At 39.8% G+C, this 72,089-nt stretch overlaps 4 protein-coding genes across 8 annotated transcripts in view; 2 read left to right on the top strand and 2 right to left on the bottom strand.

Annotated features, from left to right (window-relative positions):
• Window positions 1-12,883: 12,883 nt before the first annotated feature.
• Window positions 12,884-28,090, bottom strand: LOC117481166 (protein IWS1 homolog A-like). Of its 5 annotated transcripts, XM_034128742.1 has the most exons (17): window positions 27,839-28,090; window positions 27,099-27,389; window positions 25,788-26,051; window positions 23,651-23,758; window positions 23,276-23,329; window positions 22,627-22,737; window positions 22,310-22,420; window positions 21,800-21,841; window positions 21,648-21,716; window positions 21,445-21,486; window positions 21,097-21,285; window positions 17,840-18,088; window positions 17,389-17,631; window positions 17,200-17,241; window positions 17,025-17,111; window positions 15,725-15,946; window positions 12,884-14,761 (listed from the first exon to the last, which is right to left on the bottom strand). In XM_034128742.1, exons 1-17 carry the CDS (start codon window positions 27,885-27,887, stop codon window positions 14,082-14,084), a joined length of 2,853 nt encoding a protein of 950 aa, XP_033984633.1. In that variant the 5' UTR covers window positions 27,888-28,090; the 3' UTR covers window positions 12,884-14,081. The 5 variants fall into 5 exon arrangements, with proteins under 5 accessions (XP_033984633.1, XP_033984635.1, XP_033984634.1 ...); XM_034128744.1 differs by lacking the exon at window positions 17,025-17,111; XM_034128743.1 differs by lacking the exon at window positions 21,445-21,486.
• Window positions 28,091-37,290: 9,200 nt separating this feature from the next.
• klhl6 (kelch-like family member 6) lies at window positions 37,291-44,053 on the bottom strand. The gene is made up of 7 exons (XM_034128825.1): window positions 43,626-44,053; window positions 43,382-43,547; window positions 40,921-41,370; window positions 40,187-40,424; window positions 39,451-39,653; window positions 38,704-38,917; window positions 37,291-37,668 (listed from the first exon to the last, which is right to left on the bottom strand). The coding sequence occupies exons 1-7, from the start codon at window positions 43,880-43,882 to the stop codon at window positions 37,382-37,384; spliced, it is 1,815 nt and encodes a 604-aa protein (XP_033984716.1). The 5' UTR covers window positions 43,883-44,053; the 3' UTR covers window positions 37,291-37,381.
• A 1,358-nt stretch (window positions 44,054-45,411) lies between these two features.
• On the top strand, window positions 45,412-53,326 carry LOC117481214 (immunoglobulin superfamily member 3-like). Its single transcript, XM_034128823.1, has 10 exons — window positions 45,412-45,586; window positions 46,664-47,035; window positions 47,143-47,559; window positions 47,701-48,105; window positions 48,569-48,940; window positions 49,708-50,079; window positions 50,199-50,591; window positions 50,866-51,276; window positions 51,747-52,139; window positions 52,261-53,326. Exons 1-10 carry the CDS (start codon window positions 45,514-45,516, stop codon window positions 52,464-52,466), a joined length of 3,414 nt encoding a protein of 1,137 aa, XP_033984714.1. The 5' UTR covers window positions 45,412-45,513; the 3' UTR covers window positions 52,467-53,326.
• Window positions 53,327-68,785: 15,459 nt separating this feature from the next.
• The window catches only part of igsf3 (immunoglobulin superfamily, member 3), a 68,804-nt gene continuing 65,500 nt past the window's right edge, over window positions 68,786-72,089 (top strand). Inside the window, exon 1 of the mRNA XM_034128824.1 lies at window positions 68,786-69,773. Coding sequence (XP_033984715.1) covers window positions 69,734-69,773 — 40 coding nt within the window. The 5' untranslated portion in view covers window positions 68,786-69,733. The remainder of the gene's footprint in view (window positions 69,774-72,089) is intronic.

The raw sequence follows: 72,089 nt of genomic DNA, 5'->3' as shown, positions 1-72,089 counted from the left end.
ATTGTGAAGCGGAACAGGCCGTCATGCAAAAACACTCATAAAGAGGCATGAACTGGCAAGTCCTCGATCTCCACATCTTGAGAAATAATCACTCCCTTCTGGATGTGTTTATGAGGGCAGAGGGGCCTGTGCTATGACGCCTGTACAATACTGAGGAAGAGGCATTCGCTGCAGCTGATCTGAACTTGGACTCTCGAAAGAGGGGCATGCCTGAAGAGACATTGTGCTTTCGTCATTTCTAAACACAGACAGGTTTTCCCTCGTGAATCTACAGTGGAGATTGAGACATGTGAGATTCAACAAAGCCAAATGCAAAAGAGTTAGTCATTGAAAAGATGATATATGTATCTTTGACCACACAAATAAACATCACACTTTGTTTCACTTTAAAGCTATGGCTTTATAATTGTAGGTGTTCTCCACATGTGCATTAGATCAAATCATAAAAGTCAGGCGTAGATTAACTTCTGCAAGAAAATCATGTATCCTAGCGCAAGCTTATATAAGACTTGCAGTAAAAAAAAGAATAAGTCCCTTGGTGATGGGTTTTTGTTAAGTCCAAGGGAAGAGAGAAGGCAGTTGAGTCCAGCTTCTCTGACTACAACATCCTCCAGTGAAAGGCTCTTTCTGATTCAAATGAATGGGGCCAAGGTCGGGGCCAAGGAGTCTGGACACAGCGCAGCCTGTTTCTGTGAGAGAGCAGCGCTTAGAATTGTTCTGAATGGAAGGCAAAGGTTCTTATTTTTAATATGAGTCAAATTAGTTCAGACTCATATCCAAAACCCAGGTTCTTAGCGATAATAAACTGTACCATTTTAATAGTTTAATGGTTGTTTTGCGTCAGTTGTTGTCTTCTGGGTCTCGTTAGTCTTTTTACTTTTGTTGTTGTTGTTCTTTTTCTCTTTAGTCATTTTAAATGTTATTACTCATTTTAATGTCTCAAGATTTTGTACGTCTTTGTAATCATTATAAATGTTTCTCAAGACATAAAAGGACTGGAGAGTCATTTTATGTCTCTCCAGTTTTATAACTTCCTTTAGATGTTTTATGCCTCTCTTCAGTAGTTTAACACTATTTAGTGGTTTAATGTCTTTTTTTAATATTGTTGTGTATTATTTTGCATGTCTCTGCAGATGTGAAATTGACTTACTAACAACAAATATCAGTCAATTAATACAGAGCTTCTGGTCTAGTCGCCCCTGAGCTTGTACCCATAGTCCCATTTAGTAATCCATCCATGACACTATTTAGACAACTATACCTATCACTTTCTGAGTCAGGCTTTAGGGACCTCGGATACTGTGAGACACACAGCACGAAAGCTCTGTAGATGTTTGGATGAAAACCACAATTCTATGTCATCAAATTGAAATGATCTGGTGGCAGATTTAACTGTAAAAACATGAGTATATTGTGAGACGCTGAAAAAGACTTCAGCGTGCATGAGGCACGTCATGTGAGCAGTAGACTGTTTACGAGTTACCGCAGGATTAGGATGGATTTATGTCCCAGCGGAGGTTCAAATAATTCCATGTCAAATCCGGGGATATGTATATTTTGTCCACCCTTTTTTCAAGCAGCGCTTTCAAGCTGATGGATATGGTGTGAGCACATGACATGCAGAGGATTTTCTATTCCCTTTCATGATTACTGGGGCATTGTTTCTGTCTAAGCTGTGCGAGCCTCTGAGGACATCTGGGGGAAACCAGGCATATGTTTGTTTGTCAGGAGCCCATTTATAATAGATCTTTATTTCAAAACAAAAGCAAACCATCAAAGTGTTTATCTTAATCATTACATCCTAGTCTGTACAGCGTTTATGAATGATGTTACACTGAGGAAATGAGCTTCAAAACAGGAAGGAACAACAAAAACTTTAGGGTTTAGTGATACTTGATATGAAACGGAATATGAATAAGCCTGTATTTAGTGGATACTTGTTTCATATAACAACAAGGTTTACCGTCTAAACCCACACAGTTTGTATAAATGTTAAACATCTTTTCATAAGCTGTTGTCCATGCTATGATGGTTAGCTCATGATCTATTTTTTGTTCAATCTGATTTGCATTTGGAAGAAAAAAGAATCCTCTACTCCAAAGAGTTGCATCAACCTTAGTCTCTGGAAAGACGGAGAGGCCTTCACAGTATGTGTCTCTGAGAGCTTGTTAAAAAGCAAAAGAGAATGTCAAGGAAAGGAACCTGTGGATATACCATTCCCAGTGGAACAGCTTCACTTTAAGAGAGAAATCTGTTCCGGTCGTTTTGCACTGAAAGGCTTTTGGTATCAATATATTTCCCTGAATATGAAAAGTTCACGAACAAACGGTGCCATTGACCTGAAATGTCATAACATTTTTCCTGGAAGGCAACTTGGAATTGCATTAAAAGCATCTTGTTATTCCTCATTCAGACTCTGTGTCATTGTTCATGGAGTCATTGACTTTGTTTCCCTTAGTTCCTTCAGATGACCCTAGTAGGCCTATATTATATCAAAAGGCAGCCACAAATAGATCTTTCACTCTGGCCAAAGTGACGCAAGTGAAGCAACAGCAAAGCCCAGATACTGGAGAGTTTCTAATGCACAGTTCTGTACAGTATATACTGTAATTGAATCCAGGTTGTGACCTATTTTTGTTTAGATTCACCTTTGATTGCATGCAGCAGTTTCTGTGCTGACTTTTAAAAAGGCTTGTGATGGATGTGAATAACTTGTTTCCCTTCATCGTCTCACATGAGTAGGGTAGAGCATAATGTCAGTCCGTCCAGCGTCTGCACCAACCACAGAGCGCCTTGACAGGTCCATGTTGCGAACCTGGTAACATGACGTCCGAACCTCAAGCTTCTGCCGGCGTGTAGCACCACAGGTCGACTTCCTGTAATTAGTTTCTTCATTCATCAGCTAGACCCTTCGCCACATGCAGTTGGTGTACAGTGATCCTCAAACTACCAGTTTTCCTTTGATATGGAAACAACACAACTCGTCACCTCTTCACTTCCCATCACACCAGGCAGCTCAACTCAGACAAATGACATTGATTGTAATGGTTTGCCATGTGAAGGTGCTCCCTCGGATTACTTCTGATGTGACTTTAATCTGAGCCTAACGGTGTGATCACAAACAGGCGAGAATCAACGCAGTGTTTCACATGCATATCTCTGGAACTCATTTGTTTAGCGTCTGGACATCGCTGCGAGGTCTGGATGGGAAACGAGAAACAACGTTGTAGTGGCTACAGCTGAGAGAAGATCTATCACTCTGCCAACTGTCCTCTCAACATCATTCCTCGGATGGGAGCTTTAACCTTGAGGGCAAGCCAGCGCAAAACATGTGGAAGTGATTTGTATAAAATAAATAACAGGATGAGCTTATGACAGTCGATGCAGCTGCTAGGGCTTTGTTGTTGGCCTAGAAGAGGCAGCTCTCTGGATGCAACAGTGACAGGCTTCTAGCTGTCACTGTGGAGGGCTGGAGCTCTTTGTACGATGAAATATAACATAGTTACAGGATAAAGGGACAGTTCATCACTTAAGCAAAAATACGTATTCTTCCTCTTACCTGTAGTGCAATGTATTCAGATTGTTTTGGTGTGAGTTGATGACCGTCTTCTCTTGACTATAATGAACCTCTATGGCACTTAGATGGTCGTTCTCAAAGCTAAACAAATATATATTTTTTACTGAACAGAAATGTCTCTTTCTAGAATTCAAAGTCAACTTTATTGTCACTCTTTCAGTTTGTGTGCACAGACAGAGAGATCGAGATAATCATGACCCAGTTATAAGTTATTATATCTCTTTAAAGATGATCCAATGAGCAGTTTCATGCTGTGACCCAATGGTTCCTACAGCACCTTGGCCAATACAAATCAAATAAATTGCTCTTCTGTAAATTAACATGACTTATTGATAGCCAATGTACCTGCAGTATTTTTTGTTTTTTGATTCATGATGAATGCACGTATTGGTTTGGATAAAAGCTTCAGCTAAATGAAATATAATGTAGTGTAGGATGTATTTTCTTTCCAACTACACCTGGCAATCTTAACACACTGCAGAATGAAGCGTGTATCTGCTCATGGAGGAGAGGCTCTCCTGAGTTAGCTAAGGTTAAAGCTCAGTAAAAGAAGAGGCTGTTAATGTTTACATCTCATGCTGTCACAAGCCTCTAGGAGTCTAGGAGTAGACGCACATTTCCTTCAGGTGGTGGGTGTAGTTTGACAGAAAGAAAATAGTTCCTACTGTACATAAAATTCATGATTTTCTGGAAGGAAACTTTGCTGTTGAGTTTTCAAACGTATTTTAACTTGGAGCACCACAAGCAGAATGTTCCATTACAATCAAAATAAGGCAGACACTTCTTAGGCTGATTACTTCAACACTCTCTAACAAAAATGTTCTAGATACATAAATAGCAAATAAATATGTATCTTGGGGTGTATTGTGTCTTTAAGTTGACTATGTAGGGATAATGCATCACCACTCCTGATTCAGAGGTGTATTCCACTTTGATCTTTTCATACTATATAATTAGGGTGTCCTGGATTGGTGGGCACAAATGCAAGGATGTCTAGAAGGAGAAGCGTGTTTGTACTTGAACTGCAGGAACAATACCATCCAAAGGTCCATAATTGTACAAAGGGTAAAATCTGGGCGTGACAATACTAACAGTTAAATACAAATCCACACACCATCAAATGTGAAGGGTGGGGAACTATTTGGGAAATGTCTAACTGCGTGCGAGTAACAGGTCATAAACTTTTGCGTGTGTCGAACACATTTTTTGATGTTTGATGATTCACGATATTGGAGAGCTCAGATAGTGGGAGCAAACAGCTTTATGAATGTTTCATACATATATCTCCCACTGGGATATCTAAGCCAAACAAAAATCTCCTGGAAAGATAAACCTTAACACCAGATCGATCATTCCCGTCAGGTCAACTTGCCAGTGCAGGTATAGATTATGGATCTGCTCATTTCCTGTATACGCGCCAAAGAGCAGATGGATTGCACATTGAGAGACTTCGGACGTGCCAACGGCCATTTAAAAAACCTAAAAAAGTGGGAAAGTGGTGACATCAGAAAGGAGAAACATTTACAATTGTGTTATTTTCCTAAGGTGTCCGCAACAAAAAGGTTTGCGAGTGTGATTCATAACATTTCAGATGAATGAAACGTCTATGTAATTAAAAACTCCACACAGCTCAAGGTTAAGATTCTCATTAGAGAGCATGGCTAGGGAGGATCAACAAATTACACATTGGAGAATTCAAGTAGGTGCAAATGGCTTCATGTGTGTTCATGGATAAATGCCAAGCCCACATGCTGAATACAGGCATCCTAGTAATTCTTAACAGGACTTATTCTGGCTCAGCGATAGGCAAAAAAACATTCCCTGATGCTTTACAGAGATTAATAACAACCTTGGTCACATAGAACATTTACATTAGATGGATGAGAAAGGAACATTTTATCAGACATCTGTTCAACCTGACTAACCGCAGACGGTTGGAACTGAAGCTCGTTTGCAGACACAAATAAAGCCATGAACTGTTGCTAACACTGCACAGTGACTTGTGGTGGACTGTCATCCAAAAATACCACATAAAACCAAATCATTCTTATAAAGCTCTGCTGTCCCCGCGGCTTTGAGCTTGGGATTCGGAGCTTATAAAGGGGATACTAAACCCCTTTAAGAGACTTTGTGGCCTCTGGGTTAAGGTAACAGTTAATTGTTTCGCTTGTGTCCTGAAGATATTCTCAGTGAGCTCATGAATCAAGCATGTGACCTATCCATCAAGCCACATCCCCTCCTTCTCCGCATGCAGCACGCAGGCTGTGATTTATGGCTGGACAGTGGCCTGCAGAGGTGTTGGATTCAATGAAATACAGGGGAGAACATCTGGAAAGCCTATTAGCTCCAAATCACAGCTTGGGCCAGTTTGATAGCGACGACTGATGCAGGCCTGGAATTGACATGCTGGTGCACACCAAGGGAAGTTGTGTCTCTCTCATCGAACAGACATGTGTTAACCGAGGTTGTTCATATTTTAAGTAGATCAATATTAATGGTCCTACTTAAAGCGCCAGGTGAGCTAACAAGAGCCTTAAATGAGCTTCTTCCATGTGTCTCTAATGTCTCCCAGATGTGGAGCACTTCAGTCCCGTTGGCGTCCTTGGTTGGACGCATGAGAAACTCTTAATCTGAAAAATGAAAAGGCCTTGATAGGATAAAACATCCATTCGAAAGCTGCGTGACACAGCCAGTATTACACTCCTTCTAGTCAAGGATAATTGGGTAAGAAAGAGCATCGGCAGGGAGTGTCTGCACAAGGTACCCCTGCCTCCATTCATCTCAGCCCCTAACAAGAGCGTGGGGAGGTGTGTTGAAATACAACCCCGTCACTATTCATCCTCACCCCCTTGATGCAACAATGACTAGCATGCAGTCTGCTTTTCATTTAGGGAATTACCTTTGGGAGGGCAGCAGACGTCTCCTGAGTTGCTCTGTGTGTGTTCTTCTCATCCCCGCAGAGCTGTCTCATTAACACAGAAACTAGTAAGCTTAGTTAAAGCACAGCCCCATCGATGTCCTGCAGTCTGCAGCCGGCTGCATGGAAGCTGAAAAATAATGACTCACAGATTACTGAGTCCACACAGTCCCCAGCTCCAGCACCACTCCCCGGGTCGCAGCAGTGTAGGCCTCCAGCCTCTCTAATGAGTTGACTGTGATGGTAAGGCCACTAAAGATTTAGAGTAAGGGAACATAAGAGCCAACAGGGAGAGCCGTTATGTGTTATGTGAAGTTAAAAAAAAGTAGCACTAGCTTAGTCTAATTTATGGCCTTCATGAGAGGTTTTGTGACAGCTCGTGTGGCTTACCAAATGAGGTTTTTGACACGGTACATGAGTTTAGACTTTCAGTATGAAGCGTGACCTGTTATAATATTTCAGTTTGGAGTGGAGCAGCTATTACTCTTCCTCTGTAAAACATGTTTTACAGCCATTGAAAGGACCTAATTACTCAATCATCAGTAGGGTGGCTACTTCCTCTATAACACTTATGAGCGCAGGCGTCATCTCACCGGGGTGTGGCTCATATCATTTACATTTCATTAAAGCACGCTGTGAGACATCATTGATTCCTCAGTTAACCAGGAGTTTCCATGATGCAAGCTCATGGGTGGGGGGAGTGGTAGACGTGTCACCCATCAGGAGCTGTCAGGAGCTGTCAGAGGACAGGATCCAGATCTTGGCCAGGAGAGGCCAGGCCAGCCAGCTGTCACCTCTCTGACACTGGCTGAGACCATCCATCTGGCTGAGGGAGGCCCACCATGGGTGGAGAGAAACTCGCCAGTTCACAGGCTTCAAGCACATGAGGGCAGGAATGCACACATAAGCGGACATGTTTCAGGTGCAAATAAATGAACAAACATTTTTGTTCACAAATGTGACACTACTCCTTACGCATGTACCCAATTTAAAACTCGTACAATGCTGCATGCAAGGGCTATTTTGGGCAATCACCAGCACAATCTGCGGTGCCGTCCACATGAATCAGTCCCAACAGACAGATCAGGGAAACAGAAGTGACTTGCTGCCACTGAGCTGAACAGACACAAATAAACAATTATAACATTTGGCTGTAACGCTCACTTTCCCGTACAGTAACTCTCTGTCTCGCAGAGTGAGCTTTAACAGCAGGAGTTTTTCCCTATGTACCAATGCATCATTATCGAGTACATCAAAATTCCTTTTGCTGGCAATGACTGATTTCAATCTGTGGCAACCTTTATCTTATCCGTATTTAGACATGCCACAGTGGTAGATCTATATCTCCTTTTTTTTAATGCTGTGATGCTTACTGTATGTAAAGTAGAATATTTACGTACATTAGCCGAACGTGGGACACATTCACCCTGGCAATGTTTAAGTAAGAGGGGTCAGTGGAGTTGCCAGACATATGGAGAGCATTTGGACATATTCAGACTCCGCATGGACCACAAGAGAGGCAGGCAGAGTGTTATACATCTTGTTTTGGTAACAGCTCATTTTCATAAGAATGTTAAATAGCCACAATCCTCCGCACAATTCTGGATCTGTCTTACTAAAAGAAACACATTTAACGCAATTATTCATTTGCTATTTTCAATATTTTTCAAGACTGAAATTACTTTCATTTCGTTATTCGTTTTGACTGAATATGTCTTTGATTATAACCCTTAGCATATTAGCAATTTAAAATTGAACTTTTGGCTTCTGGGTCAGATCGTAATTGTTCAATGAGTATTATTGAGGACTCTTATAAACCAATTAACCTAGGCACAGTTTAAATGTGGGTGACCTCCATGCCAAACCCTTAGTTTCTATCTGCTGCTCTGTAGAAATATTGCCTTTTCTCGAAAGTGAAGTTATAAACTCAAAGCTTCAATGATGTGTTTGAATTGATCTAATAATTTAACTTATTTAGTAATTGCTGTTAACAGTTCTGCTTGCTGTCAATGAATACTCTACAGGAGGGTATATGATTTTGGTAGAAGGCTTTACTTTTTAATGTGAAGACAAAACACAAGACAATAGATAGCCACAACATTCCCTCCTTATATTGACAGATGTTGCTAAGAAAATGGTAAAAAAAAAAGCTTTTCACATTAAAAGCCCAGGACCAAAACTGTTAAAAAAGTAATCTCTGTGCACCCAAATGCAGCATGTTATTCTGGTGATGTCATTGTGATTACCTATCACACGCAAGAGATAAGAAGCAACAGTGAGCCATGAGAAATTTCACTGAAAGACTCAGGAGGGCAAAGACAGACAGGGGAGGAGAGTGGGAGACTGAGATCAATGATAATGTGATATGATCGATGACATAGTGGAGCTAGCAATTCCCCTCTGGTGGTCTCAACCTCCACCGATTCAGAGTTGTAGAGAGTACATTTTGTTTGTATTGGCTTTAATCTTCCCATAGACAGACACTACAAAACAGGCGGTATGCTGCAAGCGTTTTCCATTTTGTGCCACAAGAGAATTGTGTCAGGTTCTGCAAGTGCACAAGTGCAGATGCGTCAGTGTGGCACGTTGACAGGCAGCTTGTTCAAATAAAGAACTGACAAAGCTCTGAAATAAACGGCTCGACTGTTGAGGAAAGTATTTACAGAAACACATGCACATGACAACAGAAAACAAAAACAGAGCGCTTCCCTCTGTTGGTTCTCGGAAACTGTCGGTCCATGGTGCTGAAAGAATATTTTTGCAAATGTTTTAAAATGCAGTGCATTCTTTTTACACTTCAAATGATTTACAAATGGTTACAGAGTACTTTAAATGAGAAACTAAAGTTGTTTTGTGACAGCTTTGTATAGTCAAAGGCTTTCCATTACTTGTGTTGAAGTTATATTTGACAAATGGCTTCATATGGTGCCGGTTGTTTTTAGACAAAAGAGTGTGGAACCAGATGATGAGTGGGGCTCATTGCTAGAGAATACTGTTCGTAAATCTAAATACTGTGTCATCCATCTATTGAATCTGTCTCAAAAGACTACATGCTCTGCAAGGCTCCGATGAATTTGAAATGGCAAATATTCTGATAAATAGCAGACCATCACAGAGAGTCTACACTACAGCTATGCTAGCAGCTTTGTGATAGTTGTAGGCAATTAAGTGCTTTGAGCTAAATGCTAATGTCAGCATGCTAACATGCTAACAATGACACTGCAAACAAGCTGTTGCTTAGAATGTGTAATGTTTCCGTTGTGTTTAAAATGCAGCTGAGACTGATGGTAATATGATTCTTTTTTTTATGGTGAGTAACCACAGCTGAACCAAATGTAATGACAATCTTTAACCCTTTCTGTCATCAAAAACGGTCTAGGTCCAACCATAGACTGTACTGTATAAAGACTACAACATGTTGTTGACACTAGGGGGAAAGTGAGGGGATCACAAAAGTCCTCCTCTAGTTGTTAAGATTTTTCAGTCTATAGCAAAGAGGTTCGCCAATCGACTGGCTAGGACATCCCTAAAAACACATATACTTTATTATACTGCAGCAGTCAAACTGATATTGTCTAATGGGAAAGAGAGATAACTTTGTTGTTCTGTATCTTAAATGAAGGATGCCCCCTGGGAAAAACTGGAAAAACAGAAGGGCAATTTAGGTCCTCTAAAATGGAGAAGTACCAACAACAAGCAAGGACATATTAAATAGCTTTATTACAGTGGGTTGATCATTAAAAAGTCAACATGTTTTACAATGTGTACAAATAATTGCTTTTCAATATTTCCTTCCTCCTGGTTAATTGTTCAATTTGAACCGACTGGGTCACCTTCCTGTTTATAATTGTTTATAATGCTCGACAAAAGAGGCATTTGTTTTACATTCTCTTAAACATTATTTTGGCTCTGGTCCATGCTTACCCGTGTGCCCATAGTGTTCAGATAAAATACAAAAATAAGCCAGGTCTGTGTCCCCACCACAAAGCCCAAAATAAACCACATTCAAATTCTCCAAGATTTTTCCTGGCCATACAGATGAAAAATATTTACTTATTGAAGTAACAATTGATGATGTCTCAGATGGAATTGCCAAGACATCGTGTGACAAAGAAAGCATGCAGGCAGAAATATGTTGCCCCAAAGACATGTCTGAGACTTTGTAATTAGCTTTAAGCTGTCCCGATGTTAAGGAACCCACCAGGAGGCCAACATGTCTGCCGCTGTTCACACCTCCACTCATCCTTGAGGTCTAATAACCAGTGCTTATATTGTGGTTACCAGATATGAACGCAGCAACAGTGATGTGTTTAATAGAGCCTTTGTTGTTCAGACACAGCCATAACAGTATAACATCCTTCAATTAAATGAGTGAAGTAATAATAACATTATCACTTTATACATCTCAACAATGACCTGATCAGATGTTCTCCCGCACAAGGCCTCTGTTTGGAGCTGAGGTCTATTTGTAGATATTTGAATAATTTCTATTGAGATCCTTTTTGGTTCAGAGAGGAGAGTCAAACAACTGTTCTACACTACACCTATTTTATGTGTCCCATTGGTGGCATTCATGGGTATATAAGTGGTATATTAATAAGTGTTTCCACTGTTTTGGTTGCCACCATGGGTATAATAATCACTCTACCTCGGGCAGCATAAAGGTTGGGTTGGGCCCAGATAAAAAGTCATAAACATCATCACCTCAGAGGGAGATTTAGTTTAATATACGCTAATAATAACAATGACAATCATATTTTACTATCACTTCTCAGAAAAACAGGGCCCAAAGACAAATCAGACAATAAAATAGGTATTTTATAGAGATTGAAAAGGGTTGTATTTCATTATAAAGCCTCAACAACACTTATCCACATAATTATGGTTGGTTCCCAGGTTGTACTGTCACAGTAAAGAATGGCCCAGAAAGAGCCAAGAACTTTTATTGAGCTGATATTAATTTATTTGTCCTGACCTACCCAGACCATGGCCTCCCCGGGCTCAGCTTCCTTAGCGGAGTATTGCCAAGGTCTCTCCTAGCTCTGCATAAAAATAAATGAGAAGCTATCGGGCCAACTCTCTAAAGCCAGAGGATATTGTTCGATTTCACGTCAGCCCTCCAGGAGGCAATTTAAACAACCCAGCATGCTAATCAACCTGGTATAAAAGGCACCTCTTTTTCTCTTTCTCTCCTATTGCAACAGGGCCAGAAAAGACCTAAACAACCTAAGGGGAAAAGCAGGGCCTGTGCCTGAAAGAATATTACGGCCCAGTGTATTATAACTATACGATGTGGAAAAGGAAACAAGTACTTTTATTTAAAAAGGCATTCCATGGTAGGTTAGGCTGGCATGACATTGTCACTTTTTTTTTTTTTTCAGGGGAAAAAGCCTTGGGGTAACAATTGTTCCACAGAAAATATGCTTATATTAAAAATGTTGGCATAGTGAAATGACTTGAAGACTCTGCGCCAGTATGTGAGCTTCCCTGCTGCCTTCAACACATCAGCGATGTCTCAGTGGAACCACATTGTGACCCTCGGAGGAGGAGGCATAGCCCCGATCCCCACAAATAATTCAATACTCTAATATCCCCTCAGTATTCGTTGTGACCACAGAAATAGGATAGTGTTCATTTTCTTCTTGTGCCCTGAACCCACAGGTCAGGTGGTAGCAGATCACAGACGTCTCTGTGGCTCAGAGGTTAAACTAATCATGCATGACTTTCTCACATGGCCAAGCCACTACCTTAAGAAAATCTACACCAGCTTGTCGTCCATGCAGAGAGTGAACCTGCTTTTTCATCACTAGCTGCTTTAGTTGATTTGACTGTGGCAGCTTTCCACTCAGTTCAACACTTTATAAATACAGTGGCGCAAACTCCTACACACTGCAGTTATACAACTCCTCATCCCCATGAACTCAAAGTGCACGTATGCTTTAGAGAAATGTTCTGTTTCCTGTAAAACTGCATCACAATTGTCAAAGGTGTGTTGCCTCTATAGATGAGGATGTCCTTCACCTCTCTCAGTGTTTAGAACAATACAAAAAAACATAATTTCCTATATTCAGTTTATGTGTAGAGTTGATAAACACTGCCCCCTACTGGCACACACACATATTGACTGTTATTTACCAGTATCAGGTAATGCAGTGTCAGTGTTTTTTGTTATAGATTTGCTGTGCTAAGCTGTCAAACACACCATCAGTTTATCACCTTATTTTTCTCTTATTTCATCAATTCATCAATAATTTCCTCCATGATACATTGCTTCTCCTGTAAATAAATCCCTGGAGCTTTCTGGCTCCATTTCTTATTTTTTAAACGAATCTCTCGAGCAAATCCTGTAACCATCAATACATATTCTGGTACTATCATGACAACAAAACTGCAGAATCTGAGCTTTTATTTAAAAATGAAAATGCCTTTACTAACCAGGACAGTGAAACATTTCTAAAACAATATCATCAGCAAAAACTCAAGCGTTAGAAAGGTAAAAAACACATAGTAAAAAAATCTAACAGTGTCATGCATGGAAATATCATATAAATCATTAAAAGTTAATAATGTGAGATATACCCTAAGCTCCGAAACACTTCAAATATTAGAAGTGATAAGCTGGTCTCAATACAAATAAATTAAAACATGAAACGTTATCAATACTTGGAGGAAAGGTCAAATATGTATTTTCTATTGTTATATGCTTACAGTATCGTAAACACATATTGTCCTTTATAAATCCAGACAAATTATTTATTGTGTTTGATGATTTTACTCCCCTACAACACCTTCATTAAAGCTTTAAGATTTTTAAAATGGCAAATATCTATTGTGTGAGCACGTCACAGTCTCTGCACAACCAACTAGAAATGTTTCCAAGGTCACAATATAACATTTACAAGATTAATGCTGTTAAGTTGATTAGAGTTATACATTCTTATGTATAATACCTTGATTCAAACATTAAACATATTATGTAGAGTTATTAGTGGATAAGTTATATCGTTTAAAAAGACAAACAATTAAAACAATTGAAAAACCAATGCAGCTGTTAATCTAACACTTGTTGAATAATATTTAAAATAACTTTATAGTTAACAATAAGAGAAGTAGGGTTATCTTAAAAAGGAAGCAACAAATGTGTTGGTTGTACACCCTGGTGCTCTGCCCCGTCACCTCCTGCACACTGCCAAGTAAACATGTAAATAATATAAAGTAATTCAGGAGCATGCCAGCTCTCTGAGAGATGGCTATCTCTGTTGTTCACTGCATGTTACGGAGGTAGAAAGATAGTATTACTGATTTCATTTTGATATTTTGAATAACTTTTGAATTAACCACTTTTTCCCTCCTTGCTAATTGTCTGCTTCTTTTCCTGCTGTACTGTATGTCCATCTTTTCAATGTCTTTCTACAATACCACAGCAGGTATTTCTCTACATTTTGACTGTCTATAAATTCCTAAATAGTCCTTTAAATCGTTGAATTGATCTCATTTCCTGCTGATGTGTTGTGTTTACACCTGCACTTTTATTATCAACTTCCATCTTGAATTCTACCTTTCATATTTGCCAAGTTGCCTGAAGGCCTAAGCAACAACTGTATCTTTCTTTTGTTCTTCTTCATCCTCACTAAGGCTTTCATGGCCTGGCTTTTCCTCTTTAAGACCACACTCCACCTCATGTTTATCTTCAACAACTTCACCCTTATCTTTATCTGACTGCACCTTAGACTTATCATGGCCTTCGAGTTCCTCTTCTGCTTGATCTGGCTCTGCTCCTGCAGTGTCTGGAGTCTCTTGAAAGGTATTGCTAGGTGTGGGGCTCTGAGATTGCTGGGAGGTGGCTAAATACAGATCTGGTTCCTTATCTGTTTCTTTACAGTCGCCTACACTTTCTGTTGTATTTCCATCTTCGGAAACCGGTTGGACTGTTTCACTGACCTCTTGCTTGTTATCTTGGCTTGTGTGTGTTTCTTCTTCTGAGGCTTTAACATCTTGCTCATGTAGTGTTGTTTCTAACCCTTTGTGTTCAGGAAGGGTGGGCGAATGTTCGTCTTCGGTAGAGTCGTCCGATTCATTTCTTTCCTCCTCACCCGATGAGTCAGACTCTCTGACATTCTTCTCTTTAGTTTCTTTAGTGACCTGAGAGTTGGCGTCTTCTTTGTGTTCAAAAGTACTGTCCTCAGGTGGCTGAGCAGGAGAGAAAGCCTCAGCGCTGGCAGGAGCAGACTGCTTTTCCTCAGCCTTATCCTCTTTCTTCTCTGGCTCTAACAAAAACACACAGTAAAAGAAAAAAGCATAATGAGTGCACCTGACCTCAGCATTTCACAAGAATTAAATCAGTCTTACTTCATGGTGATTTAATAATACAAAATAGCAATAAAGTAAATCCAATATAATTCCTCCTCCAGCTTTGAACTTGTTCTATAGTATTCATGTCCAAATTATGAGCTTTGGACTTTTTAAAACGCCATCATTGGTCAACGTCCATCTTTCTTCTATCAACTAGAACATCAACAAATGTTTATCTGCCAAGATCTTTGCAAAAATACTCAATCAATGAACGAAACAGCTGCTGCATCCTCTGTTGGTGTTTCAGATATTCTAAAGGATGTCTAACCTAACCTGGGTGTTTCATCCAGTTCTGCTATACACAGGGTTCATACACTTTTTCACCAATGATTTTCAATGACTTCTCCATGACCTTTACCTAATTTTCCATGACCAAAGAAATTCTCTTTCTCAGCGGTACCACTGAAAATGGTTTATTTTAACATGGAACAGGAAAATAAGGTCTGCATATGAAACATGTTGTGCCTATCTAAAACAAATCCAATAGTAGGCTTACTAGCTTCTACAGGCTAAAGCAACTAAACTCTCTCACCAGCAAAATACCTCGTCAGTTAAATGCCATTTTACGTTTCATTACTATACCATACAGTATTTATTATCGTTATAGTATTACTATTTCGGCGATTAGATAAAATATAAATTATATTTGATGCAACTTTAGTTACATTTCCAAAACTTTGGGATACACCCTGTATACACCTTAACAAAGGTTAGTCACACTACTGCTTTGAAGAGTTGTACCCGTCCATTAGATGTCCCTAATGAAGTATTTTATATTTGCCTTTTCACTGTTCAGTTGTGTGTCCTTATTCTTGATCTCAGTGTTTGTTTTCCTCTGTGATTATCTGAATCAAGCTCAAACGTTGTAGTGTCCAAACCTGCGTGTTCAGGAACGGAGGATTCCAGGTCAGACGGCGTCTCCTCACTCGGGACGTCCGTCACAACAGCTGTGCCTGGATCTTCTTTCTCAGAGTCTGAGTTGTGGACCTGTGGGGTTTCGTCCTCTGCAAGCTCTCCGTGCTGGTCTGCATCTTCAGCTCCAACATTATTTGGAGGGAAAGGAGGAGCCATAGTTTTCTCATGCTCGTCAGTGGTATTTCCTAAACCAGAAACACAGAAAACAGAAATGTTTCAGAGATGAATGCACACGGAGCAGTCTTTTGAAATGTGAAACAAACAAAAGACAATAGGGTAAAAAGTAGTATGGAAACATGAATCATCTTTCATTTTAATAATCGCTCAAAAAGTCATCTTCAATATTTGAACGTTTATTTTTTACTTTGGGTTTTTAGGAACATTTCACTTTTTTTTTGACATATAAGTAATATGGTTGATTGATGAAACACAAAATGTATAAGCTACAAATGAACATAAGCAATAGTTGCCGCTGTCAGCTAACAATAAGGTCAACTTAAAGGTGGGGTAGGTAAGTTTGAGAAACCGGCTCGAGATACACTTTTTGTTATATTCCATGGAATGCTCTTAACATCCCGATAGCAATGAATATCTTAAGTGCTTTGACAAAAAATCCATACAAAAAATGTCATCTGTGGAAGCCATAATACTGTAAAAAGCACGACCAATCATTTTAGCCGGCCCGGCTAAAATAACTGGATGGCCTACCTGCCTGTCAGCCTTCCATCTGTGTACAAACTTATCTCGTGCCCTCATTGGTCATGTGCGCGTTCGTGTGTGTTGGAGGAGGGGCTCTGTAAGGAAGTGGCAGATTTTTTCCGGCTGTGTATTTTCAAATTCTAGCGATCTCGAGCTGGTTTCTCCAAAATGACCTACCCCACCTTTAAGAACAATTTTGAGATACTTGTACTTTACGTACTTACTTTGTACCTCTACTCCACTACAATTAAGAGGTAAATCATTTACTTTTATTCCACTTCCTTTATATAATACCTTTAGTTACTTTACAGATGTGGATTAATGATGTGAAATACAATCAACACTTAAATCAGACTTTAGTTCCACCTGGAGTAAATCCAAAAGCTACCCTGCAGTATACAAAGTCATTAAACTAGCTGCACCTTTGCAAACTTATCTCGTGCCCTCATTGGTCATGTGCGCGTTCGTGTGTGTTGGAGGAGGCGCTCTGTAAGGAAGTGGCAGATTTTCTCCGGTTGTGTATTTTCAAATTCTAGCGATCTCGAGCCGGTTTCTCAAACTTACCTACCCCACCTTTAATACCCCTCTGTGATCCATAGATCTGTCCAGAATCGCTTGTTTCAAATATTTGTCTGCGCTCTTGGACTATCCCTGTAAACAGCGAACAGCACACACATCAACATATAGTATTCTTTATACTATGTTTAAGATATCATTAATACATTTGTGTTACAGGAACCTTTTTTTGGACTATCATCTTCTTGATTATCGATAATATGATCTGTGAACAAAAAAAGAAAATAATCAAATAAAGACTGCAATCTTATATTTGCGTTTCACTTTCAGTTTTGTGTCCTTATTCTTCATCTCAGTGTTTGTTTTCCTCTGTGATTATCTGAGTCAAGCTTAAATGTTGTAGTTTCCAAACCTGTGTGTTCAGTAACGGAGGATTCCAGGTCAGACCGGCTCTCCTCACTCGGGACGTCCGACACATCAGCTGACTCTGGATCTGCCTTCTCGGAGTCTGAGGGGTCACTTTTATCATCTGGAAGCTCTCTGTGCTGGTCTGCATCTTCATCTTCAACATGACTTTGATCCAGAGAAGAAGCTGACCCACTATGTGTAGGGGAAGGAGGAGATGCAGTTTTCTCATGCTGGTCAGTGTTCTTTTCTAAACCAGAAACACAGGAAAAAAAAATGGAATGCATTCAGAGATTAAACCATACAGGGCAGTCTTGGGAGTTGGTAGTCAAACAAAAGCAATGTGTTAGTAACCAGTAGTATGAAAACAATACATTGATTAATGAATTGATGAACAGAAAATGAATCATCCTTCGTTTCAATATCTGAATTAAGCTCAAACGTTGGAGTTTCCAGACCTGGCTGCTCAGGAACGATAGAGGATTCCAGGTCAGACGGCGTCTCCTCAGTCGGGGTGTCCAACACACCAGCTGTGTCTGGATCTTCTTTCTCAGAGTCTGAGTTGTGGACCTGTGGGGTTTCTTCCTCTGCAAGCTCTCTGTGCTGGTCTGCATCTTCAGCTCCAACATGACTCTGATCCAGAGAAGGTGACTCATTATGCCGAGGGGAAGGAGGAGATGCAGTTTTTTTTTCTTCAGTGTTCTTTTCTAAAACAGAAACACAGAAAAAAGGGAATTAAAGCAAAAGAAGGCTTTGAGAAATTAACCACACAGAGCAGTCTTGGGAATTTGGAGTCCAACAAAAGCAATGTTTATTTAGGATCCCCATTAGCTTTTGCTCTTGACAAAAGCTACTCTTCCTGGGGTCCGACACTTAAAACAATACAACAATAATACAACAATACAACAACATTCAAGACATAAGTCCTGACATCATTAAGTAGTACGGAAACTATACATTGATCAATTCATTAATTACCAGAAAAGGAATAATCCTTCGTCTGAATAATCATTTATAAAGCAAAACAAAGTTCACCTGATGTGCACCTGACTGCTAGGAATTGTTACAATAATCAGGGTTCATACACTTTTTCACCAATGATTTTCAATGACTTTTCCATGACTTCTCCATGACCTTTACCTAATTTTCCATGACCAACAAAATTACTCTTTCTCAGCGGTACCACATGGAACAGGAAAATAAGGTCTGCATATGAAACATGTAGTGCCTATCTAAAACAAATCAAATAGTAGGCTTACTAGCTTCTACAGGCTAAAGCAACTCAAATCTCTCACCAGCAAAACACCTCGACAGTTAAATGCCATTTTACGTTTCATTACTATACGATACAGTATGTATTATCATTATAGTATTACTATTTTGGCGATTAGATAAAATATAAATTATATTTGATGCAATTTTTGTTAAATTTCCATGACTTTTCCAAAACTTTGGGAAAAATATTGTTTTCCATAACTTTTCCAGGGTCTGGAATTCGCATTTTGAATTTCCATGACTTTTCCAGGTTTTTAATGACTGTAAGAACCCTGAATAATTGAATCAGTCTAACTCCATGGAGGTTTATGTTTGCAAAGAATAATCAATCACTTATGAAAACCTGCTGCACCCTCTGTTTGTGTGTAAGATATTACAAAAGATTTCTAATCAAACCTAACTGGGTGTTCCCTCTAGTGTTGATATACACCTTCACAGAATCTACTCACACTATAGTAATGTAGACAAATGAGAGGTGGGAAGTAACAAAGTAGATTTCAAGTACTGTACTGTAAGAACAATTTTGAGATACTTTGTACTTTACGTACTTACTTTGTACCTCTACTCCACTACAATTAAGAGGTAAATCATTTACTTTTACTCCACTTCCTTTATATAATACCTTTAGTTACTTTACAGATGTGGATTAATGATGTGAAATACAATCAACACTTAAAATCAGACTTTAGTTACACCTGGAGTAAATCCAAAAGCTACCCTGCAGTATACAAAGTCATTAAACTAGCTGCACCTTTACCAGCTTTGATAACACTTAAATGCAGCAATTATTATAATCAAAACATATAATATATTATACTAAAATGGGCCAATCTGCATAATGAGTGCTTTTACTTTTGGTAATATAAGTATATTTTGATGCCAATACTTTTGTACTTTTACTCGAGTAACGTTTTGAAGGCAGGACTTTTTCTTGTAACAGAGTATTCCTACACTCTGGTACTTCTACTTTTACTCAAGTACAAGATGTGAGTACTTCTCCCACCTCTGAGAAAAGTTTAGTTGTACCTGTCCATTAGTTGTTCGTAATTATGTATTTTATAAATGCTTTTCACTTTGCTGAAATGTATTTTGTTTCCATTATTCCGAATCCTAGTGTTTGTTTTTCACTCTGACAAACTGAGTCAAGCTCCACCTTTGTTTTATAGTTTCCAAACCTGTCTGTTCAGGAACGGAGGATTCCTCACTCAGGACATCCGACAGATCAGCTGGGTCTGGTCCTGCCTTCTCAGAGTCTGTGAGTTTACCCTGTGGGATTTCTCTCTCTAGATTCTCTCTGTTCTGGTCTGTTTTTAATACTCTTATCAACATATGAGTGGACAAATATGCTTTATGCAAATGTTTGTTTATTATCATTTGAACAATGACAAATATTCTCCTGAATATTCTCAACACAACAACCTGGAACCTCTCTCTCTCTCTTACACTCTCTCCCAACCCTGTGTACTTCTTTGCACTGAGCCAGTTGCTCAAACAGACAAACCTGTTTACAGTTGTCGGCAAAATGCCGCTCCTCTGTCTTCATAACAGTCAAAGCATGAGACTGAAGTTCCCACTGTGGGTCAAAATAATGCGCTGTGATGTGCAGTCGACACGTTGGATGCGATCCGAATTATCTCACACAGTCCCTCGTCCTCCAGGATGTTAATTGTCCTGCAAGCTGTAGCCACCGCCACCCATTTAGCTATCGCTGTTGAAAGATTGCTGCTCGTAGACGCCGTGTCCAGGCGTCTCCCCGGCACACTTTCAAGCGTGGTCTGCCGCAAGCGAGCGGCAGGAGCGGGACTGTCAGTATCAGCTGTGTGCTTGGCTTGCTGTTTAAAACTATTTGTTTGTATCCATATCTCTCGCTAGAATCTGCCACCATCCAACTAACAACAACAACAACAACGTCAAGCCTTTGGGCTCTGAAACTACGGAGCGGGCCGAGGACAAATACACATGCATTAATCGCACGTTAAAATAATTAGTGGCGTTAAAAAAAAAATTGCGTTACTGCGTTATTAACGCGTTAACTTGACAGCCCTAACAACAATACCTTTTTTTTTTGTATTACTGCCGATTTTTATACCATATTTTATTCTATTCCATGTCTATGTAAATACTGTTATATTTTACTATATTTGTTATTATCTTTAATATTTTTCTAGTTCTCTATCTGTGTTTTTGATTTTTGTTTTACTTTTATGTATGCACCATGACATCAAGTCAAATTCTTCGTAAGCGTCACCCTACCCGGTAATAAACCCGATTCTGATTCTGATTCTGATAAAGCAAAAGAAAAACAGAAAGAAAAATCTAAAAAGTGTAATAAGTGCACCTGACTGTTGGAATTTCTACAATAATTAAATCAGTCTAACTCCAAGTGTTTGTTTTCCTCTGTGATTATCTGAATCAAGCTCAAATGTTGTAGTATCCAAACCTGTCTGTTCAGGAACGGAGGGTTCCGGGTCAGACTGCGTCTCCTCACTCGGGACGTCCGACACACCAGCGGGGTTTGGTTCTGCCTCCTCAGAGTTTGTGGCTTGGATTTTTTCTTCTAGATGCTCTCTGTCTGCATCTTCATCTCCAAGATGAGGAGGAGAACGAGGAGACGCAGTTTTCTTACTTCCTAAACAAGAAACACAGAAAAAAGGAATTAAAGAAAAAATATGCTTTCAGAGACTAAAACCAAGAAAGCAATCTTAGAAAATCGTAAAACAAACAAAAGCCAAAGTTAGGAAGTTGGAAACAATACATTGATCAACAGAAAATGAATCATGCAAAAAACCTTTTTTTTTGGTTTTTGGAAAGAAATCCCTTGGCTTTTGAACTGTTGGTCAAATAAAGAAATCTTCAAAATCGTCAACTATTTAAAAAAAAAAGTGTGATATATTATAAATAAATGATTCATTGATTATAAAAATTGATTAGGTACAACTGAACATAAGCAATAGTTGCCGCTGTCAGCTAACAATAAGGTCAACTTAATACCCCTCTGTGATCCGTAGGTCTGTCCAGATTTGTTTTGTTCATGGTATTTTATGAGCTCTTTGATGTTCCCTGTAAACAGTGAACAGCACAGACATTAACATATTATTTTGACTATGTCTAAGATATAATTAATAAAATATTGTTAGTGGAACCTTTTTGTTGCATATCATCTTCTTGATTATCCATATTATGATCTGTGAACCAAAAAAAGAAAGGGATCAAATAAAGAAGAAGAAGAAGATGGACCTTTATATTAATCCCCAGAGTGGGAAATTCAGTTTCCACTCAGTCGTACACACACATGCGTTTTTATACAGGTAATACAGTACACACTTTTTACATCATACACACAGTTATATGCACACATGCACATGCAGTTGAGGTCAGAGTGGAGGCAGCCAGTCTAGCCGGCGCCAGTGAGCAGTTGGGGGTTAGGTGCCTTGCTCAAGGGCACTTCGGCAGTGGCCCAGGAGGTGAACTGGCTCCTCTCCAGTACCAGTCCACACTCTGTATTTTTGGTCCGATCGGGACGTGAACCAGCGATTGTAAAGACTGCAATCCTGGTTTAGTCCTTAATTGCTTTAATTGATCAAAACTTGAAACTAGTTCAGAATCTTTGTCCTTTTTGTGATTTCTAGCAGGTAGCTTCATGTTTCTATTACCTTGATTCAAATTGCGAAGAGGCTGGTTAGAGGGTAGTGTGGAGTCACTGTGATGAAGAAGACGCTCTTTTTCAGAACGTTCTGCTTTCTTCTCATCTTCCCCTGAAACAGCTTGAAATACAAAAACACAAATGTGACTCACTGTTACGAAATAATGATATTGAATATAAAAAAAAGATCTAAAACAATAATACGTGAACAAAAAAAAGAAAGGAATCAAATAAAGACTTCCTGGTTTAGTCCTTAATTGCTTCGATTGATAAAAACCTGAAACTAGTGATTTCTAGCAGGTTCATTAAGCTTCATATTTATATTACCTTGATTCAAATTGCGAAGAGGCTGGTTAGAGCGTAGTGTGGATTCTCTGTTAGGAAGAACACACTTTCTTTCAGAACGCTCTGCTTTCTTCTCATCTTCCCCTGAAACAGCTTGAAATACAAAACATAATGTTACTCACTGGTACGAAATAATGATATTGAATATAAAAAAAATATCTAAAACAATGATACCTTTAAGAAAAGAACAATCAATGAAAGCTCTTATCTGCAACACTCCCTGTGTACTGTACAATGCAGGCTTAACAACAGCTACATTAAACTACTACTCTCTTTAAGGGTTTTAAAGGAGAAAGAAATTAAGACCATAATGGGTCAGGTTCCTATTATGTTTATTAAAATTACCTTTGTTGTCTTTGCTTTTCCTTGAGCTTTCTTTATTGAAAAAGCGCAACTATTTTAGCACCTAAACTTTGTATTCTTTGATAATTTGTTGTCTTTACTGCTTGTTCTCCCATCTCAGTTGTGCAGACATTAGTATTCAATTAAAATGATTATTCTATTCAAGGACAATTAAGAAAAAAACTATTTTAATTATCAAAAAAATCCTCTTAGTTATTTACGAGGCATAAACTCCACAGCATTTTTTGGTTTAAATATCATAAAATATATAATAATAATAATATCATACCTTTTTTTGGAACAACTCGTGACTGTTTTTCAGGATCATCTTTTGCAAAACATGCTGGAACCATGAGTGAGAGGACAAAAAAGAACAAAGACCAATTGTGTTTAGTTTCATATGTTTGAAAGTTAGACTGCTTGTGTACAATTATACTGCAATTAAATAGCTTGTTATGCATAATGTTCTGTTCTGGAAGGACTTTCGATCTCCAAATGACAGAGAGCCTTGCTCCATATAGAACTAAAATGACATTAGGTCAACTGTTACACATAGCTCTGAATATGTGAGCATTAGTGTTCACATGTTTGTTTGCTAATATTACTGTTGAAGCAAATCATTTCTTGAAAGAATTCCGTTTAAGGTGTAATACTATTACTGTACCTTTATGGCGTAGTTTGCAGTACAAAACTATGCCCAGAAGACCCCCAAGGAGGAGAATACAAAAGAAGCTGACAAGGCCGGCAGTCAGTCCTACAGATGAGCTTTTTACTGCACAGAAACACAAGAGTAAATGTTACAACGACATCTTGTGACATTACATTCATTACTGAAGCAACAATTATACAAAATAAACATTGTAGTTTACATTTTGGACATGAACCCTGTCATCCCTCTTGATATTAAAACTAAAAGATAAAGAAGCTAATTTGAAATACATTTGTTTACCCATTATTACCATCAGTAATATTAATGTATTCATTCTGTGATGGAAACACACAGAGCAGATACATGCAGGTGTTACCTAATAGCTTACAGCGGGTCAATAATAATAATAATGTTCATGTTAACATAGTGACCAGAGGGACCAGGAGCTACACTGCCCTTTTGTTTTAAATAGGGCAGATGTGTGTAAATCCTTTAAAAGGGTTAACCCACACAAGGCTCCTGGACCTGATGGCATCCCTGGCCGTGTTCTCAGGGTGTGTGCAGTTCAGCTGGCAGAGGTGTTCACAGACATCTTCAACAGGTCCCTGCTGCAGTCTGTAGTCCCCACATGTCTTAAACACTCCACCATCATTCCTGTCCCCAAAAAGACAATCATCACCTGCCCCAACGACTACCGCCCAGTAGCACTCACCTCCATCATAATGAAGTGCTTTGAGCGGTTAGTCAAATTATTCATCACCTCCTCCCTCCCTGAATCTCTGGACCCCCTGCAGTTTGCCTACAGAGCAAACAGGTCCACAGACGACGCCATAGCCCTCACCCTCCACACTGCCCTCTCACACCTGGACCCGAAGAACAGGAACACATATGTGAGAATGCTGTTCATTGACTACAGTTCAGCATTCAACACCATTGTGCCCTCCAAGCTGGCCATCAAGCTCAGAGACCTCGGGCTCAACAGCGCCCTCTGCGACTGGATCCTGAACTTCCTGACGGGCAGACCCCAGGCAGTGCGGGTGGGAAACATCACATCCTCCACCCTGATTCTTAACACCGGTGCCCCTCAAGGCTGCGTGCTCAGCCCTCTCCTCTACTCCCTGTTCACCCACGACTGCGTGGCCACACACAGCTCCAACACCATCGTGAAGTTTGCTGATGACACGACCGTCATCGGCCAGATCACAGACGATGACGAGACGGCGTACAGAGAGGAGGTCGAAAACCTGACATCTTGGTGCCAGGATAACAACCTCCATCTCAACATCAGCAAAACAAAGGAGCTGATTGTGGATTACAGGAAGCAGCAGGGAGAGGGACACGCCCCCATGGCCATCAATGGGACTACGGTGGAGAGAGTCAAAAGCTTCAGGTTCCTTGTGGTCCACATCACTGAGGACCTGACATGGTCTCTTCACACCACCACCATCACCAAGAAAGCTCGACAGCGGCTCTTCTTCCTCCGCAGGCTGAGGAGGTTCAAAATGGATTCCAGGATACTCTGCAACTTCTACAGGTGCACGATAGAGAGTATCCTCACTGGCAGCATGACGGCCTGGTACGGCAGCTGCACCGACCTCGATCGTAAGGCTTTACAGAGGGTGGTGAAAACTGCACAGCACATCACCAGGACGGAGCTGCCATCCATGGAGGACCTTTACTCCCAGCGGCTCAGGAAGAAATCACTACGGATTATCAAAGACCCCCATCACCCCAGCCACAAACTGTTCTTTCTGTTGCCGTCTGGCAGACGTTACCGCAGCATCCGGGCAAGGACAAGAAGATTCGGAGACAGTTTCTTCCCGCGGGCAGTGAGACTGTTAAAAAATTGAACTGTTGAAACAACTTCAAACATTCAACTGCTACTCAGTAGTATGTATCTAATACCTAATATATATATATCATTCCAATAACTTGTATATAGACTCATACTGCACTATTCCACATCATAACTTTATTTCATTTTTATAACTATTATTATTTTTGTATTGCTCTTGCTCTTATTGTTATTATGTTATGTTATTATGTTGCATTGTTGGAGAAGCCTGTGACATAAGATTTTCAACTGCATAATTACTCTGTAGCTATGTCAGATTGACAATAAAGAACCTTGAACCTTGAACCCTTGACCTACCTGGGTAGCAATCCTTTGCAGTGAATGTAGCTGTTTCACTACTCCGAGGGTTGCTGACTGTACAACTGTACTCTTCCTCATTATGTTCACCCCCCAGAGGAATGTTAAACTCTGGGCCAGGCTGCACGCTTCCATGAGATCTCCACTCCAACTTCTTTAAGGATTGAAGTCTTCCGGGCTTTGCAGAGCACAGCAGCTTTCCAGAGATGTTACCGATGCTGTCATCGTTGATCTCACAGGATATGGTGGGCTTGGCGATCTTGTCTTAATGAATGCATCAATGACAACATCAATTAATCATACCTAAATGAATGATTCCATCATGTTACCTTATCTCTATCTAATAACAACATATTAAACATTGTAAAGGATATAAAGCACATAAAGTGCTGAAAAAATATATTGTATTTCATTTCAAGTATAACTAATCTTCACTGTCACATAAGGGAACTTGCTGTTCTGTTTAAAAATAATTAGTGAGTTAAGGTTATTATAACTAATTAGTTTGAAGTTAGGGAAAGACTGTTCTCACAGTTAAATATGGCTAAATCTGAATACTGGTATAAATCCTGACATTAAGGCCAACACCCTGACGTTATACTGCAATATAACAAATCCCAGTAATTCCTACTTTGACACTGAATGAAACTGTGAACTACCTGTAGTTGATTTGAGTCATTACAGAATCTTAACTGATACCAAGGCTGATACAATCAAATCAAATGTACAAAGTATAAAATCCTTTTTTATAGGTGACCTATTAATAACATAACTAACAGACACTGTTGGGTGTGGGAGAGAAGTCCTGTCTCAGTGACTCGATAAGTCCTCTGTGGGGCTTTAACGCTCTCAAGAAAGCAACCACATGTGGTCCTACATGTCTTTGATACTGCTACTCTGTTTAAAGTTCACAATTGATTTTTTTTAAAACTGTAAATACTAACAATGCTTATTTCATTTATTGTTTTATACTAGTGACTCACAAGCTCGATCATCAGCTACAAGTTGTCAATCACAAGGTGTTCTAAGTTGTATTAATAATAAACATGTATTCACTACTAACTTCACTCGTAATTTAACATTTAAGAATGTTATGTTGATCAGTGTCAAATTTACATTGTAATGCAAAACTATTTGCTAAAAAATATTAACTTTGGCAGTGGCATAATTTCTTTGTGCATTGGGTTTTATTTTAAGGTTATTTAAAGGCATTGGGGTTGCTATAGGAACACATCAACTACCTGCTATAAAATCACGGTAACATATTCATGTGATAAACGGCATACAACCAAAGTAAGTAAAAAAACGTACCAATGACTTCCAATTGATAAAAGAAACGCTGCAACTTTTTGTTAAGTTCTAGTTCCAACTCATACTCTCCGCTGTCTTCAAACCTGAGGTCAGTAATTTGGATACCTGCAGAGAACCAGTCAACAGTGACCCTGTTTTCAAATGGTTTGTAGACCTGTTCCTCTCGGCCATTAAACTCTACCACTTTGTTGCCTTTATGTTTCCACAGAATTCCATCAGGTTGTCCAGTGACGTCTGTCTTTAAGGACACCTCACCCCCCTGCAGTGCATATTCTGGAGACTGTCCTGCAACTAGACACAGAGAAAATACATGAATGTGTAGATATAGGCAGCATAATGTGGAAACGTTTAGTTGTAACATTGAAAGATATGATAACAATAACTAATATCTGTGCAAAACTGTAATAACTTTAATAACATTGTGTGCCTGACAGGTGTAGTACTATGATCATTCTCAATGCTGTATGCTGTATTCCTATAATAACTTTCGGTATAAATTCAACATTAATTTGAGTTTTTAACCTAAAGAGTTAAAGGTCAGTAGCCTACTTGTGTGTATCACAGACACTTTATTACTACCTGAGATATTATGAACTATTGTACTCAACTTTAGATAAATCATTAACCTGTCCATGCCTGGCCTGTGAGGGAAATAGTAGGAGTGCACACGAGTTTTTAAGACGAAACAAACATTTAAAAACCGGAAGAAAATAACAAAAGCATTTAAGAGACAAACTCACCTAGGCATGAGGTGAGGGTGAGATAAGTCAGGAAATACCGACGAGCCATTTCAGAAGAGCAGAAAAATCTCCTTTTTAAGCATTTACTTTCACTTGTTCGCAGCTCTTGCAGATATTTGTTTTCTCAACAGAGTTAGTCCAAAGGTTCACGGATTGTTATTTTTACTCCAACAAGTTTGGACAGGCTTTAAAAGAAACTAGTTAATACCTGCGCAGGTGATCCTAGGGGTGTGTTTTTAGGATCCAGGCAGAATAGCAGCAGGAACAACAGGCAGGTTTAACACCTATTTCCGGTCTCTCGATCTCGCGATTTCCCCTCACCTTCAAAATAAGTTGGAAATCTGACCATCTAGGTATGCCTACACATATCTTGTGTAGGTATGCCGAGGTTTAAACTGTAAAAAGTGAATTGGTCAATTTACCCAACAGTGGTTCAATTTACCCCCTGACCTGGATCAACTTACCCCTAAACTGGGGTAAATTGAGCCACAAGATCACTTTTTTTTTTCGAAGTAATATTTTCACTGCCCTTGATAAAATATTAATTATTATCATTGCCATTGATTGGAGACATCCTGAATTATAGGTGTGTGCTTTCATTTAACTATGTGTAATTTCTCCTTGCTTAGAGAACAGCTAACAAAAAAATGGCTCAATTTACCCCACTCTCCCTATAGGATAATCTATCAGTTTATGTAAACCAAAGTGCTGTCTGTGACCAATTAACAGCAATGTTTAACTCAACACAATATTCCAAATTAGGTGTGTTCGATTTGCAAATATATATGTGATTAGTTGATAGACTGGTCGAATAATCAATGTGTTTTAGTTTGAAAATCTACAGGAAGTTAGGTTATCTGTTTTTTTGGCAAATGACCCTTGGTTATGACCTTTATACAGTCTATGGTTATGACGTGGGAATTTTGCCAATAGCTGCGTTTCATCAGTATGAAATTCAAGTAAGTTTGCGTAGTATCTTCCCTGCGGAAAAAAACTGCTGAGTTGACCAGCCTGACCAGCTAAACCGGCCACCAGCTAAACCGGGCCACCAGCTAAACCAGCTAAACCGGCCACCAGCTAAACCAGCTAAACCGGCCATCCTGGCCAGCTAAAAAAAATAGCATAGACCAGCATAGTATGCTGGTATGCTGGGCTGGTCACCAGCATCCATCTATCACCAGTTTATGTGTAATAATAGTATTAAATATACCATGCTGGAAGCTTACCAGGATTCCAGGTGACCAGCATAGCCTACATTGCAGTGACGTGCGGTGAGGTTCATGGCTGGTGAGGCACTGACTCACTGAGTCAGATTTACAAATATTATATTTTGACCTTAATCGAAATATTCGGTTATTTTCAAAAGCTTTTTTAGTCTGATGCTTCGATTCATTTTAAACAGACCGTTCAACAAAAGGATACCCAAAATCTAAATATTGGATTGTTCTTTCTTAGTAAGATCCCATTTTCATTACAAATGTGGTCTTACCTTGACTTGAAGATGAAGTCGATGCTATCCTTCTGGACAACAATCTCTATTACTTTTTTATAAAAGTCCTCCTTATCTTCCTGTAGTTTTAAAAGTCTAGTTTGTTGTTACGTCTACCGTCTCTGCGTAGAATTACAGTAGCAACAAGAACCTGTGGGCTCACGTGCGCCCCCTTCAGTGCGGCAGAGGTTATGGCTGCCTCCCCTGGTGCATTTTCATTGCCGTTGAGACCAGCGAGCCTAAATATCATATAGGTGAAATAAGTTATTTAGAGACTATGGATGGCGAGGATAAATGTAATAAAGGGATCTACATACATTACATTGGTGACCTACAGTGAGATGGTAACAGGCATGCGCTTAGGGCCCGCTTTCCAGCCAGTTTCTGTGGGGTGACGCATTCTGAGGTGAAGCAGATCTCATCTGTGCCTCACCTCAGCCCACAGTAAATGGCTTGAGCGCGCTCACAAAATAAGTGCCCGCGCTACATTAGTGCCCGCGCTCCAGCAAGTTACTGTGGGCTTACGAGAGGCAGAGCACGCCCCTGCCTCACTTGTCATCGCTCCCGTAGCGGAGCTCGGCAAATTTGCTGATTTTGACTATAAAAAGCGATTAGAATCATACATAAATCACACTTACAACACAGATCAGTGGAGACATTTTATTATTATTACTATTTCGTTTTTCTTTAGTTGTTTTTCCGTTACATTGGAGTATGACAGGTGAGGCTCTGCCTCCACTGACTGCACGTCGCTGCTACATTGTTTAAATACTGGTATGATTATTTAAACCAGAGAACATAAATATATTACAAAGATTGATTGTGTCATGTATTCTGGTATCTACCAAAATAAAGACATTTTAAAGTGTTCATAACAGTATTTTAATTTAATAAATAGCTCATTAATATAGTAAAATGCACAGTAACAATACAATAATACAAATAACAACCAACCTGCAAATCAACCTATACATCAAAAATAAATATATTATCTAAAACAGGTGCATTTGATTTAAAATAAAAGTAATAAATATAATTAAATATTTAAATGGTAACAAAAACAGTAACACTGTATGATAAGAAAAAGGCAACAAAGAAAGTGTTTTTTGTTTTTCCTTGTTCATGTCCATAATGTTTCCCGTTGTGTAGCGTCCAGCCTTTCCCAATCTGGCCTGCATTTCTGTCTTTTGAAGCCACTTCTTGAAGCAAACTGAACATAAATGTACAGATATAAGTACACTGTAAAAAGAAAACTTGACATTTACGTTAACATTTGGGCTAACAATAGCTTATGGTGAATTACAATGGCAAAAACCAATAGAGCTACCGTAGTGTACACGGTGCAGCTGTATTATCTGGGAAATAGAAGAATCGGATCAGGATTCGGTATTGGCAGGCAATCAATATCAAATTAATCGGATCATTATTAGCATCAGCATTTGATCACCTTTGTCGACTTGCAGCCTAAATACAAAGATAACTCCACTCCTCTCCTACCACTGCTTACCTCTAATGAGCCTTGGTAGAACTAGTGTCCGAGTCATAGGGTCCAGAACTGACTGAAGACATGTGGAACAGAGTCCCAGTCAGGCATGGTTCCATGTACAGGAAACTGGAACTTTGAACAGGTGTTTTCATCTTTTCTGCCTGAAGATTCACAAGTTCTCGATCAGGTGTTTGATGTGGGCTGGCATGATCCTTTCTGCAGCGATAAATAAAGAAAACAAAGAAAACATTTTTAATAATAGTAATGATGGTAACAACAATAATATTAGTATAACTATTTATATAGCACTTTTGCAAAGTGATTCTCACAACAAAAATAAAGAACAAAACAATATCAACAATAAAAAAAACAATTATTATAGGAATGTTAAGAGACAAAGAAATTATAAACATTCTAAGAGGCCGACTACAAAAGGTAGACTCAATGGCTCTTGATGACATCAATGAGCAGTCCCAATAGATGCTGTTGTATAAAAAGAAATAGAATAGGTCCAGATTTCTTCTATTTTGTGTTGGATGATTTGTTTTATTGATTGCTAATGGATGTTAAGATGTGTTTTACAATTATAACAAAAAGATTATTGTAATTGGAATCAAAAAGATTGCAAATCATAGTTTAAATAAAATCACTAGCAATATAGGGTTTATTGAACAGCAGTAAAGCATTAAGTTGCTAAATTAACGTACACTGAACTGTAAAACAACTTACCACTATTTAGGAAAGGCTCTGATCAGAAGGGTTGACTAGTAGGACAGCAAAGAGGTGGAGGAGGTCTATGTCATGTACAACCATTGGTAGATGTTACACCTGAAAGAAAGATAAGGAAATAAGACAACACAGGAGGACAAACATCCTCTTAAGTAAAAGACCAAATCATGTCAAGCTTTAACCTGTTGAGCCCCGAGCCTGTTTTTTCAGTCTTTACAATGCACTGTTGGAAATTACATTCCAAAGGCTAAATTCAAACTCAATACCATAAATAACTGGGTACCAAAGTGCTTTACCTGATAGAACACGTTCCACACGGAGCAGCAACCATCCGGCTGGGCCTTTTGCTGCATATCATCTCCTCCCTCTCCATTGTTTCCAGTAGATCTCTACTATCCAATAAAACTGAAATTCACCACAGAGGATACACATGTGCATCCTCGAAATGTCCCGCAACGAAGGACTCAGGGTGTTTCTCAATGTCGAGGAAGGCTCCTCCAGAGCCACTATTTCAAGGAGGCTACGTCATCGAGTCCCGCCGAAGGACTGTCCAGGATCCTTGGAATTCTACCGAGGCCGACGTCCTTCGTTGCGGGAAATTTCGAGGCTGCACATGTGTATCCTCCGCGGTCTTAAAATCCCCACAATGCTTTGCGCACGGACCAATTTCCAAAATCTTTGGCGGAAATCGCGCTCCATTTAAGGCGGGGTCTCGCATATGACGCACACCTGCACACCTGTTAGCCTGTTCCATTATTCTTCGTTTTCCGAGGCTAGGAAGGATTCTTGCCTCGCTTCTGAAGGACCTGAATCGGAAGACATGTCCTACCAAGGAAACACCCTCAGTCCTCGGTAGAATTCCAAGGATCCTGGACATTGGAACAGTCCTTCGGCGGGATTTGATGACGTAGCATCCTTGAAATAGTGGCTCTGAAGGATCCTTCCTTGACATAAGGGGCGTTCACACCAAGTACTTTTCCCACAGTAGTTCATGAGAACTTTAGTTCATGAGAGCTCTTTTAGTTCTGATGAACTAAAGCAGATCGCGTTCACACCAAAATGAGTTCCTGGGGGTGGATTAGTCAAATGAGCCGCTGACGTCACTTCTTCTTCTTCTGCTTTGGGTTTACTGGCAGGCCGCAAACAACTTCACGGCGAGTACAGTAGGTGGCGGTATGCACCTTAAAGTTGCAATTCGCCAAAAAACCGAGAGAAGAAGAAAAAAAAAACTTCCGCTTCCGCTGTATGCTTACCTTCCGACCTCAGACACGGTATGGAGTTGACGTTTTGGTGCTCGTGTTATACAGCTTTGTCACTGAGTTATTTAAGCCAATAACTCAGCCACAAATACAAATACAGATCGACCATTCAAATGCAATAGAAATGCTGAGTCGGAGGCGGTTAAGAAGCCTTAACAAAAGGATTGGACGACGAAAAGCACACGCTATGGACATGTTTCGCCGTAGGACAGCTGAGGACCGTTATCACGCCCAAAAAACAGCAATGGTACGTTCATTAAATCACATTAATACTATCTAATGTAGGATTTATGGAGTTATGTAGGGCTAATTTGTGTCTTTGTATGTGTTCCAGATATGCGAATACTACGGAACGCGTCGTGTCCCGCGCTCTCTCTGGGTGAACAATAGAACATCGGCCTGGTGGGAGAAGGTGGTACCAATGTGCAGTGGATCAAAGATTTCCGAATATCCAAGGGCTCTTTTCAACTCCTCTGTATTCGCCTGGAAGCAACGTTGGGGAGACGCAACCTAAAAAAATCGCCTGGAAATTGTAAATTGACAATAAAGCTGATCTTTTGTACAGTGCATTTGGTTCTCTCTTTTATTTACCACAGTCAACAGACACAATTACAATAGTGCAGACACACCTTAGTGCAAATATTAAATGTCAGTATCAAACCAGTACTCATACTGTATATTTGTATATTAATATGAGTATATTATGTTAAATATGTGTTAAAGACAATGGGATGAGGTTGAAAGCTCTTTAAAAAGCTTTAGTATACCATCTTTACTGTGATAAATACATACATGTTAAGCATACACACCTGAAGAACTACGTTACACACACACAGGTTAGTCTGTGTACCGCTGCACTGCTGCTGGTTTAAACAAAGACAGTCATGATGCTAGTGCCGTGCATGTAGGTTCTCTTTTATTTATCAGCAGCAGATCAATAAGTGTCAGTAGTATCAAAACAATATAATAACAGTGGCAATATATATATATATATATATATATATATATATATATATATATATATATATAATAACAATAGGTAGGCTCAGCAGCAGACACACCTTAGTGCAAAGTTAGGTGTCAGTATTAATAACAGTGGCATATATATATAATCACAATAATACAAAATTAACTGTCCCAGGTGTAGGCAATTTGGGGTGAAGTGTCTTGCCCAGGGACACAACGACATCCTGACTGCAGTGGGGTTTGAACCTGTGCTCCCCTGATCCGAACACCAACGCACCAGACCACTGCACCACACGCCTCCCAACAAGTCATTGTACAGTTTATCAACGACGACAAGTTTTTCTTAATTTTTGTATTGAAGGCCTGTTGGATTTAATCAGCTCGCTTAGCACTGCCAGAAGCCCAGCCTGAAAGGTATTTTGTTGCTCCACCTGGCACCATGAGCGGCTGGTCGTCCGATTCCTGGGCCTTGTGTGAATGCAGCAGCCGTGCATCTTCTTGGCACGCAGGTCCTCATTCTCCTTGCTGACCATGGCACGGCGGTCCATCGCCATGATGGTGTCAAGGAAGCTGTCATCGCGTGCCCACTTTCCTAAGGTGAAATATGCAAGATACAAGATCAGTTTAATCGCAACAACGAGACAACATTGTCCAACATTGGACATGGTGCAGGCAGGGACAGTGTACAAAATGCAGGTGTAAAGCATAAGATAGGATCTAATAATATCAAATAAAAAATAAATATCAAAGTGCCCTTATTTATTGTTTTGTGCTTAATGTATGCTTGAACTTTGTTTTATAGGGATTAGTGGACATCAGTTAGATGTGTAACCTTCTTTCAAGGCCAGAGTAGTTACAGTGTAAGTGGATTGACATCTAACATAACATGGCTGAGTACAATTATAACAATCAATAAAAAAAAGGAAAAATAAATAGAATTTCAATTACATTTCTACTTAAATGTGCAAAAATATTAGAACATCAGTCTTTGTGGCATGCTCAACTGTTTAAGCTTTTACCATTAACATATAGAATGAATGTTGCAAATGACTTGAAATTATAGCAACTAGGTAGCATTATGTCCAGCTAGCATGCTAATTGCTAACGTTATATTATCGTTTTATCCCGGAGGGGAAAACTAGTTTCTAATCCTGAGAGAAACACCTCGCCTGAAACACACGATTAGTGCCATGAGTTAGTGAAGCAAATTACAGAACATTGCACACTTATTCACAAGTCAAAACGTGTTCATAGCGGTTACGGCTGAGAATAGCTAGCTAGCTAGATGTTGTTAGCCAGCTTGGACCTATGATAACAAGTTCTAGCATGGCTAGCTCGATCTACTGAGCAAATAGAAGTACATCTAAGACCAGTATTGTGCAGATTAAAACAGTGCAGTGCCTGTATTTTATTTTACCTTCGTAGTCGTCCCGACATGACTTTGCCAGGTCTGCTAACTTTGCTGAGCCACGGAAACTGCATTCAGTAGAAGCTTCTGAATGCGGCGCTTCGTGTCCTCCGAGTAAATCGCCAGAAGCGCCGACACATCCTCATCACTCCACCGCTCCGATGATTTATTTAGTGTTGCTATAATAACTGCTTTCACAAAAGTAATCTCTTCGGGTGCGCTGGCCGAAGCGAGCAAATACAATGGCCGCTTACAAAAAAAATTCAGAGTCAAACGGGCGTGGTTTGCATTCCGCACAGCCAATCAGACGTACGAACTATTTTCTCCCACAACAGTCCCTGCTAGAGAGCAGGGACTGAAAAGCGGGTCGGACAAACTAATTTGAACTACTTTAGTTCCTGGGGCTTTTTGGTGTGAACGCAAATATATCGTAGTTCTGATGAACTATTGTGGGAAAAGTACTCCAAAGTACTCCGGTGTGAACGCGCCTATAGAGAAACACCCAGGGGGTGTATCTCAATGTCGAGGACGCTTCCTTGGTAGGACATGTCCTTCCGAGTCAGGTCCTTCAGAGGATAGGCAAGAATCCTTCCTAGCATCTGAGAACGAAGAATGGAACAGGCTAGCGAGTGTGCAAGTGTGCACGTGTGCGTCATATGCAAGGCCCTGCCTTAAATTGAGTGTGATTTGTTTGAAGACTCATAACTGATTTGCGAAGATGTACTTGAGTAACTGTATTTTGTAAAATGATCATCTCTCCAGGACAGAACCACTAAACTAACATAAAACGTTCTCCTTCTGTTTGCAGCCTTGAAAAAGTCCTGGAGGATAAGCAGCCAAAAGAAAATCATAAAATCACCTTCACCAATCAATAATAAAATGTGTATTTCATTTCATTTTTCATTTCCATCTTTATTTTGAACAGATAAAAAAAACAAATAAAAAATAACGTGTGAAAAACAGAATACCGCATTGTTAGAATACAGTATTTATCAATATTCATAATTATATTGATATATTCAACAAAAATATTCATAATAATAATAAATCATATGTGTCCAAAAGGGAGCAGGAGGAAGCAAATACGTATAACATTTCCCACCCCTTACTTACTGCTGATCAATGATTAACCTTTAAATCATTTCTGCAAGTTATACTTACTTATTTACATTTATACATACATTTACATTAATTTCTCATCTTAAATCACTTTTCTTAATTCTCAGTTTTCCAAAAAAGTGTTTCTGTACATCCTTTCCATTCATCTATCATACTTGATGTCTGCAAAACTCAAACGGACTATAAACTTTAAACACAAGTCATGTGCACATTTACTACGCCACTGAACATACTTACATTTAAATGTGTACTGCGTCGCTTCAGCCATTTTCCGCCAAAGATTTGGGAAATTGGTCCGTGCGCAAAGCATTGTGTGGATTTTAAGACCGCGGAGGATACACATGTGCATCCTCGAAATTTCCCGCAATGAAGGACTCAGTCCTCGGCAGAATTCCAAGGATCCTGGACATTGGAACAGTCCTTCGGCGGAATTCGATGATGTATCATCCTTGAAATAATGGCACTGAAGGATCCTTCCTCGACATTGAGAAACACCCCCACTGTCTGTGTGTGTGTGTGTGTGGGGGGGGGGGATGTGGGTGTGTGTTTGTTTGTGTGTGTGCGTGTGTTTTCGTGCGTGCGTGTATATAAACAACACCAGGTGCTATAAGCATCCTACAAGTGATAAAAGCGTCTAACAAGTGACATGTAATGTAATGTACATGAAAGTCACACCTCCCGTTGATTTGCATATTTTTTGTCATTTAAATGCATTCATGTTTTCTCAAAAAAACATAGTTTCTATGTTAGCAACTTAGTATGTCTTTGCAATCTCAACTGTAGAATCCATTCAAACAATGTAATTCTTGGTATTAAAAGTATTGAACTGTATACCAATTCATCTTTTAAAGGCAACTGTTGTACATATTATTTTATCAGTATAAAATTCAGTTTTAACAATGACTGCTGTTATATTACATTGTACCGTTTAATGATAACATAGGGATTGACTCCTAGTATTTCAAGTCTCACACATAGAAATTAGGAACAAAGACATGCTTTCAAAAATATCTTTATTTACATCATTTTGGTCACTTTCCTCTTTTCTGTCAACAACAACGTCCGTTCACAGAAGTCTTTGTCATTCTTAAGCAGGTGTTATTCTGTGTATGTGTGTGTAGGACTTCATGAGTGTCACACTGCCGTGGTGCGACACTCCCATAGGTAAAACACACTCCTCTGTTAACACCCCTCGACCAACGTCCCAGCACATCACTGTGGAGATGACTTGGTTCTTGTTATCCCGTCCCCCGGTGATGAAGAGTTTGTTGTTGCAGGCAGCGATGGCGCAGCTCGCCCTCTCCCCCAGACGGGTCACAAGGGACCAGGAGTCGGACAGAGGTGAATAGCAGTACATGGCTTGCATGGCTCCACCTGGAAGCAAACAAAGACACCATATTATAGATATACATACGCGCACATACATTTCTCACCAATAAACCTGACAAAAACCTAATTATTGAAAAACAAATAAACTGCTCTTCTATATTTCAATGATGACATACTATACACATTTTAATCACGTAAAGATAGTGATATTTCAAAACAAAAATAGTCTGTTCGAAATAAACACCTGCCCTGAAAATACCATTTAAAGGGGACCTATCATGCAAAATGCACGTCTTTTATACATGAATATGTGTCCCCGGTGTTCCAGGGAACTCACCAAGTGTCAAAAAACACAACCCTCTCTATTTTCCTCCATACCCAAATCTCTAAAAAAGGGGCTGCAACGGATCTGATAAAAACTGATCCAGATTTGAACACTGTCCTGACGTCAGGACGGTGGCGCTACGGCTATTGGGCCAACTCCACCAATCAGGAGGAGACAGCCACGGCCATTGCCGTTCGAAAGCGCTGGAGACGCTGTAGTACATATGCCAGGCCAGTAGATGGTGCTGTTCTCACAGAATCAGCCCTTGCAAAAACAGAGCTAAAAAAGTGCAAATTGAGCGAAATGAGGCATGGCTAAAATGCATGATCTGTTTGGTATTTTGAAAAAAAAAAAAGTATAAATATGCCTTATATAGGTATGGTCCTACACTATATTATTAAAATATAGCATGATTGGTCCACTTTAAGTAAAAGCATATACAATTTATTTTAAATGTGTTGAGAATTTCAAAAACAAAAATCCCTAAAATGTTATACTAATAAATATAATTGGATTATTATGAATGTTAAATGCATGTGTACTGTAAGTAGCATTACATTGTTTTAGCTAAAGTTAATATTTACTTTTGGATGTATTGGTATTTCATGAATACATTTAAATGCATCATATTTAACATGCAAACAAAAATATTGGAGAGAAAAGTAAAATATATTATCAAATCAGTTTAGAATAAGCTTGTTGTGAAAAGATCCATGTAAAGTACCAATACATGTATTTAGTTACTATCCACTTACCAACTATATAGATGCATTTTTTGAATGTGACTGCATTAGTGCATTTGGTTTCGATGGGGATGGGCGCCCGCAGCTCCCAGCTGTCTGTCCCTGGTTCCCAGCACTGAACCTTGTCAGTTGCCAACTTTCCATTGGGCCCGCCACCAATCACATAGATCCATCTGTCAAAGCTCGATGCCGCGAAGGAGCTCACACCTACAGCAAGAGGTGTCACCTGCAAGCAGAACCAAACAGACGCATATAAAGAAATGTGTGAGGTATAAATAGTGTAAAATATGTAAATCATTTAACACCTTATGCATATAATAATAATAATAATAATAATAATAATAATAATAATAACGGTTATCATTTAGATCTAATATTTTCAATATTTAATAAATAAATGAATTAATATTAATGATAAAGATAAAGACATGATCTAATTGTGGTAATAATATACAGAAACATTGATAATTAAAACATGTATTTAAAAAATGCCCTTTTTAGAGTGTGTTTTTGTTTCATTATATTATGTTCCAAATTATACTTCTTCTCAAATTCTATACTTGCAAGTTCAGGAGCTGCAACCAGACCTAGAGAATCAGCATCTGTTAGCTTAACAGCCCAAAGTCATTCTGTATTCACTTTCCAGCTGCTGATTACAAAATGTGACTCTACTTAAAGGCCATTTGAGATCTGCTTAAAGGAACAGATGCTGTAATTTTACACAAAAACACCCCTTTTATAGAAGTCCTGTATGTTTACCTGTGTCCAGCGATTGTGAAAGGGATCATAAGCCTCTACATTATCAAGTCTCTGAACTCCTTCGAATCCCCCCAGTGCGTAAACCTTCCCTCCATGAACGGCCATCTTGTGTCTCCAGCGCCCTGTGGTCAGGGGCTCGATCTGGATCCACTTGTCCAGGGCGCCATTATATTTCCAAACATCATTCTGTGTCTCTTTACCTCCTGCAATTGGAAACGAGACAACTGTCATAAAACATTGATGTTTCGCTGAATTAGGACTCTAAATGTGCTCTATTGGACCACAGACCTTTCACACTGATCTAAAATGCTGTGACCTAGTCTAAACTCAGAATCACAGTGTACAAGTTTCTGAGCGGTTAAAATTACCCCGGCTGGGGCGTCAGTTCCTGAGTTTGGAAACACCTCAACCCTCTACAACTGTAACGGCAGATTACACCACATCTTCCTGTTGTTCTGTTCAGCTGTACTTTTCTCACTGACTTAGCCATCAGATTCTTTGAATAACAGAAGCCTAGCACCATTCACAACAAACTGTTAACACAATGAAGATGCAAAAGAGAATAACACTTTAGGTTTTAGTTATAACTTTTTAAAAAGAAAACATAACTTGGCACATAAATTCTCAGTAGAGGGAGAACATTTTCACTTTCATCTGCACTGAAGTGAATTTCCTACACAGTAACTAAGCCTTTCCATAAATTAAAAAAAAAAATGTAACATGCGACCTCTCTCACCAGATATGTACACTTCATTGCGAAAGGTGATGCATGCAAACTCCACCCATTTCTTGTTTTGTGATTCGTCCACCATCTCTGTGATTGGCAGCTTGGCTACCTCCAGCCTGCTGCGCCTGAGGGGGTCCAGACAGGTGACCGTCGAAATAAAGCGCTCATCTTTAGTGCAGCCTCCAATGATCAGGAACACCTCGGACAGATAGTGCTGCACACGAGGTTTGGTTCGTTCAGAGACCACCTAAGATGTCAAACATGTAAAAAGCACATTAAACTATAAAACAAGGAAACACAGCAGTAGTTATTTTATCACAAAATGATTGTTTCTCTCAGTGTTAGTATTTGACAGCTCCAGATACTTTTTGGACAATCTTGCACTTATGTACATTCCCAAAGATATTGAAGTGACTGTTATTTTGTATATTGATTGTTGTGTTTTTATCTTAATGTGTGCATATGTATAAATGTGTCTGTTGATTGTGTATAGGATATACATATTTTATACATATTTTTATATATATTTGTATTTTTGTAAAATACATTGTGGGAAACGGTATTTCAATCTCTCTGTCTGTACACACAAACTGAAAGATTGACAATACAGTTGTCTTTGACTTTTTGACTTTCTCTTCTCACTGGTGGACAAAGTGATGTTCCTAAAAAGGCCTAGCCCTACTAGCATTTTATTAAGAAATGATGACACAACAACACATTTGTGGTCCTTCCTGTGTACTGACCTCGCTGCCAGAGAGGTGATAGATGCGGGCCTCTTGCAGCAAAGGAAAAGCCTCACTGCAGCGGCGAATCAGTTCATCTGACTCAACTTTTTCTACAAAGTAAGCAGGCTCCAACAGAGGCAGTCGCACATGTGAGAGCAACCTGACCAGTGAAGGATAGCGTTCATCCTGCCGGGCTCTCACCCAGTGCATGAGAGCTTCAAAAACACACTCCTCACACTTCACGTCAAGGTCATCCCTCTGCAGGACAGCCTCCAGCGAATCAGCTGGCAGCTCCAGGAAGTCCTGCTGCTGGACTACCTGGGAGAACTGAGTGGTGATGAAGTCCTGAGCACTCGTCTTCAAGGCCGGCAAGGCATGGCTATCAGCAAGATTCAGGATCCCAATGCAACTCTCCAGGTGCAGGGACTTGCTCAGAAAGCCAGCACAGGCCTCCACAACTCGTAGGAACTAAAAATGACAGCGTAGGCGTTAGTAGAACTTTTAAGGTGGATCTTTTGAAATGACTCTGATGTACACGTTCAGTGTTTCTAAAAGATGTCAGCGATAAAAAGATTAAACCACATTTCAAAGAATGATGAGCCACACTAGAATTGCAAAAGAGTTGTGCAAAAGGAAACATGACATCAGGAACATGGTCTTAGAAACCTAAAAGTTGACGAGGGCCATAACTTTATGGTTTTCTCGAACTAACTCAAGATTAAAAATGCTATGTGCGCCTCAATGTTGCAATATTTTATTTATTTTGTATTCTACTTTTTTGTTGTAATCTAATCATTTTAACATTTTACTGTGTTGGATTTACCAATAATAACATTGTTACCCAATTTAAAAAAAGTGCTTCATAAAGTTATTATTATCACATGCATATCCCCAAATGTATCCTAAATGTTAATTTAATTCTAAACTAAATAAATTGTAACCCTAAAATAAACAAAACATGCAAGTAACAACAAGATTGCTTTTTTATTATTATTTCCGAAAATTCAAATTACTCGCCACAAAAATAGAAGTATAGAAACACAAACATGTGCCTCCCCCCCCCCCCTCTGAGTCGCACAGCTGTGTGGTTAATTTAAGCTTGTATGGAAAACTGATCCAAAGTGTAAACAACAGTGCAACTTTCACTTCTCTCTTTCTCTCAATTCTTACTTAGTCAGATGTTTGTTCCACTGAATGGGGGAAAAGGTGAGGTGATGAAAACCATTTGAGGAATATATATATGTCGTTCTGCATGCGTTCTGTGTCTTTTTCTAGTCTCAGAGTCTTTCTAAATGTAAATAAATGTGCTTTCTGCATCACTTGTGTACCATTGTTTGACACAATAATAGTGCCATTTATATTCTATCCCACATTGAATACTGTTTTACAAACTGGTCGTTTGCTTGTGCCACAAACCTGAAACCCATAGAACAGCTGTACAAGAGAGCTATCAAGGTGTTTGACAGAAAGCCATATTCATATCACCACTGTACCATCCTAGAGAAACACCATTTCTTGAGTTTTGACCATTTTAAGTCTTTTAAAAGTATGTGTTTTTTTTATAAATGTTTACATGGACTGGCCCCCCCTCCCTTAGGGGAATTCATCCACAAAAAACACACTGGACGCTGCACTAGGTCAGAAACCAGAGGAGACTGTGAGGTCCACCGTAGACGGACAACTTTTGGACAAAATGTCCTCTCCATTAAAGCTCATTCTGGAATAGCCTCCCAACTGAGATACGGGGTTTTTTCACTCTCAATAGTTTTAAAGGTCAACTAAAAGAATGGTTGAGAAACAAACAGACGTGCAATCACCGCTAAATGCACTTTAATACAGGGGTATCTCCTCTTGCACTTTATGTAGCTATTTTTTTGCACTTTATGTAGCCCTTTTATCTCCTCCTGCACTTTATATGTCGTAGCTGCTACATTGCACTGCCTTGTGGCTTGTATGCTGCTCATGCTCTTTCTGCATATCATGTATTTCTGTTTGCCATGTATATAAATGTTATGTTCATAAATGTTGTATGTGACGGGACTACGGACGGAAACTAGCTCAAAGCTAAAATCCGGCTCATTCACATTTAAAAGCATTATTTTGTTTAAAATGTTCATTAATGTGCACTGTCCCGGTTCAAATAAACGATTAAATGAAAATTGTATTAAAAGTAAACTGTTGGGTTTGAACTTTGAATACTGGTAATTTTAGTTTTTGCTTCCAGTGAAGAAAAGCATTATCATGCGTGTGATCAATGTGACATAAATGAGAAAGTGTTACTCATCTGATAACACTTCTTCACACCAAATTGGCCGTCAAAAATGTGTCAAGATTAAAAGGAAATGTTTTTCTTAGCAGGTTTATTTATGTTGTGAGGATATGTTTATCATCTCATATCTTTATCGGTTAAGAAGATTTGGAAGTCAATGAATTTACGTAAAGGCATGTCATTAACTTATATAGTAAGTAATTGTTTCACCTGAAATTGACTGGCAGCCTCTAGTATTCTCTGGACATTGGAGTGTGTGAGGAGGGCCCGGCTGGTGTAGGTATACTCCAGGAGAGAGTGCATCGTCCCACTGTCCAAACCCTTTATTTCCACACGCTCCTCATGGCTCTCTTTTAGACCATTGCAAAACATAGCCCTACAGAAATAAAACATGAATTCAGTCACACTAGCAGTGCCGTCACAGTGGAGTTAGACAGTACTGGATTTATTTTACCTGAAGTAATGACTGGCAGCAGCAAGTATGGCTCTATGACAAGGGAAGTCATGTCCCTGAACACGCAGCACCACATCGGTCAGTTCTCTGTTCACTCGTAGGGTCTCCAGCCCTCTCTGCAGCTCCACAGGTAGACCTCCATCTTCCCAACGTAACTCAGTTGAGCCCGTCTGACTGTTTTCCTCCTGGACTCGGCTGGACTCATCTCCAACAAGTGGCAAAGGACAGTCTGTAGTCCTTTCCAGTGTCTCACTCATCTTTTATACCAGAAGCCCCTCAGAAACTCAGAAGAACAGCTACTTTAGTTGCCCCTGCACGATAACAAAGACCTCTACGGTTTACGGTTGAAACAGTTGTGTCGCTGTGGATCTGTTTTTTCCTGTACTCTTCATACTTCCTATTTCTGTTCTGTGAGGAACATACACAACGCATGTTTCTAGACACTTCCTCTTCTTGCGCTGAGTACATTTCCCCTAAGTTACACAATGTTTTACTCGGAAGACAGACGCCAGGTCTCTTCCAAAGGATTGCACTAAATATAGAATACTGCAAATAACACTCAAGTGTCTTAACCGAAGGGAATACACTGTCATTGCAGCATGACACAGTTTATAAAGTTTCTTAGTTTTGACTGAAGTTATAAACCAGTCAGAATATAGGTCTTGGAAAAAGGTTCAAATCTGTTGAATCAGGTAAAAAAAACAAATAGTTCCACAGTTCTATGAAATGCAAGTTATACTAGCTGAGCACCCTATATTATACATTGGGTTTTATACATTTCTTTATGCCATAAGTGTAACTTATAGCTTCTTCATCTGTTTTCCTTTCCTCTAAGCCTGTCTCTGTGCTGCTGACTCCTCTCAGATCAATAAAGGACTCTAGTATAATATCTTTACCTCCTATGAACCGATAGTCTATAGCATGTGTAGACACTATCAAAGCAATAGCTCAGACTAGATGGTGAAATTAGAATATGACCGACAGCTCTGCAGCAGAAATGTAGGATTTCATCTTCTCCACTAAGTGGCACTATTGCCTCGTTGGTCTGCAGTACCATTCAAACACAATCTGAAGTTATTTCATGTTTAAATGTTTGGTGAAATAGGCCAAACTTGGATCCAAGCTGTTTCCTAGCAACGCAAATTCAACAATTTACCCTTTATCTTCCACAATGTTCGATGATCGGATTATCATATTGTTAATCATGTAAATTCATAATTTGGAAACCGTATATTTTATTCTTAAATATGTATTAAAAAAATGTTTGCTGTAGCTCGTTCTTAGCCCTAAAACTTGAGGCATGGAGGGGTGTCGATGTCAGCAGACAGAGTGAATCACCTGCCGTCACACGTTTCACTTCCCATTATTTGCGGTAAGAATAACGTCAAATTAGTGCTCACCGTGCTTTCTCTCAGTCTGTTTAAGACGTATTTTTGTCCAATTGGTTTTGTAGCCAAGCAAATTTGATGCTGGTGTCAAACTGTGATGTAGCCTACATGAGCGCAAACGAGGACAATGTGCCTTTTCAAATGAGTGTGTAACCCACATTAAATCCTGAGTAGATCTAGGACGAAACAAAGCTCATTTGTGGGTGTGTGCTTTTTATTTGTTTGTTTTTAAACACTCCACCACACAATACCTGCACAGTCATGAGACATTATTATTATTATTATTATTATTATTATAATTCTCACTAACAGATCTACAAGAACACCTGCAACGCAACTGTGTGCAAGAAATATTTCTGACTTCCTCTTAGTGTACCGACAGTACAGGAAGCATCAACCACTTTAATGTCCCAGCACAGACGCATGTATTTTCACACGAGAGACTGACTGACTCAGGGCTCATGGTGTGAACACTGTGTTACAACTGAGGCAGATTCAGGATGAAGTGTTCCCAGAAAACTTGTTTGAAGGCCAATGGCTTGCTCTTTTGTCTGGGACTACTTCTGCACTGTGGTAAGTAGTACATTGAATACCTGCAGTTGGATTTCATTCTGGACAGTGATCATGATGTGTGAAATGATGGTAGTCTAACAGTAATAAAACAGAAAAGAAATAGTCATTTAAAGAAAGGAGCCTACATTATGTTCATTTTGAGTAAAATACTAATAAGTAAGAATAAATAAATACTAATAAGTAGGAAGAAAGATAAGAACCACCAAACCATATTAAGCTAAATCCTCCTGATCATTCTAACATACTCACTAGGATTTGTGTTACTTATTTTAACAATAAAATTGCATTTACAAATATGTTGTGTGGCTGAACTAAATTACTCATAATTGTTAAATAACTTTGGTTCTATCTGTCTATTCATATAATTTTATTGAAGCAGGCAAATCAATTACTGTCAAATCACTTGAGTCTGGAAAAGCGGCAACAATTCCTTCCTTTATTATAGTTACAAATAAATGTCCTTTAAGAGTAGGTTTCCACTATTTGCAGGCATTGCATGTTCAATGATTATTATAACCTACTTTACACTATAGTCTCAAAAAGGTTTGACTTCCTGCAATGTGGAAAGCAACTTAAAGGCTACAATGTGTTTCTTCACATACTTATGCAATACGAAAAACAAAGGTTGGGAAGCTAAAAAAGTTGGAGTTGAAAATAAAACATTGGTTTATGAGAGTATTGTAATGTTATGATATTATTTTTTATGATGATTATTATTAAATAGGGTCCGATAGTGCTCCGGTTGTTAATATTATCTTTATGTAGGACTGAGAATTATAGAATTATACCTACAGTAACATCATTTGGCAGTACCTAAGTAATGTTGACATGATAGCCTACCTGCACCTGTCTATTAATTTATGTATTTATTTTTTCCTTGTTCTTTTTTGTTAGTATTGTTTTGATTGATTTTGATGGTGTTCTTTGTGCTCTTGCCTCTTTTGAAAAGCAATATAAAATGTCATTACAAATAACAAAAGGTTAGACCCTGTAACGTAGCACACTTATAAAACAGACTGACACTGTAAGTGGCAGTAACTAAAATCTGTATCTGTGTGTTGTCTGTGCATCAAACAGGGGAAGCAAAAGTGAACACCAAAGTGCAGGCTGGGCCTCTGTATCGTGTGGTGGGCTCTGAACTCTCCATCTCTTGCAATGTGAGTGGCTTCAAAGGTGAGAACATTACTAAAGAAATTCAATTCCGTGTGAAGAAGCCTGCAAAAGCAATGGAAATCAACATCATCAGCACCGGAGACCCAGATTTCAGCTATTCGGTGTATAAATCACGTGTGAGTAGCGACGAAATTACTCTGAAACATGAAAATCCAAACTCAGTATTCTTTAAGATACAACGACTAGATAAAGGTGATGAAGGGGAATATGACTGCTCTGTAGTCAACCATGAATCTACATATGATGGAACATACAGTGTTAAGACAACAGTGAAAGGTAAGTGGACTTTTGAATGTAAGAATCTTACTACAGCGCAGTAAACTAAGATGGCAAAAGTATATGACTTTCCTTTCTTTCTCTCTGCTTCTGATGTGGTCCCATAGTGATTGACAACTCCCTTAGTGTTTCATCACCTGCCTCCCACCCCACACTGAGCTATAATGAGGGTGATGCTCTCACTTTAACATGCCAGGCATCCAGCAACACCATCCAGCACACCCATCTGTCTTTTGCCTGGTATCTCCACAAAGACGGTGAGGATCGTAAGCCTATCATTTCTCTGGGTAGAGATTTCACACTGAGCCCAGGTTCGGGTTTTGAAGGGCGCTACCAAGCTGGACACATAAGGTTAGATAAAATGGGGGAGGCCACATACAAGCTAAACATGGCTCAGCTCGAGCTGTCAGACCAAGGCAGGATCTACTGCCAAGCTCAGGAGTGGATTCAAGATCCTGACCAATCCTGGTATTCCATCGCAGAGAAAGCTGCAAAGGAAACTACCCTGAATGTCAAAGCCAGAGGTAAGAATTATGAAAATTAAATAGCCGATCTTGATTTGGGTTGACGTATTCACTAAACTCTTCCTCTTTTCAGTCATTGTGGCATCATGGCAGGATGTTTGTGACTGTGGTTGTCTCACGCTTATTCTTTGCTTCCGGTAGAAGTCCTGCCAGACACGTCGTCTCTGGCGGTGAGCATTTCTGCACAGGCGGTGACTCTGCAAGAGGGGCAAGAGCTGTCACTGTCCTGCAATGTTGACACGAAGAACCTCAAGGAAAGGTTCTTCTCTGTAACCTGGCTCAGAGGAAATGTTGAGCTGGTCCGCATTGGCCCTACAGGCATTCAGTCTGTGGGGCCCCAGTACAGTGGGCGAGTGAAAGAAGGAGAGCTCAGAGCATCTCGGATAGGGGACAGAGATTACCGTCTCATATTGCAGCCCGTCAGAACCGAGGACCAAGGCCAGTATATCTGCAGAGCATGGCTCCAGGACAGAGGTCCAGATGGAGCCTTTACACAGGGAGCTCCCCAGGACTCCAGCTCTCAGGAGATCAGCATCTTAACCACAGGTCAGTCATCTAAGACACAGACTTTACTTGGGAGGGCCGCCCAGTATATTAACGTCCGCCAAAGTATATTACGTGACCTATTTAGGTCCGCGAGCACGACGCCATCTGCGATCGATTAACTAGTGGACAATGATCCCTCGCTCTACCCCTCCTGTACCTGTTTGTTCTGCTATCGCGTGAAGGGTCTGCTTTATGCGCTCCGCAGTAACCCCGCTGTGAGGCTCTGGCGAACAGTTCGTGAGCGTGCTCCACTAGCACCCCCACAAACATTTATATACACAAACATTTATATACATACACAGGGTTTAATTTTATTCAGGATGTACCTTGGATTTTAAGTGATATAATCTTCATTTTATCTTGCAAGTTATTATTACTATTAATTAGATAATAAAGTTACTGTGTTTTCTTATTATCTTCTTCAACACACTCACTAACTCTCTTTTGCTTTGCCTTATTACAGAAAGTGGGCTCTCAGTTGAAATGAAAAACACCATGGGTGTTAACGAAGGTTATGGGCTGATGCTCACCTGTAAAGTGCATGGGGTCAAAGGTCAACTCTCTGTCACCTGGCAGCGCAAATCGACATCCACATCAGCGGCCATTTTCACCAAAGTCATTAGTCTAAGTCAGGAGGGTGTTGTGGAAAAAGCGGAGGAGTTCATGAGTCGCAAAGTAAAGGCAACGCGTCCTGCGGCTGGCACCTTCATCCTTGAGCTTGATGAGGTCAGACCTTCTGATGCAGGAGTCTACGAGTGTGCTGTGTCTGAGTGGGAAAGCAACAGCAAGACCAACAGCCAATCACAGATGGCCACTGTGACAGTGGCTCCTTCGGGTAAGATGTGGCTCTCTCTGTGTGGTGCAAATTATTCAAGAAAAATGTATGATGAAACCGTTATATTGACACTCCAGGTTCCTCTTATGACATAGATTGTCTGATTACCTGTTTAAAAACATAATCAGTGATTTTCAACAAACCTGGATTACCTTCTAACCAACAGTTCAGTTATGAGTCCTATAATCTTTCTCATCTCTTTCAGAAGTATGTTCAGCCCAACATCTTCTTTCGCATGCAAGAAATATCAATGTCATTTGAAGAAATGTACTGAGCACAATCTTACTCCACATAACACTTTCCCTTTTAGAACTGCAATGTCTTCCTATTGCGTCACCTCAGGAAACATTTTCACATACCTTGACATTTGCAAAGTCATGAGGAAAACTGTTTAAGGTTTTAAATAGAACACACTGTGCACTTTAACCCCACTACAAGTAGCTGCCTTAGAAAAAAAAAACGTGGATATTTTATGTTCTGCTTAACACATGTGTGCTCTAGGATGTAATACATATAGCAGGTTTCACTTCCAGGGCTTTAACATGCATTTGCTGAGTATAGACTTTAAAGTGCCTCACAGCATACCGTATTTGCATATAATATGCATTTTTGTTTTAGAACTGAAAATGATACCATGATGTTGTGCAAATTACAATAAGTGAACGAGACAGACAGTATGTTGGAAATGTAATTTACACACATCTCGTTTACTTTAAACTCTCATGACCACATGACAATTTCTGCTTTCTTATTTGCGAACGTTACAGAATCTTTTGTGAAAGTGTCACTGATAAGTCGCAACAACAATGTGACTGTGGGAGAAAATGTGGAGTTGATGTGCCGGGTCAAAGGGCCACCTGTACCAATTACACTGACTTGGAGCCTGCAGCGTGATGCCTCAACCCTAGATAACATCCTGACACTGTACTATGATGGTGCCATCAGCTGGTCTGGAGACCAGAGCCGCTACCAGCTGAAAGTAGAGAACCAAAAGAATGGAGTCTTTCACTATTTGCTCATCAACGGTGTGAGCCAAAGTGAGGTGGGAATCTACCAGTGTAGAGTTTCTGTCTTCCTGGATAATGTATATAAGAAGCTGCCTCTATCCAATCCGGTGGCTATTTCGGTGCTGAATCCAAGTAAGCTGACATTTTGTATGCTACATATTAAAGGGCTATTTTGGATTAAAGCTGCATTGTGCATTTCATTGATTTAAGTTTCTAACCATGTATGACTTATATTTCCCTCTTTGTCCTAGCGAGCAAACTTGATCTGAGGCCAACCCCTGCCTTGACAAGAAACATCAACACTGACATCAAAATAAAATGCTCAGTTAACTCAAAACCCTCTGCTCCCACTCACTATGCGGTCACCTGGCTACTGCAGCAGCAGGCAGAAAGTACGATGATTATGAAATCAGACAGGGATGCTCTAGTTACATTCGGACCAAATGTACAACCGAGCCACAGTCAGCGAATCAGCATGAAGCGCACTCAAGGCCCCAGTTTTGAGTTAAATATTCGGCAAGCTCGAATTTCAGACAATGGTTCATATGTCTGTGAGGTGGTGGAGTGGCTTCAAGATCCTCATGGTGAATGGTATCAGCTCTCACCAGTTTCCAAAACCACAGAGCTCACAGTTATTGAGCCTGGTAAGTTTGTATTCACATACATGAAGTCCTTACAATTTGCCTTGGAAACCCATTTTTCCCAACACGTTTGATAAAAGCAATGTTATAGTATATATAGTGTTTCTATAGAACTCTATACTGTATGCTCTGTCAAAGTTCAAAGCTTACCTTATTTCAAATGACAGATTTCCATATTTATCTATTTGTCATTTGCTGGATGGATGGATGGATGGATGGATAGATAGCATTTCTTCATTTACTAAGTTTTTTTTCTGTGCTTACTCTAATTCTCCAGCCAATGACCTTCATTTAGAAAAGAAAGAGCAGCGGTTGACTGCCAGGGAGGGAGACGAAGTGGAGCTGAAGTGTAACATCATCTCAGGTGCATCCGGTCCATCGTTTTTCTACAAAGTTACTTGGCTGTACACCGGACACGTTTCTTCGGTCCGCAGCCCCCTGGTGGAGCTTGATCACACAGGCCTGCTGAGTTACCCAGGGAACCAGGAGCTCAGAGGACTGCAGGGGCGGCTTCATTTCTCCAGACCCACCCAGAGCAGCTTTTATCTGGGAATAAAGAGGGCCCATGAGGAGGATAAAGGTACCTACCAGTGCCAGGTGGAGCAATACCAGCTGGATCAGGAAGGTCACTGGCAGCAAAAGGCCTCTGACAGCGCTGGCCCCATCTCGCTGACTGTGAATGTTACAGGTATGATCTCGTGATTTTTTTAAAGCATTTTGTAGGCATGATTTTAAATGTGGCTATTCCTTTTAGGGCGTGTAATGAAACAGTTTGACAATTTTGGTAAACAACATTGTTGGCTTTTTTATTACGGCAAGAAAAAGCAAATGATCCTATAAAGCACAAATATTGAGCTATTCCCATAATACATGCAGTCAATAATACATTATAATTATAATGGTGTGTATGTTTGTCTGCATGCATTTGTCTGGTGGGATTGTTCTGTTCTCAGCAGAATAACCACTTCTCTAATTGCTGTCATGTGTTTTGCGCCAGTGTTTTTTATGGTTTTCTGTTTCTGCCCTTACTTAAGTTTCTTCCATGTCTGTCCGTGTATTTGGGAATTTCAATTTATATTAGTGACATTGATGGATTGGCCTGGTCAAACTAGAGTTGAATAAATTGTGTACTATTTTTATCTCTGTGCTTTTTGACAGAAATTAACCTGTCTGTTGTGGAGGAAGAACAGGATTTGAATCTGACCAGATCCCAGAATTTCACAATCCCTTGTCATATCACCAAACAATCCAGCAATGAATCTGAGTTCCAGGTCACATGGTTTTGGCAGAAAGAGTCACAAACGGAACAACGCCCCATATTCACAATTTACCGTAACGCCACCCTACAAGACAGGCTTGGGAAAGGTGATAAGCTAAGATTCGGCCACCCTTTGCCAAAACAATTCAGCCTTACAGTCTCAAAGACAAGTCCTGAAGATAGTGGCCTGTATTTCTGTGAGGTAGAAGAGTGGCTCCTATCTCTTTCTCTTGGGTGGAGAAAGGTTGCTGTGGAAAAGTCAGGACATTTGACTGTTCATTTCTATGATGAAGGTAAGCACGTCATAATGTGACTAGTAGTATCTTTAAGCAAATTCCATTGTTTGGAAATCATGGTAAGTCATGCATTACGTGGATGCAAGTAAAGTTTTTTATTTTGTCCACTTCTTTGCAGGACTCTTTAAAGCCATCTCCGAGCCAGAATGCAAGTCTGATATCTGGATGGGGATGCTCATAATTACTGTCATCTGCTCAATGTTGGTCATAGTCCTACTGGTGCTGAAGATATCCCGGAGCAAGGTCTCAGGAGGAAATAAGTCTAGCGAAAATATGTGGGCTGAGCAACACCCTCTCAACACCAAACCCATTGCAGACGATTGAAGCTCAAAGATCAGAGGAGAAAAAGAGAGAAAAAACCGCATGCACTGATATTCTTATGTAATGTAATATATGCAATGTTTTATAAGTCAAACATTTTCACTGAATTTACAGCATTTTTTATTATGTTTTATTCAATAATTAATTGTTAAATAATTATTTTGATAATAGTCAATACACGTTTTTGAAATGTTCTTACTGCCTTTATGAATTATTGAATGTATTCATGATAATGAATAAGGCACTTTTCCTTTTGCAGCTAAAACGTCTTTGCATAATCACCAGCTTCTTACTGCCTGCAATGGACACTTGAGCTAGGCAGGAGATCAACTTTGTGGCTTTACACCTACAAAGCAACATACCGTGAATGACAGATTCCTTTTTATGTAACATCATTCAGGCAGCTTGATACTATGTCTTTGATGTGGAGAAGTCAGAGCATAGCATGTCTAAGGGAGCAGCTAAGCAGACGAAATGTGTTTTTTTCTGAAAGCATGACGTGCAATGACTCAACCAGGAGTGATCTGTGGTTCTGCAAAAGCACAGGATGCCTCTGTGATCTGAGAAACTGCTGAGATGCAAGTGTGACAGGATTTGGGTAGACAAGTCACAGTTTGAGGTTATATGCATGCAATTGAAGTGCAAATCAGCCATACAACATTTACATGTGATTCTGAATGCACAATACAACTTATAGATGAGACGTGGAAGTTGTGTGTTTTGACTGTGTTTCAAGGAGCTTACTGAATATGTGTTTGTGTGTAGAGTCTGTGCAAACAGCGCTTATTCATTTTTGTTTGTTTTGGCTGGCTCAATCACATTGGATTTGTAATTAAACATTTACTATGAGATGAAAAATCTGACTTTCAAGAATGTGTCAAGGTTTTTCACATCTGTAATGGTTGAGCAAAATATGAATTGTGCCTTTTCTCATGGTCCCACAATGTAGGACAACGCGGCAGATCAAACATTTTAAATATAAAACCCGAGCATTTTACCTAAAAGGTCTAGTCTTGATTGGCCATGTAACTATCCTAACATCATCTTAGCATTTCTTAATTATAGAAGACCAGACACCACCTAAACAGGCAAGGTGTAGTTAAGCATTTTTCCTACATAGTATGTATTAAGTATATGCTAAAGAATACATTAAAGTCAGCCCTACATAAAATCATGTCTCACTGTCTAACTACTCACAAGCTGGATTGTACTTTTTTATGTTTGCACATGAATGCCTGTCAGTTTTAGAATGTCTGCAGTTGCTGCATTTTAACAGATGTCCCTACTCCACAAAATTGGATGCTGAAGAGTAATCAAATCAAAACTAACGGAGAGGAAAGTAGAGTCTCTCGGTTTTGCTCTGTCTCTCTTTCTCCCTGCATCAGCCCTATCAATGTTTAACACCCCATCTCTGTGAGAGACAAGAATAGGATACATTCTTTGCTATTACTTTTGTGGAAACAGGCAAAGATACCATATTTCCTAAGACATTTAGGGTTGTTATGTAGGCCTACAATGTAAGGTTAAACAAACAGTGTTTTTCTAAAAGATGTGAGAGACAGAAAGTACAAGAGGACCTTCAAGAAAAGCTGTAGACGTCTCAGCCCTACAGAGGTGATGTAGCTTTGACTTTCGTCTGAAATGATACCAGTCCTTCACAGTCTGGTGGACTGGCTCCTTCTTACATCCTCTCTCTTAACTTTACTGTAATTCCACTGCCTTGTGTTTCCATGGCAATGCCTGTCAGAGAAAACGAAGAAACATTGAATTTGAGAGGCAAATCAATGCTTGTATCTATGCAACAAAGAGTATATTTAACGGGGACAAACTTCACTGCACAATGACAGCCAGGCTAGAACTCCCTAGTCTTTATAAAGTGTGAACTTTAACATATTCTACAGTGATTCTTGTTTTGACTTTAGATGCAATGCATTAAGAGCAATTCATAATTTATAATCCCTCTATTTCCCAATCGTATAGCTGCTAAAAGATTATGGTTCCCAGTTTGCCAGCATGGATGTGTGAGCCGGATATCTCTTTTGCTATGATCTCATTCCAGATCTGATTTGGCATCAACTTTATGCTTTGTCCTTCATGTTCAATGAATGGACTAGATTTACAGAAATCATGTAGCAATTGAGCTACAGGAGCATTTCATTACAAGTGCACACACTTAAACAGTGGTGTACCTACTTCTCAAGGGAAAACTGTATCCCTGACTTTTACATTTGTTAAAACTACTCCTATAGAATGTATACCATCTTGAATGCAATATTACAGTTATCTGGAGTATGAAGGTCACTAATCCAAAAGTGAATTAAACTTCAATTTGTATTCGCGTTGACTCATTCCATTAAGGTTTTCAGTGCCAGGACCCAGGCATAAGCATAGTAGTGTATCTGTTTTATTGTATCTAAATGGCAAGGTGCCTTCCTTAAGGTCTTTAGTTTCAACTGTTGATTAGTGATCCTCAAACTTTTCTTTTTGTCAAGACATTTAGCTTTGAATTAAAGCTTCTGGGCAACTTCTGGATGAATTGCCAAAAGATTCGGTCATGAAATTCTTTAGGGACAGAGGATGAATAAACAATGACTATTACGATCACCAGAGTGGCACTACGAGCTGGTTAAATTCCTCTCTTATTGAGTGAAACATTTCAACATTTATTTTACTCACAACTTGACGTACCTACAATTAAGGTTCCCTGGATATAAATCCCAACAACTTTCATGAGCCACTGGCTTTTCCTCTATTGCCAACATGAGGATAATAATCTTGGGATAACTACAGAATTGAATGGTTTGCTCTGAAATAAGGTACAGAAATGTTCCCATCAAAAAACGTCAAAACTTTTGTTAATCCTATATGTTTATGTAATACTATCTAGTCAACATTTTAGTATCAACCAATTTCTTTGGTTTGATCATTCAAGGAAAAAATATGTTAGCATGCTGCTAACACTAACCAAGATGATCAATATAGTCATGCATGCTAGCTTTGACTGCTGTCGGCTTTGTGCATGTATGTTCACAAACACACACAGACAGCTCAACTTTAGCACTGTTCCCTCCTGAAAAAGAGGATAATGTGTCCTGGCAGGGTTTGGGTTGACACGAGGGGAGAGACACACTCAAACCACCATCTGCACAAATTACGCAACGTCTCTCTTGAATTCTAAAAGTCTTTTCTGAAGCACTTTTTGCCTCCACTCACCTCAGCTCACTGAATCTCTCTTCAACTCCTCTCTCCCGTGACCCTGTCTTGCCTTTGATATTCCCCTTTCTCACAAGCTGAGGACACTGGCCTGACAGAAGTGCCTTCTTTTATTCGCTCTCTTGTCTCTCCACATCAGTCTTATAAAATCCGCCACCACTAGAGGGAGCTATGGTCACCCAAGAGGGCATAGGCCTTTAGCAGTCAACAGGTTACCAAAAACGGTGAGTCAATGTGCTTGTCATGGCAGCATCCACTATGATAATCTGAGATTTGGAAATTGTATATGTCTTTCTCTGCCTTAATTTGTTCAGATCAAGTTTTTGAATGTAAATGTGAGGCAATATGACACTGCCTACACAGTTGGACATCCAGGTGGAGCGACTGGAAGTCATCTTGATGTCTCAGAGGTCGTGAAGGTGAGAGGGTGACACCCAAGACTACACATTGTCAATCTGAATATAGCAGCATTTTGGAAAAGTCAAAGCCAACCGAGAACAAGTGACAGCCACACTGCCTCTTGATGCAAACACAAAGAGAGAATTACCTCATTTATCCAAGCACTCCCGAACACACACATATATAGACACACAAACTGTATACAACTCTCTTAGCTGTCTGCCTTCTTTGTTGAAGGCTGATTGTTATCCCCTGAGACAGTGTTGGATGGTAGAAGGAGCTTGAGAGTCCAAAATAAAAACAGCTTAAATGGTGCAATATGAAGTAATAGCCTGTTCTGCGCCCTGTCAAGGGAGCTCTCAACAAACTCAGAGCTATTCTCTTGTTTCTTTCACAGCTGTTCTCTCACACTCTGGAACTGCACAGATGCAAACCCTGCTTTATCTGTGTTATGATAATTGTACTTAAACATATGTAGGCCTATGTACGTTTCTTTCATGTTTGTGTGCTGTGTGTGCGTTTTTTATGCTGTCGCTGCTACCTTTTAATCATATTTGTTTTGTTTCTGCACTGGCGGAAGATAGACACAAAACTGAAAGGATGATGTCAAGTTCATGTTTCAAAATGAAATCAATTCTGCTTTTTGTTGTTTTGTTTTGATAATATTGCACGGTCAGGCACATGAATAAAACAATGAATCTTAACCATCACTTGATGGAGCGTATTTCTCCTTTGTCATTCCAGCTCTTCATTCTCTACAGACCACTCCATTTAACAAGACAGCAAATACATTTCCATTCCACTGACAACCAAGAAATACATTTTGCGTTTGGGGATTAAATTCAACATACTTTCTATGCTGATAAAATAATAAACAAACAACATTGATGCTTCTTTACAAGACCGCAGGGGCTTTTACATTGAGACTGCTGCTTTCCTATGGTGTAAGCCCTGCAGCTACTCCTGGCCGTTATCATAACTGTCATAATTTCACGCTAGAGTCATTCAAAAATCCTCTTTAATAAATCATCAGCCATTTGTATGGAGGAGACAGTGACAGCAACATGTGCCAAATATGAATAACTGATGACATATACAACTAACACAGTGGGAGTTGCCATGCATCTATCTGGCTTGCAGTTGTCATGCTGGCAAGGGCAATCTGATTCAAGCGTCACCAAGGAGACAGAAGTCATGGCGTATGAGATGTCAGATTTTTTTTAATTAAGCACAACTGCGAGTTCTGACTGGAGCTGTTCATGTGAACTTTCCTGGGTGAGAAAAAGGGACAGCAACATGCTGGTTCAATAGTGTGTGTGTGTGTGTGTGTGTGTGTGTGTGTGTGTGTGTGTGTGTGTGTGTGTGTGTGTGTGTGTGTGTGTGTGTGTGTGTGTGTGTGTGTGTGTGTGTGTGTGTGTGTGTGTGTGTGTGTGTGTGTGTGTGTGTGTGTGTGTGTGTGTTAGTTTGACTTTATCTGATTTAGATACAGACAAAGCTGCGGCAATGAAGAGGCATCTTGGCTGAGGAATGAGAGCGGACGAAAATGTCAGCTGCTTCCAAAACATTCAATCACCGGTATTTTAGAGGTCAACAAACATAGCTCTGCAGCTATCAGAGAACTCTATCAGCAGAAACAACACAAGCTTTTAATCAGACAAAATATCAGCCCCTGGCACTGAAGGCTTTTCCTCAGACCCAGTGCACGTCAGGCTCTTGCATCCAAAAATGTTTTCTTAAAGGTGAAGAGGGAAGAAATGTCACGGTCAGTTTAACTTGGGCCACACTACAACTTGTTATCACATATTTTGTGAGAGATGTGCGATCCAAGAAAGAGATTGCTGCCACAGTTTTGCTGTTAGCTACTTGGAAAATACATCTGTAGCGTATGTCTCTGCATCCTCCTCCACACTTAATTTGCAGCCTTACTTTCATCTAATTATCTTCTATACCACTTATTATATCTTCATATTGCCTTCTTGTTTCAAGTTCTTGTTTTCGAGAACTTTTCTAAAACTCACATATGATCTTTTTTAATAATGTTCACATTTTCAATGGTGTCAACATAACCAATGTAGGAGCAACCTGGAATAAAATCAAGTAAAATCTTTCAGCTGCCTTTAAGTCACTTTATTCCAGACTTTGTGGATTAGTGCATTTGCCTGTGTACTCGAAGAAGCTGGCACATACAGTAAGAAATCAGATGGATCAATCAAGCAAACACAGCCAATCTGATTGTATTTGCGTTTTTCTTTAGTTCAGTTCTGCATATTTGATATGCATTTCCACCATGGACACCAGCATCCCTACTGGAGTGAGATAATTGTGTGTTCACAGACTCAAATATTTTTTTTTCTGTTCACTGGCAAGTGTACATCTGAAGATTCTTCTGCACTGTCTGAGCAATATCCTCACACCATAATGCCAGTTTTGACAGCTGCCTCGTCTGTGACTAAGATAGCTACAAGATGGCTATACGAGTGAGCTGATGTCTTCATTAGCAGTGGTTTGGATGCCGTCACCCCCCCCCCCCCCCCCCTTCCTCAGTCACCAGCAACGACGCTCTGCTGCGCCCATCAGCTCCCATCAGCTTTTCTCTGCGTGTGAGACGCTCCCCAACTGTTGTCGCACTAACTCATGTTGCTAATTAGCTGACAAACACTGTACAGTCAACCAAGGGCCTGGCTCATTTACAGCACTACAGTGTTTGTATACATCCATACATCCGCAACCACACACACACACACACACACCCACGCACACATACATTTTCTTCTACACAATCAGTATTTGTATGGCCACAATAAAAGGTACACACATTGACAAATATTTCCCCTCAATGAGTCATGATTTACTTACTGAGCCCATGAGCAATACATTCTTTTACATTTTATAATCTCTCATAACAACTTTAAATACTGTCAAAATATTAAGTACATTTTACATGTATGTTTTGCAGGATACTCCTATATACATATTTATTTATATACATAGGACTTTATTGATGCTTCCAGTGTAACCAAAATAGAGATCTAATTACCATCCCCCTTTCAGATCCCTGCGGCTACCATGGTAACCGACACCTTGAGAGTATTCTGAGTCTTACTGTAAAAGAAATAATCGTGAATGAACCAGTGATGACTGAAAATGATCTCTGTTATATCTTAATGCATGATCCGTATTAATGCATTTTTTCAGAATCAGTTCCATCATGACAGGTATATGAGGAAATATAAAGCTAAAGGAATTTGAGTCTGTATCTGTCAGAGTGTCTTTCACTCTCATGTGCAGCTTCTCTCTTTCTAGGCAGCTGGTTAATGTGACACTGAGGTAGGCAGGCCTGTCACACATTATCAGACTCTTACAGTGTGACACCAAAGACCTTCAGGGCACAGTAATGGTCTGCTCCACGTCTATGGGGATGTATATCAATTCTTTCTACTCCAGAGCACAGGCAGATTCAAAGTCTTGATGGAGGTAATGAGAGGTCCCATGATGCTTTTATGCGACGTTTTCTTTTATTCATCATCTGGCAGTCTCTGCCTAATTACATAGAGTACAGATGCAGCCATCACAGAAGCTGCTCTTTTTATATCATTTATAGTTTGCAACCTTGAATGATAACATTTACCTGCAGGCAAAAGCACAATATGCCTTTTTGGTGCTGTTTTGCAGCATTTGAATTGCATGCTTCAGACGGGTGTTGATGGGGTGACTTTATCCTGTAATACATTATTGTGAATGCTATTGTGTCATAGACTTTTTTCTTTTTATATTGCTTTCTAGTCCAAGATAGACATCCTCACTGATTCAATAGGGAAGAAAATGCCTGGTGCCATGAAAGTTTAAATCACTTACCATCCACACTGCAATCAGAAAAGTGAAAGCATGTGATTTGCTTTTTTGCATCTGATTCACAACATTGCTGATTGTGGTGAAGGTGTTAGACAGCTTCACCCACATTTCTGAAGCAGTTTTCTGTGCTGATTTACCTTTTGGTATTTATTCTTTTACTACCAGATTGCCCCGGAAAATTGTCCTATACAATTTCCTACACTGATATAAATGATGTCATCTTTTAAATATTTGTCTCTCACTAATTAGAGTCTTAAAATGGAAAACATTCAACACTTACTGAATGTGCTGCTAGGTTATTTGTTATGCTCCTAATAACATACATATTTTCTTTGCATTTAATAAGCTGTTTACAGCAGAGATAGTCAAATTTGCTGCCGTCACAGATAACATGAAAGGCAAACCTTGTGAACCTCAAGCAGGAGATATGCGTGTAGCCCGCCAGCATGTTTGTCACGCTTATTTTCTCTTTTCTGTGGGAAAAAGTAGTTGCTTGTGTAAGTTTAGATCATGGTTTATGGTCACTCAATAGCAGATGCTCCCCTGTTAATAAACTATACAATATAGTGTTCACTGTATAAGAGCTAAACAAGGAAAGCTATTACATAACCTAACCATCTACTGTCAACACAACGTCGCAAACTCTATACTGGTATTGGCTGAGTGAAGATTTTTACTGTAACTGAACCAGTCTTTCGTCCTGAGCGTCTCTCTACCACAGCAGGCCCATTAGGCTTCATGATGCATTGTGCAGTGATTGGTATTTCTGTTGAGCAGCTTCTCCATCCCGGAGCTGAGCCTCCTGCTGTGCTGGAGACGGCCTGATATCAGAGCAGAAAACACATGAATGAACCTGGACAGTGAGCGAAGCATCACTCCGATAAACACCTCCGAGGATGAACAAAATCCAATACTTGGCGGACAAAATTCAATCATACATTTTTAGGGGGAGATTTGGTTTGGTTTTTCCACCGCATCCTGCTATGATGTACTCCCCTTCAACCCCTTTGCATATGATTAGCATGAATTAGGCTACAATCCCTCCCCCTAAGGATAATGGCTGTTGCATATCCCGAGCATACTCAATAAGATGACCTTAACACAGCTAAAGGGAAGTTCATAAATTAACTTTTTTTTTAAATGCTCCGTGTCATCAAAACTGGCGGCTGGGTTTGCACAAATGGCGAGAGGGTGGTTGGTTGCCCCTTTGATGTGGTAATAAGCTGTTTTGATTTCTGTGTGTCAAGCATGTTTTAACGGTGAGAGGCATTCCCAACAGCTACTACTTCAAAATCAATTAAAACTCCTTTGCTAACAGCCCTGCTTGGTTCGGAAGAACGGAAACTAATTCTCCCACCACCCTTCTCCCACTTATACACTCACACTCATTTGAAGAATGTGGTCCAAGGAGAGCGTAGATATGAAGCCTGGGGATGTGAGAGTTAGTCCTGGATGGGGATAGCTTGGCTGCTTTCGAACATTGTCTTTACTGCATGTGTGCTCCTCACAACTGGCTTGCAGTACAGCCTATGCATGGGACATGGGCCAACTTGGCCAAAGTGGTTTTGCAGATGTATTCAATGTAGAGAATTGATTGCATGTAGAGTGTAAATATGTTTCTCTGACAAAAAGCAAAAAGAGGAAAAGTGTTTTTTAATTATATAAGGGCTGTATTTGATTGTTTTGAATTCCGGTGCAGCTAATGCTCATCAGCCAAAGCCAAGCCAAATCTATCAACAACAACCTGATTAACTATGTCCCTGAACTTCCTGTAGCACTTACAAATCCTTCAACAAATATCCCCTGGAACATTTAATATGCTTGAACTAATAACACAGGGCTACTAATGAAAGTCAAATTTGAGCAGAAGCAACGTTACAAACTGTAATGATTTTTTTCCGACAGCTTTCAGTGCTAAAGTTTGAGTCCAATAATAAATACAGACCCAGATAAAGGATTTCTGGTTTCATAACCGAAGATGGGAATGTCAAGGCTTGCAAAATGCTACATGTTATGATCTTGTATGTGGGCTCGCTATTGCACAACTGTTCACAGTATGAAGGGCTTGGATTTTCTTAAACGTTTGGTGTCAGAGTTTGTTTGAGCAAGATCGGGGTGTGCATGCCGTCAGCACGTCCACACATGTTGATATTTTTCAGCTTCTCTCACAGAACAGAGCTTCACCAACACAACTGTCACCAGGAGCGAAGATATAGCTCTGGGTACCTCTGTCTTTGAATGCCCAAGGACATGCAAAGCCCACGTGAATGTTGGTGTAAAAAGCAAAGAAGGCTCAAAGGCATGTCAGGGAAAGTGTTTGGCATTGGACTGCAAGCATGAGATATAATTTGTTTCACTGGCTTAGTTTTCTATTGGAGGTTTTTATATGTGCTTTACTGCTGTGTGTGCGCTTGTGTCTCTTTGTGCGTGTCTACTCGGTGCAAATGAATATGCAAGTGTGTTTGTTTAAGAAAGTGAAGTGCATGACTCAGCCCGAGGTAGGTAGGCAGCTCATGTTTCTTCTGTTTGGCAGGTGGCAGAGATTAGATAAGGCTGACCTAATCATTTAATAAGCTCTCGGTTTTACCTCACTTTAACTCTCATCTCCCATTTCAATGGTTTGATTAAGTATCTCTGCACATATTGCTTTGAACTAAATAATAGAATATCATCTTCCATTGTCAAATACATATTTCATGTTAGAGGTCAGTTAAAACAAGCATTTAGATAGAAAGATAGATAGATAAGAGGTCGTTATATGACTCATTTGATGCTCACCAAATGTATTGTGTGAATTATTGTGTGTCATGGCCATCAAAGAGTAACCTTAAACCGGCATACTCAGATGTCCCGTCTCAGATTTCACCGCCAGAGATGATGTCACCTAGTTTTTGTTCAGCACTGTTGCAGCGATACAAACAAACTAATTCATGACCTTGGCATTTTTGTTATGTGATCTTCAGAGGTTAAGGAGTTTGCTGAAGTACATTATGACAGACATTATTGCAGATTAAGTAACCTCAATACTCCTTTCTGGCAACTTAGGTAACATATTGCATTATAGTGTTTAAATACATTGTTTTAATGAATCACTGTCAACTTAAATGAATAGTTTCTCAACATTTTCGGGAAAATGCTTAACTGCTGTTTCATTAAAGTACAATTAATATACTGGTTGAATCCGGGACTTGTCCATGAGTACAAAGCCATGGTTTTCTGTCTGACTGTTAGTCTTTCCATTGAATATGTGTATGGAATTGTTCAATGCCTTGCTCCCCAATGTATGTTGCAAAGGATGAACCATCTTGTGACACTGGTCAAGTGTTAGGCCAGTGGAGAAAAAATAAACAAACTTCCTTTAAGATTCAGTCACAATTCTTTTATATTAAATAACTGCCACTGAATGCCCATTTTCTCATGTGAAATCTTTCTCACTATATATTTCTTTCACACACAAACCCCATGTCTGTACAGGTTTGACCGTTTCACTAATTAGACTGCTCCTCATGGGTTAACAGTCTAATGACCACCATTGTTCAATAAAGGCTGGACCATCAGTTAGTTATTGTCACACTGTTTGTTCAACAAAAACAGACATTACAAACAAGGCTCGCTTGATAGGATTTTTTTTGTTACTGTGTCTTATTCATTGAGATTCTTTGGTGAATTCTACTCATAATAAATGTTAAGAGAGCACGTTCATTATGGTGTGTGGAGCACAAGAATGTCCCAGAAAAATATACCCTTGAGGGTTAAAGCAAGTAAAAGCATATAGGGATTGTGTAAGTATTGTTGAATGCCTTTCATACGATGTTAAGCAGTGTCAGACTTGTGTTTGGCATGTGTCAGCAGCATTGGGAACCCAGCTTGGATAATAACTGTTGTTTGAGTGTTAGTATAAAAGGGAAGTATCAAAAACCTCTGAAATCTACTGCATTTAAACTACCCTATAATTTCTCTACACTTCACTGCCACCTCAGTAAAATGAACCTGTACTGCAACCGACTAAAATAATGTCATCTTCTTCAGTTTATTAGTTCAATTAATCAAATGTTCTAGTGACACAATGTAAAAGTAACGGATGTAAGGGATTAATACTATCTATTATAGTAAGATTTATACAATTTAATAAGCAGTTCCCATATTTGTTTACATGTTGAGGAAATGCATTCAGTAATCCAGTGGTGTTTTGTCTGTGCCTCCAAATGCTTATTTCTGCCTACATACTTCCTCTTACTGCCATGCGTCATGCCATTTTTACAGAGGTGTGTGGTGAGAATTTGTTTCCTTGTTCTGCAAACACAAAGCAAAAGCTTCAGTAAGTGTGACCATGAAAAGCAAATTATGTTCCAGTCTGTAGTCTGATAGATAGCATCTGCTTTGTTGTTGTTACCCAGCAGCAAAAAAGGACAAGCCTGTACCTGCGAGGGATGATGATGAAATGTGTGCATGTTGTGTAATGTAGTTTGTGTTTTTGGGTGTAAAGTTGAACAATGTTCACAGTGTCTCTAAGCTCACCCCTTGCCTTGATGAGCTATTCCCTGAGAATACAGTGTCCGCATGTGTGCTTCCGCATGCTTTTGCATTTCACTTTGTCCAGTACATGACAGATGAATAATGTATGACATTCAGCTGTGTTTGCAGGTTGGCAACACCCATATAATCACAATGAGAAAGAAAGACAAAGACAGACAGACGAAAAGAACAAGGGAGATTTATGCAACACAATTGTGTGAACCTTGCTAAAATTATTTTTAATGAAGATCCAAGATAATTAGTTCTGCCTCATGCAACGAAAGAACAAGTGCACACAGCTGTCCTTCTTCATGACACAGGAGGATTTTATCCACACCGCTGCCAAAAACAAGCTATAATTGTATCTGACTTGTTTTGTTATTCAGTGTGGCCTGGTGGCTTTGCTGCTGACACTCTGTATATTAACAACTAAAGTAATACAGTGTTATAATAGTCAAGCCTACCCAGGCTGGGCAAAAGGATTTAATGTAGCTCAGATGTTCACACGCGTGTTCACTGCATTCAAAAGCCTTTAATTGTCACATTCATCCACAGTACTCATTTACAAGAACTAAATATATAGGATATATCTTAAAACCACATGCCAGCTAATGATAACACACGTTGCATGTGGTGCTTTGTATGGTTGTTGCAATGTCAGCTTTGCTATAATTTGAGAACAAAGGAGATTTAAATAAACACAATTCAGTGTTGGCACAACCACCTGCATAGGTAAAAGGAGAGAGGAGGACCATTTTGCTAAAGTATAGTAATTACTGCAAAACTTGCTATTGGAATCCTCTACCCCTGTTTACATGCAGGGTCTACTGCGAAGTTATTCTTAAACAATGAATAATAAAACATTACAGTGCAAACACATGTGTGCACTTACAAAAATGAACATGCATTCAGATTCAGACAAACACTTATGTACTGGTACATATCATTATAAAGCAATCATTGCAAACAGAGCTTTCATGTGCAGCGAAAAGAAGTCTGAGTGCATGAAGCACAGAAATGACAAAGAGATAGAAAAGGGCTATCATAAGTGAAGGATGGAAAAGAACACTGACAGATAAAAGGTAAAAAAAAAAGTCATTTCATATTAATACTTTACATTAAGAGCCCATAAATGAATAATTAATCTGTTAAAAAATGTAGCGATTTGTGCTGCTTGCAGGCTAATGCAATGTAAAAGCTCTGACTGCGGGTATGAATGTGTACACCATAAGTTTTGGTATGCAGGGCTGTATGTTTGAATAACTGATTTTTAGCTTTAAACAAAATAGTGACACTTGGTTTGTAACGTAAAGTCAAAATTACATCTCTGACTGCATCAGCCTCAGCTGTAATCAAAGGTTGTCTGACAATGCAGTGTGTAATCATCTGAGCCAATGTGAAGTGTGGCGTGAGAAATTGGAGAGTATTACTTTGACTGTGCAGTGACTCAGCTCACATTAAATCCTAGATAGAAGGGTTGCACTCTTAAATCTGGTTGGTCCCAGCTGGAGAGTTGCCTTCTGCCTGCTGTCTGTCAGTCTGCTGACTGTCAAAACCCACTGCATATAAGGTATGACAATATGTCAGGCTGGTACCTGTGACCATACACTCTGCATGCAGCCATGGCCCTCTAGCAGAAGCATACCTGCCACATGTGTTTGTATTAGGAGAAACGTTAGGATTGTGAATGTGTCCATACTTGTTGATGGATTGCAAGTAGTGGTTCTCCCCATAAGCAATGCCCACTACTTTCTACGTTCTACCTTACCGTACCTATGTTTTATTCAGGTAAAGCACATATTGCAACATTATTGCATATAATTTGCATTATATTTGTTTTACGCTGTTATTTGCTTATCTTCACCCATCTAGATTATTTCCCAATCCCTCTCTGCCTTTTTTTGTCCCAATAGTTTGAGGGAAGCCTCTCAGAAATAAATATTACCAGAAGGAATTTGAAATGTTTTTTTTATACTGCTTTTTGACTCTATCAGAACAAAAAGCTTTTGTTTACTTATTTATAGTTTCTATTTTGTTTCAGAGACGATTTGTGTAACAGGGCACATTGTGTTCTCTGTGCAGCTGAGCTCTGTTGTGATTCTTCAACCAAGCAGGTTCCACGTGATTCCATGTTTGTTTGGTACATATGTTTTCACTTGCACATTTCATGTCTAGTTTGATGTGACACTGCCATGTGGGCAGATTTGCATTAACGTATGCATTTGAATATGAATGTGTGTATGCTTGTCTATGAACTGCCTCCACATACTCCAGTGTAAACTGACATGTGAGAGTGGAGAGAAATGCACAGATATATCAAATCCATAATTCATATACATTGGGGACATACTATGAAAATGTGTGTATGATGAATTAAGTATATCTCTCTTTCTCCTTAACCTTTCACTTTAACATTGCTGACACGAGCTCATCAGGACTTGTGCTGTTAGGGTACTGAAATATTACGATTTTTTAGATTTTTTATGAATAAGTGGCCCTTAAAAAGTGTCGTACAATGACGAAAGAATAAGAAAACGGCTTTCGCTATCAATACCTTTGATGGACACTGTTATGGAGTGCACACAGTGCAGACTTCTCTGTTTCCATGGAGACCTATTGTGATCCCCAGCACCCACTATACTTGCAAACATTCCTCTAAAGCATTTTCTCCTCCAAGCAAACAACCTTATGAATAGTTGCCAAAACTGGCGTGAGGGGTCAAAGGTGATCTCCTCTTCTGTGATGTCATGATGCTGCGCTCAAACAACATTACAGTTGTCTTTTAGCTGCCTGCCTGTGCAAACTGTGCCATCTCTCGTCCAGGTGATAAGGAATCTATGGAGGACTGAGCTAAATTTAGGTGCAGCAATATGTAGACCAGGTGTAATGCACATGGCCTACCTAGCCTGCTCTGTATTAATTCAGCTGCGTTGGACCTGAATAGATCTTTAGAGAAGATGAAACAATAGCCCACGTGCTTCATACAAGTGAAAAATATCCTTCTGACTTACATTTGGTTGGCAGCAATGTCTGCTAGAGCCTTTTCTGTATACAAACATGCTAAAAGTGGCCTCTCTTATCTGTTAATATAATACAGAAAAAAACAAAGCGAGGGTTATAATAGATCTTTATTTCATTTAACAGTTTGTTCAACTGTTTTTCAGATGTGAGCTTACAGTTCAATAACATACCATATTGTGTAAATATCTTTATGGCTCAGACACATTTCACCAAGTTTTATCCAAGCTAAAGTCAAGCACAATGAAGGGGGAAAAGTAATTTTACTGCTTCCAAAAAAGGTTTTTCATGCTGTATTCAGGCAGTGTTCGAAACATGCGATTCACAGTTGATAAAGACAATGCCAGATGGGTCCATTGCAATTACTTTTTTTGTATGCACATGCAAAAGCCTGCTAATTTATTTATATAATACAAAAAGGGATTTTTGGGTTGTAGTCTATATTTCTGGCATTTCCAACACTCTTACATTCACTTCAACTTCCCACCAAACCAGTATTTTCTCAATGTGATACTTTCTTTTTCCCTTCAAACTTCCTACACCCTGTCTATTTTGAGATACTCCTAATATTGCAGCAGAGTCGTGCTAATCAATAAATAAACTGCATATTCCAAAGTAATGCTTGGTTTGGCTTATGATTTGAATCAAAGAGGGATTGATTTTCTAATTTGCATTCTCTGAAAGGTGAACTATAATGTGTTGAATGTGAAAAGAAAGTTTGTGCGGATATTCCCTACAGTTACCAAGCAGCAGTGTGGCACCTTATTATGCTGATTGCCAGTTGTGTGTGTGTGTGTGTGTGTGTGTGTGTGTGTGTGTGTGTGTGTGTGTGTGTGTGTGTGTGTGTGTGAGATGGAAATTGTTTGTCCATAACACACTTCTGGGTTAATTATGCATGAGAAGGTGATATTGGTGATCAGCATAAAAAAAGTAAACACCATAAATGATTTATAAAATGGATGTGTTTATATTTCATTTGGAAGACCCACTCATTATGCAATTTTTATGTGGAGAATAGTGCCATTTTAGTGCCATAATTATTAAAGTCAAACGCTGGTTAAACTTTACCCTGCAGAATAAAACGATGAGAAAATTGGTATCTTTAGAGGCTAAATTACAATCCACTTCGCTTAACCTATTCAAACCACCAACGACCTGGCCTAGAATTTAAATTCAGAAATGCAAATGTGGCTTCTCCCCTATGCCTCTCTCCCACAGCGGACGGTGTCCCACACGGCCGGGGCGTGGTCTTTGGAAGGGGGTGGGGGCAGACAGCACGCTGCTAAGTTTTCAAACTGCCCAGGCAAACAAAAGTGATTTGCCAAGCCGGAAGCAGGGAAATAACCTTGGAAGAAGAAAACGCAGTGGACTGTTTCTGTCTGGGACCAGATCACAGCATTTGTCAGACAGATTATAATTAGTGTTGGAACTCACGAGTAAAGCAGCTTTTTTATGGCTGTTAAGACATCTTGCAATTTTTTTGCGCATTTTCGTGCTTTGAATTAGGACACACTGGCTCAGGTGTATTGGTAGTACAATTAAGAACCCAGTGTTAGGGGTTAGAGTGCGCATTGATTAATCTCATTTATTGTGTCAGAGCACAAAGCCTTGTCTGATTCATCTAGAGCGCCCGCCCATTGGGCTTTCTGCGGAGCGATAGTGGGAGATTGATTATAGTCTCCGGGATTTGCCGTGGAGAAAGCCAGAGCCTGATAGGACTGAGATTTGCTCTCCCATCAACGAAGGGGAGGAAAATCATAGCAAGGACTTATTCCAGCTTGCCTCCACACCGGCAGCACTCTCTCAGATCCCCTGTACACGTTTTAGACTCTTGTCTAGTCAGGTTGTGCAAATACGCACAAGTCAAGCTGGACTTTCGTCTTTTATTTCCGAGGGGGCTGCGCGTGTGAATCGCCTCCGCAGTCTCGGATGCGTAGTAAACCGGGAGTGGGTTGGGTCGCCCAGGCGCCTGCCATACGCACAAGTCGTCAGTGATAAAAAGGAAGATAGGTGAGGGGGAAGCTTCACCCCAGGTTTTTTTCCCCTTTAAATCAGGAGGACACCGGAGAGGTGAGTCGGACGCTGGCAACCCGACGGACTAACTGGCTGTGGATTTGACTCTCAGGACAAGCCCCAGCCGTGTTTGTCATCCGGGATTCGTAGATCTTATTTACGATTCAGGACCAGCGGTTAACCACACTGTCAAACCCGACCAGACACCCCCTTCCTCATCTGAAGGGAATATTACAAGTGGATCTGCGGGGCAACAAACAATGGCAACCGGTGCGCTCCTTTTTGCCTGTGCGCTGCTTGGTAAGTAATCTAAAGAAGCTTTCAGTCTTCATCTCTACTGTGAATGTCCACTCTCTGCTAGATAAAAGAGGCACACCTGTATGACAAATGTAGGCTACTGTTCTATTCAGTTGGGTGATCAACTAACCTACTAGTCATCATCGTGAGTCAGGTGGAAGTAGGCTACATCGATAATCACTGCAATAATGACAGATGCCTGTGAACAGCTGTGTGTGTGTGTGTGTGTGTGTGTTGAACTAGGTTAATGTGATATTTGGACTTCCAGTCACACAGATTAACCCTATACAGTCTGACCTCCTGTGTTCATGATCTGTTCTTGTAGACAACCTGCTATTGCCTGTAGTCAAATAGCAGTCATCCACGCATAAAGTGTATTCACACACCTCCAATTCTGATTATGTATACACTCGCATCATAGACACTCCTGGGTCACACATAACCAACACCCCAGGCTATGAAGTCATCCAGTGGGTGTGAAGACACTCAGTACTAGTTGTTGTACAGTAATCCTTCGGGGTAAATCCACTGTGTGTTCTGTTCTCACACATTTGTAACTCACCTGCAATTTATTGGCTTTCACAGACAAATGCGAGTTCAAGCATGTTGCCCACAGCCTATTACACACACATAAACACTCATACAGGCATGATTGCTGACACACTCATAAACACAGTACATCCTGCCTGTGAACTGTCCCAAACAAACACCAGATGGCCTTTCTGTTCCTGGATGGGGAGGCCTGTCAGTGCTGACGGGGGACAGAGAAGGGGGGCGTGAGTGGGAGTGGAAGTCAGCCCACTGGAGGCCCCCACTTGGCCAAGAGGATTACCAGTCTGCGTCTTGCCTCACGTCGCCTTTCCCCACATCAGAATTCACTCTCACTGGGACTGGGGGCTTCAAATGTGTTTTCCCAAATAAAACGTGAGGTGCATTGTTCCATGTACAGTAGATAAGACTGCACACACTAACAATTCAGACCTAATCTCAGTGTAGGCTGGAAAACGGAGGGTTTTCATATTACATAATAACCATGAGTCATGTGGTTAAACGGGATGCAGTTTGAGGTGGTGAAGGACATTTCATGTGTTAGAAAAGAGTGGTTTTATGTGGAGTGTGTGGATCACTGGCACAAACCACAAGAGGACTCAGGATACTTTCTAATGCTGTTATGACATATTGCCAGCATTATTGGTGATGCATTAGGCTGGCAATTCTTCTTTATGGGATATGCTGCAAAGGAATCCTCCAGAGCCGACAAATTAGTGGATTGACAGAAAATATATTGGCAATTTCTTTGATAATGAAGTCGTTATGGAAGGCAAGATGACAAAATGTTCTGGCTCTGTGGCTTCCCAAATCAAGTCTCTCATGGTAGTTTACTGACTTTGCTTGGGGCTGGACTGTTGCTCAGACAGAACAAGACTTCTGAAGACGTCACGTTGTGCTCGGGGACCTTGTTATGGATGTTACGCATTCAGCAGAATGTCCATTTGCCCTCAACACACCAAAACCATTAAATGGCAAAAGGCTGATCTGACTAGAGAGCATTTACAGATTTAAAGTGTTTTATGGAAGGACACATAATCCAATAATGCACCATTAGTGGTAGTGTATGAATATGCATTTTTAGCAATATATTGCCATATCAATTGTTTATCCCACTCTTAGTGTTTGCGTACAAGCAGCTGTGTCAATGACATGTGCTTGGGTCTTTCATTTGTCAGATTCTGCCTCATGAATCAGCTGGCACATGCATTTGTTCAGAAGGAAGAATAAAATAAGGGTGGATGACAGCTGTATCAGTCATTGTTAAACCCAGAGGTGCTTCGTTTTTTGGCAGGCAAATCTTATATTGGGGTTATATCTGCTGCTGACTTTGCAACCAGGTGTTAGTGGGTGCGCGTGCATGCTTATTTGTGGCACCGGGGTATATGATATAAAGAATATAAAAGAGTTGCCTGAAGGAAGGAATGTTTATTAGCCACCCCCACCCCCCGCAGAGTGAAAAAGATGCTTGTGTGGTGCTTTTTTGGGGGGATTGCTACTGTTTTTGTAAGAGTGAGTTTGAAACGGGGTGCCAATCTAAAGTACCCAAGACGTCCCAGTTTATATAACTAAATTGAAATGTAATATGTGCAAGGATGGCTGGTTTAACTGTGAAATGCCTGAGTGGTTTCCATTTACTGGGCTGACAGGAGAGCAGCCTCCAGGTGCCTGGGTTCAGATGAGCTGCCACTGGTCCGGTTTATAAGCTGGTCTCAGAGCAGATTTGTACAGAAGATTTTAAAGCTTATGGCTAACAAGATGCACATTCTG

This window comes from Trematomus bernacchii, unplaced genomic scaffold (assembly GCF_902827165.1).
Source record: "Trematomus bernacchii unplaced genomic scaffold, fTreBer1.1, whole genome shotgun sequence".
NCBI classification, from domain to species: domain Eukaryota; kingdom Metazoa; phylum Chordata; class Actinopteri; order Perciformes; family Nototheniidae; genus Trematomus; species Trematomus bernacchii.
Note: the sequence above shows the minus strand (reverse complement) of the source record. Positions and strands in the feature narration are given on the sequence as shown.

What these genes read in the sequence shown, in the direction of transcription:
- LOC117481214 (XM_034128823.1), top strand. Translation starts at nt 45,514, where the DNA reads ATGAAGTGTTCCCAGAAAACTTGTTTGAAGGCCAATGGCTTGCTCTTT. An exon ending in GGGACTACTTCTGCACTGTG is followed by an intron (nt 45,587 to 46,663) that starts GTAAGTAGTACA and finishes TGCATCAAACAG; the next exon opens with GGGAAGCAAAAGTGAACACC. An exon ending in TGTTAAGACAACAGTGAAAG is followed by an intron (nt 47,036 to 47,142) that starts GTAAGTGGACTT and finishes GTGGTCCCATAG; the next exon opens with TGATTGACAACTCCCTTAGT.
- LOC117481166 (XM_034128742.1), bottom strand. Translation starts at nt 27,887, where the DNA reads ATGGCTCGTCGGTATTTCCTGACTTATCTCACCCTCACCTCATGCCTA. An exon ending in TTATCAATTGGAAGTCATTG is followed by an intron (nt 26,052 to 27,098) that starts GTACGTTTTTTT and finishes GCATTCATTAAG; the next exon opens with ACAAGATCGCCAAGCCCACC. An exon ending in CTCCGTTACTGAACACACAG is followed by an intron (nt 17,242 to 17,388) that starts GTTTGGAAACTA and finishes TTTTGTTCACAG; the next exon opens with ATCATATTATCGATAATCAA.
- klhl6 (XM_034128825.1), bottom strand. Translation starts at nt 43,882, where the DNA reads ATGAGTGAGACACTGGAAAGGACTACAGACTGTCCTTTGCCACTTGTT. An exon ending in CAATGAAGTGTACATATCTG is followed by an intron (nt 39,654 to 40,186) that starts GTGAGAGAGGTC and finishes TTCCAATTGCAG; the next exon opens with GAGGTAAAGAGACACAGAAT. An exon ending in AAAATGCATCTATATAGTTG is followed by an intron (nt 37,669 to 38,703) that starts GTAAGTGGATAG and finishes GTTTGCTTCCAG; the next exon opens with GTGGAGCCATGCAAGCCATG.